This window comes from Lolium perenne, chromosome 5 (assembly GCF_019359855.2).
Source record: "Lolium perenne isolate Kyuss_39 chromosome 5, Kyuss_2.0, whole genome shotgun sequence".
Lineage (NCBI taxonomy): Eukaryota > Viridiplantae > Streptophyta > Magnoliopsida > Poales > Poaceae > Lolium > Lolium perenne.
The window spans coordinates 21,385,606-21,457,694 of NC_067248.2; the positions used below are offsets into that span (position 1 = coordinate 21,385,606).

Consider the following 72,089-nt stretch of genomic DNA (forward strand, 5'->3'; position numbering starts at 1 on the left):
AAATTATCAGGTTCCTTCTCTTGAAACTATATTTTTATTCGGCCACATCATATGTGCCTTACTCGGAGCGTCTGTATGTTTCTTGTTTTTGTTTTTGTTTGAATAAATGCTTGTGTGGGAGAGAGACACGCTCCGCTGTTGCATATGGACAAGTAATGTTCATGGCGAAGGTTGAAACTGCTTCGTTAATTGTTATATGGTTGGAAACGGAAAATGCTACATGTAGTAATTGGTATGATGTCTTGGATAATGTGATACTTGGCAATTGTTGTGCTCATGTTTAAGCTCTTGCATCATATACTTTGCACCCATTAGTGAAGAAATACATAGAGCTTGTTAAAATTTGGTTTGCATGAGTGGTTTCTCTAGAGTCTAGATATTTTCTAGTGAGGTGTTTGAACAACAAGGAAGACGATGTATAGTCTTATAATGCTTGTAATATGTCTTTTATGTAAGTTTTGATGTACTAGTTCGTGCTTGTGTTTGCTTCAAACAACCTTGCTAGCCTAAAACCTTGTATCGAGAGGGAATACTTCTCGTGCATCCAAATCCTTGAGCCAAACAACACTATGCCATTTGTGTCCACCATACCTACCTACTACATGGTATTTCCTGCCATTCCAAAGTAAATTGCTTGAGTGCTACCTTTAAACAATTCAAAATTTATCACCTCTGATTTGTGTCAATGTTTTATAGCTCATGAGGAAGTATGTGGTGTTTATCTTTCAATCTTGTTGGGCAACTTTCACCAATGGACTAGTGGCTTCATCCGCTTATCCAATAATTTGCAAAAAGAGCTGGCAATGGGATTCCCAGTCCCAAATTAACTAACTTAAATAGACACTCCTCCATGGTATGTGATTGTTGGACGGCACCCGAAGGATTCGGTTAGCCATGGCTTGTGTAAGCAAAGGTTTGGAGGAGTGTCATCATAATAAAACTAAAATAAAAAGGCACTCCTTCATGGTATGAGATTGTTGGCAGGCACCCGAGGATTCGGTTAGCCATGGTTTGTGAAAGAAAGGTTGGAAGGAGTGCCACCCAAAAATAAAATAAAATGGGAGCCGCTCTTTGAAGGTTTGTCTGGCAAGGGGGTTAGAGTACCCGCTACCATTCGTTGACAACAACATACACCTCTCAAAACTTTATTTTTATGCTCTCTTTATGTTTTCAAAACCAAAGCTCTAGCACAAATATAGCAATCGATGCTTTCCTCTTTGAAGGGCCTTTCTTTTACTTTTATGTTGAGTCAGTTCACCTATTTCTCTCCACCTCAAGAAGCAAACACTTGTGTGAATTGTGCATTGATTCCTACATACTTGCATATTGCACTTGTTATATTGCTTTGCATTGACAACTATCCATGAGATATACATGTTACGAGTTGAAAGCAACCGCTGAAACTTCATCTTCCTTTATGTTGCTTCAATACCTCTACTTTGAATTATTGCTTTATGAGTTAACTCTTATGCAAGACTTATTGATGCTTGTCTTTAAGTACTATTCATGAAAAGTCTTTGCTTTATGATTCAGTTGTTTACTCATGTCATTACCATTGTTTTGATCGCTGCATTCATTACATATGCTTACAATATTATGATCAAGGTTATGATGGCATGTCACTCCAGAAATTATCTTTGTTATCGTTTACCTGCTCGGGACGAGTAGGAACTAAGCTTGGGGATGCTGATACGTCTCCGACGTATCGATAATTTCTTATGTTCCATGCCACATTATTGACAATACCGACATGTTTTGTTCACACTTTATGTCATATTTATGCATTTTCTGGAACTAACCTATTGACGAGATGCCGAAAGGCCAGTTGCTGTTTTCTGCTGTTTTTGGTTCCAGAAAGGCTGTTCGGGCAATATTCTCGGAATTGGACGAAATCAACGCCAAACCTCCTATTTTTCCCGGAAGGCTCCAGAACACCGAAGAAGAGTCGGAGAGGGGGCACAGGCCCACCAAACCATAGGCCGGCGCGGCCAAGGGGGGGCCCGCGCCCCCCTATAGTGTGGCCACCCTGTCAGCCCTCCTGCGCCGCCTCTTCGCCTATAAAACTCCTTTCGACCTAAAAACGCAGCACCAATTGACGAAACTCCAGAAAGACTCCAGGGGCGCCGCCACCGTCGCGAAACTCCAATTCGGGGGACAGAACTCTGTTCTGGCACCCTGCCGGGACGGGGAATTGCCCCCGGAGCATCTCCACCGCCGTCTCCACCGCCATCTTCACCGCTATCGCTGCCTCCATGATGAGGAGGGAGTAATCCACCCCCGAGGCTGAGGGCTCCGCTGTAGCTATGTGGCTCATCTCTCTCCCATGTACCTCAATACAATAATCTCATGAGCTGCTTTACATGATTGAGATTCATATGAGTTTTGTATCACTATTCATCTATGTGCTACTCTAGTGATGTTATTAAAGTATTCTATTCCTCTTGCACGGTGTAATGGTGACAGTGTGTGCATCCGTGTTAGTACTTGGCGTAGGCTATGATTATGATCTCTTGTAGATTATGAAGTTAACTATTGCTATGATGGTATTGATGTGATCTATGCCTCCTTTCGTAGCGTGAAGGTGACAGTGTGCATGCTACATTAGTACTTGGTTTAGTCGTGTTGATCTTTCATGCACTCTAAGGTTATTTAAATATGAACATTAAATTGTGGAGCTTGTTAACTCCGGCATTGAGGGTTCGTGTAATCCTACGCAATGGTGTTCATCATCCAACAAGAGGGTGTAGAGTATGCATTTATCTATTCTGTTATGTGATCAATGTTGAGAGTGTCCACTAGTGAAAGTAGGATCCCTGGGCCTTGCTTCCAAGCATAGAATCTCCGTTTGTTTACTGTTTTACTGCGTTACTACTGCTGCGTTACTCTTTGCTTGTTTCTTGTCACAGGCAAAGCACTTTTCTGGTGCCGTTGCTACTGCTTATTCATACCACCTGTATTTCACTATCTCTTCGCCGAACTAGTGCACCTATTAGGTGTGTTGGGGACACAAGAGACTTCTTGCTTTGTGGTTGCAGGGTTGCATGAGAGGGATATCTTTGACCTCTTCCTCCCTGAGTTCGATAAACCTTGGGTGATCCACTTAAGGGAAACTTGCTGCTGTTCTACAAACCTCTGCTCTTGGAGGCCCAACACTGTCTACAAGAATAGAAGCACCCGTAGACATCAAGCCACTTTGCAAATGAGTGCCCTTATGAGAAAAGGGTGGACAAGCCAAGATTCATCAAAGGGGTCAAGCCAAGATTGAAGCCAAACCCAATCAATGATCGATACAAGAAGAACAAGGGAAGAGCCTTTGTTGGGGCCGAGTACTTGTCCGATGATGAAGAGGAAGATGAGGAGAAGGAGGCCGGGGTGGCCGGTTTGGCTTTCTCTAAGCCCGGGTCACTCTTCACATATGACTACTCCAAGGACTACTCCACGGAGAATGATGTTGGATCCTCCTTCATGGCAAGGATAACTCAAGATGATGACTCCGATGACTCTACCTCATCTACAATCGTTGGCTCTTGTCTTATGGCAAGGGAAACCAAGGTAGTGGAACCTCCACCTTCCCTATCTAGTGTTCTTGATGATGAAAATGAAAATCAAGATGAATTAATTGTGCTTAAGGAACTCTATGATGTTAGATGCACCCTTCGTGGTGAAGCTCTTGTCAAGTTTGATTTCTTGATGGACTCACTCAAAGAAAAGGATGAGTCCATTGAGGAATTAGAATATCATTTGAATAAGAAGGAACGGAGATTCAATCTCCTAAGACAAGAGCTAAAAACCGAAAGGTGCATGATGTCTACTTCCCCCTCCTTTTCCTGTAGACAGTGTTGGGCCTCCAAGAGCAGAGGTTTGTAGAACAGCAGCAAGTTTTCCCTTAAGTGGATCACCCAAGGTTTATCGAACTCAGGGAGGAAGAGGTCAAAGATATCCCTCTCATGCAACCCTGCAACCACAAAGCAAGAAGTCTCTTGTGTCCCCAACACACCTAATAGGTGCACTAGTTCGGCGAAGAGATAGTGAAATACAGGTGGTATAAATAAGTATGAGCAGTAGCAACGGTGCCAGAAAATAGCTTGCTGGCGTGTAGTTGATGGTGGTAGTATTGCAGCAGTAGTAACGCAAAGAAACAAGTAAACAAGCAGCGATAGCAGTATTTAGGAACAAGGCCTAGGGATTACACTTTCACTAGTGGACACTCTCAACATTGATCACATAACAGAATAGATAAATGCATACTCTACACTCTTGTTGGATGATGAACACATTGCGTAGGATTACACGAACCCTCAATGCCGGAGTTAACAAGCTCCACAATTAATGTTCATATTTTAGTAACCTTATAGTGTAAGATAGATCAAAAGACTAAACCAAGTACTAACATAGCATGCACACTGTCACCTTCATGCATATGTAGGAGGAATAGATCACATCAATACTATCATAGCAATAGTTAACTTCGCAATCTACAAGAGATCATGATCATAGCATAAACCAAGTACTAACACGGATGCACACACTGTCACCATTACATCGTGCAGGAGGAATAGACTACTTTAATAACATTGCTAGAGTAGCACATAGATAAATTGTGATACAAACACATTGCAATCATAAAGAGATATAAATAAGCACCTCACTATGCCATTCAACAGTGAATAAGTATTCTGTGAAATATAGCCTAAGAGACCCACACGGTGCACACACTGTCACCTTTACACACGTGGGACAAGGAGTCTCCGGAGATCACATAAGTAAAACTCACTTGACTAGCATAACGACATCTAGATTACAAGCATCATCATATGAATCTCAATCATGTAAGGCAGCTCATGAGATTATTGTATTGAAGCACATAGGAGAGAGATGAACCACATAGCTACCGGTACAGCCCCGAGCCTCGATGGAGAACTACTCCCTCCTCATGGGAGCAGCAGCGGTAATGAAGATGGCGGTGGAGATGGCAGCGGTGTCGATGGAGAAGCCTTCCGGGGGCACTTCCCCATTCCGGTGGCGTGCCGGAACAGAGACTCCTGTCCCCCAGATCTTGGCGTCGCGATGGCGGCGGCTCTGGAAGGTTTCTGTGGATTTCGTCGAACGTCTAAGGGTTTTCGATCCAGGGGCTTTATATAGGCGAAGAGGCGGCGCAGGAAGGTCAAAGGGGCGACGAAACCATAGGGCGGCGCGGCCAGGGCCTGGGCCGCGCCGGCCTATGGTCTGGGGGCCCAGTGCCCCCCCTCTGGTCCTGCCCGGTGTTACGGATGCTTCCGGTGAAAATAGGAACTTGGGCGTTGATTTCGTCCGATTCCGAGAATATTTCGTTACTAGGATTTCTGAAACCAAAAACAGCAGAAAACAGGAACTGGCACTTCGGCATCTTGTTAATAGGTTAGTTCCAGAAAATGCACGAATATGACATAAAGTGTGCATAAAACATGTAGATAACATCAATAATGTGGCATGGAACACAAGAAATTATCGATACGTCGGAGACGTATCAGCATCCCCAAGCTTAGTTCTGCTCGTCCGAGCGAGTAAAACGATAACAAAGATAATTTCTGGAGTGACATGCCATCATAAACTTGATCATACTATTTGTAAAGCATATGTAGTGAATGCAGCGATCAAAACAATGTATATGACATGAGTAAACAAGTGAATCATATAGCAAAGACTTTTCATGAATAGCACTTCAAGACAAGCATCAATAAGTCTTGCATAAGAGTTAACTCATAAAGCAATAAATTCTTAGTAAAAGCATTGAAGCAACACAAAAGAAGATTAAGTTTCAGCGGTTGCTTTCAACTTATAACATGTATATCTCATGGATATTGTCAACATAGAGTAATATAATAAGTGCAATATGCAAATATGTAGGAATCAATGCACAGTTCACACAAGTGTTTGCTTCTTGAGGTGGAGAGAGAGATAGGTGAACTGACTCAACAATGAAAGTAAAAGAATGGTCCTCCATAGAGGAAAAGCATCGATTGCTATATTTGTGCTAGAGCTTTGATTTTGAAAACATGAAACAATTTTGTCAACGGTAGTAATAAAGCATATGTATCATGTAAATTATATCTTACAAGTTGCAAGCCTCATGCATAGTGTACTAATAGTGCCCGCACCTTGTCCTAATTAGCTTGGACTACCGGATCATCACAATGCACTGTTTTAACCAAGTGTCACAAAGGGGTACCTCTATGCCGCCTGTACAAAGGTCTAAGGAGAAAGCTCGCATTGGATTTCTCGCTGTTGATTATTCTTCAACTTAGACATCCATACCGGGACAACATAGACAACAGATAATGGACTCCTCTTTTATGCATAAGCATGTAACAACAATTAATAATTTTCTCATTTGAGATTGAGGATATATGTCCAAAACTGAAACTTCCACCATGGATCATGGCTTTAGTTAGCGGCCCAATGTTCTTCTCTAACAATATGCATGCTTAACCATAAGGTGGTAGATCTCTCTTACTTCAGACAAGACGGACATGCATAGCAACTCACATGAAATTCAACAATGAATAGTTGATGGCGTCCCCAGTGAACATGGTTATCGCACAACAAGCAACTTAATAAGAGATAAAGTGCATAAGTACATATTCAATACCACAATAGTTTTTAAGCTATTTGTCCCATGAGCTATATATTGTAAGGTGAATGATGGAATTTTAAAGGTAGCACTCAAGCAATTTACTTTGGAATGGCGGAAAATACCATGTAGTAGGTAGGTATGGTGGACACCAATGGCATAGTGGTTGGCTCAAGGATTTGGATGCATGAGAAGTATTCCCTCTCGATACAAGGTTTAGGCTAGCAAGGCTTATTTGAAACAAACACAAGGATGAACCGGTGCAGCAAAACTCACATAAAAGACATATTGAAAATATTATAAGACTCTACACCGTCTTCCTTGTTGTTCAAACTCAATACTAGAAATTATCTAGACCTTAGAGAAACCAAATATGCAAACCAAATTTTAACAAGCTCTATGTATTTCTTCACTAATAGGTGCAAGGTATATGATGCAAGAGCTTAAACAAGAGCACAACAATTGCCAAGTATCAAGTTATTCAAGACATCATACCAATTACTACATGTAGCATTTTCCAATTCCAACCATATAATAATTAACGAAGCAGTTTCAACCTTCGCCATGAAAATTAAAAGCTAAGAACACATGTGTTCATATGAACCAGCGGAGCGTGTCTCTCTCCCACACAAGCATTTATTCAAACAAAAACAAAAACAAAAGCACACAGACGCTCCAAGTAAAGTACATAAGATGTGACCGAATAAAAATATAGTTTCATGGGAGGAACCTGATAAATTGTTGATGAAGAAGGGGATGCCTTGGGCATCCCCAAGCTTAGACGCTTGAGTCTTCTTAATATATGCAGGGGTGAACCACCGGGGCATCCCCAAGCTTAGAGCTTTCACTCTTCTTGATCATAGTATATCATCCTCCTCTCTTGATCCTTGAAAACTTCCTCCACACCAAACTCGAAACAACTCATTAGAGGGTTAGTGCACAATAAAAATTAACATATTCAGAGGTGACACAATCATTCTTAACACTTCTGGACATTGCATAAAGCTACTGGATATTAATGGATCAAAGAAATTCATCCAACATAGCAAAAGAGGCAATGTGAAATAAAAGGCAGAATCTGTCAAAACAGAACAGTTCGTATTGACGAATTTTAAAATGGCACCAGACTTGCTCAAATGAAAATGCTCAAATTGAATGAAAGTTGCGTACATATCTGAGGATCATGCACGTAAATTGGCTTAATTTTCTGAGCTACCTACAGGGAGGTAGACCCAGATTCGTGACAGCAAAGAAATCTGGAACTGCGCAGTAATCCAAATCTAGTACTTACTTTACTATCAAAGACTTTACTTGGCACAACAAAACACAAAACTAAGATAAGGAGAGGTTGCTACAGTAGTAAACAACTTCCAAGACACAAATATAAAACAAAGTACTGTAGCAAAATAACACATGGGTTATCTCCCAAGAAGTTCTTTTTTCTTTATAGCCATTAAGATGGGCTCAGCAGTTTTAATGATGCACTCGCAAGAAATAGTATTTGAGGCAAAAGAGAGCATCAAGAGGCAAGTATGAAACAAATTTATGCCTAACATGCTTCCTATGCATAGGAATCTTGTAAATAAACAAGTTCAAGAAGCATAATGCAACAAGCATAGAAAGATAAAACAAGTGTAGTTTCAAAAATTTCAGCACATAGAGAGGTGTTTTAGTAACATGAAAATTTCTACAACCATATTTTCCTCTCTCATAATAACTTTCAGTAGCATCATGAGCAAACTCAACAATATAACTATCACATAAAGCATTCTTATCATGAGTCTCATGCATAAAATTATTACTCTCCACATAGGTATAATCAATTTTATTAGTTGTAGTGAGAGCAAATTCAACAAAGTAGCTATCATTATTATTCTCATCATCAAATATAGGAGGCATATTGTAATCATAATCAAATTTATCCTCCATAACAGGTGGCACCAAAAGACTACTGTCATTATAATCATCATAAATAGGAGGTAAAGAATCATCAAAGTAAATTTCCTCCTCAATTCTTGGGGGACTAAAAAGATCATGCTCATCAAAACCAGCTTCCCCAAGCTTAGAATTTTCCATAGCATTAGCAACAATAGTGTTCAAAGCATTCATATTAATAACATTCCCATTAGCATGCATATAAAGTTCCATGGGTCTTTTAATTCTCTCTTCAAACACATCATGTCCTAATTCAAGATAAAGCTCATAAAGATCTCTCATATTTTTGTTGTTTTCCATTATGCCTTACTAGTGTAAACAAGAAACAAAAAGTTGCAATTGCAGGATCTAAAGGAAATAGCTTCGAGTACTTACGGCGCCGGGAAATAGCTTGGTAGCCGAGATCCGGAGTGTGAGTACCTTTTACCTTTCCTCCCCGGCAACGGCGCCAGAAAATACTTGATGCTGTCCAGGACTGGCGCGTGGTTGACGAGGGAGGAAATCCCCGTTGTGTAGCTTTCTGGTCCCCGGCAACGGCGCCAGAAAATAGCTTGATGTCTACTTCCCCCTCCTTTTCCTGTAGACAGTGTTGGGCCTCCAAGAGCAGAGGTTTGTAGAACAGCAGCAAGTTTTCCCTTAAGTGGATCACCCAAGGTTTATCGAACTCAGGGAGGAAGAGGTCAAAGATATCCCTCTCATGCAACCCTGCAACCACAAAGCAAGAAGTCTCTTGTGTCCCCAACACACCTAATAGGTGCACTAGTTCGGCGAAGAGATAGTGAAATACAGGTGGTATAAATAAGTATGAGCAGTAGCAACGGTGCCAGAAAATAGCTTGCTGGCGTGTAGTTGATGGTGGTAGTATTGCAGCAGTAATGCTTAACGCAGTAAAACGATAAACAAGCGGTGATAGCGTATTTAGGAACAAGGCCTAGGGATTACACTTTCACTAGTGGACACTCTCAACATTGATCACATAACAGAATAGATAAATGCATACTCTACACTCTTGTTGGATGATGAACACATTGCGTAGGATTACACGAACCCTCAATGCCGGAGTTAACAAGCTCCACAATTAATGTTCATATTTTAGTAACCTTATAGTGTAAGATAGATCAAAAGACTAAACCAAGTACTAACATAGCATGCACACTGTCACCTTCATGCATATGTAGGAGGAATAGATCACATCAATACTATCATAGCAATAGTTAACTTCGCAATCTACAAGAGATCATGATCATAGCATAAACCAAGTACTAACACGGATGCACACACTGTCACCATTACATCGTGCAGGAGGAATAGACTACTTTAATAACATTGCTAGAGTAGCACATAGATAAATTGTGATACAAACACATTGCAATCATAAAGAGATATAAATAAGCACCTCACTATGCCATTCAACAGTGAATAAGTATTCTGTGAAATATAGCCTAAGAGACCCACACGGTGCACACACTGTCACCTTTACACACGTGGGACAAGGAGTCTCCGGAGATCACATAAGTAAAACTCACTTGACTAGCATAACGACATCTAGATTACAAGCATCATCATATGAATCTCAATCATGTAAGGCAGCTCATGAGATTATTGTATTGAAGCACATAGGAGAGAGATGAACCACATAGCTACCGGTACAGCCCCGAGCCTCGATGGAGAACTACTCCCTCCTCATGGGAGCAGCAGCGGTGATGAAGATGGCGGTGGAGATGGCAGCGGTGTCGATGGAGAAGCCTTCCGGGGGCACTTCCCCGTTCCGGCGGCGTGCCGGAACAGAGACTCCTGTCCCCCAGATCTTGGCGTCGCGATGGCGGCGGCTCTGGAAGGTTTCTGTGGATTTCGTCGAACGTCTAAGGGTTTTCGATCCAGGGGCTTTATATAGGCGAAGAGGCGGCGCAGGAAGGTCGAAGGGGCGACGAAACCATAGGGCGGCGCGGCCAGGGCCTGGGCCGCGCCGGCCTATGGTCTGGGGGCCCAGTGCCCCCCCTCTGGTCCTTCCCGGGTGTTCTGGATGCTTCCGGTGAAAATAGGAACTTGGGTGTTGATTTCGTCCGATTCCGAGAATATTTCGTTACTAGGATTTCTGAAACCAAAAACAGCAGAAAACAGGAACTGGCACTTCGGCATCTTGTTAATAGGTTAGTTCCAGAAAATGCACGAATATGACATAAAGTGTGCATAAAACATGTAGATAACATCAATAATGTGGCATGGAACACAAGAAATTATCGATACGTCGGAGACGTATCAGTGCATATCTCAAGGCCTTAAGCAACAAATTGAAACCTATGAACTTGATAAAGTTAAGGACCTAGAAACTATTGATAGGGCTCAATTATTGACCCAAGAGCTCAATGCCTCAAAGGAGGAGCTTGAAGTTGCTCATGCTTCTCTCAATAGGGATCTTGACCACCTTGAAAAGGCTAACAAGCTTGTCAAGGATGAGATCAAGAAACTTGGAGAGAACCATGATCTACTCCAAGAATCCTACAAAAAGGCTCTTGGATCAATGAAGGATCCCATTGATGTTGAAAAGCTTGCTTGTTCCTCCACTTCCTTTACTAGTGAGCATGCTAAACTTGTTGAGGAACATGTTCGTTTACAAGAGGAATTTTCTTTGCATGTTGAGACCAATGCATATCTTGAATCCTTGGTGACCAAATATGGTCTCGACTATCATCCTAATGAATCTTCTTGTGAGCAAGCATCTATTCTTGAGGAGAATGTTAGGTTAACAAAGGAACTTGCAAAGTTCACCACCGCCAAGAACAAGATGGGATTGGATGACCTCTTGAGTAAGCAAAGGTCAAACAATCAAAAGTTTGGACTTGGATATGTTCCCAAGTCCCACAAGAAGAACAACTACAAGAAGGAGAAACCCGCTCAAGATAAGAACAAGAAGGTCACTAATAATGGCAAAGCCTCTAAGGGCAAAGCCACTAGTGGTGACCGCACGGGGCCAAACGATCACTATGCATTATTTGTTGATTATTATGGTGATGTCTGTGCTAACTATGTTGGCCCTCCTAATGGCTATGCTTATAGAGAGTACTCAATTTGGGTACCGAAAGATATTGTTGCCATTGCAAGGGAACCCATTAATCGATGGGTTCCTAAATCCTCTACTTGATTTTGTAGGGGTATTCCTCCGGTGGTCCAAAATGGGTGTTTGATAGTGGATGCACCAATCATATGACCGGAGGAAGAGGTGTGCTTGATCAATTCATTGAAGATATCAACAAGAAGTCAAGCATCACCTTTGGTGACAACTCAAAGGGAAAGGTACTTGGGTATGGCAAGGTAGCAATCTCTAAGGACTTGTGCCTTGAGATGGTTATGCTTGTTGAATCCCTAGGCTATAACCTACTTTCTATATATCATCTTGCCGATGCCGGTTACAATTCATATTTCACTAATTATTGTGTGAAAGTCTTTAGGAGTGACAATCTCAAATTGGTCCTTGTTGGATATGTGGAGAACTGATACGTCTCCGACGTATCGATAATTTCTTATGTTCCATGCCACATTATTGATGTTATCTACATGTTTTATGCACACTTTATGTCATATTCGTGCATTTTCTGGAACTAACCTATTAACAAGATGCCGAAGTGCCGATTCTTTGTTCTGCTGTTTTTGGTTTCAGAAATCCTAGTAAGGAAATATTCTCGGAATTGGACGAAATCAAAGCCCAGGGGCCTATTTTCTCACGAAGCTTCCAGGAGTCCGAAGGAGACACGAAGAGGGGCCACGGAGGGGCCACACTATAGGGCGGCGCGGCCCCCCCCCTTGGCCGCGCCGGCCTGTAGTGTGGGGCCCCCATGCCGCCTCTTGACCTGCCCTTCCGCCTATAAAAAGTCTCCATGACGAAACCCCCAGTACCGAGAACCACGATACGGAAAACCTTCCAGAGACGCCGCCGCCGCCGATCCCATCTCGGGGGATCCAGGAGATCGCCTCCGGCATCCTGCCGGAGAGGGGAATCATCTCCCGGAGGACTCTACGCCGCCATGGTCGCCTCTGGTGTGATGTGTGAGTAGTCTACCCCTGGACTATGGGTCCATAGCAGTAGCTAGATGGTTGTCTTCTCCCCATTGTGCTATCATTGTCGGATCTTGTGAGCTGCCTAACATGATCAAGATCATCTATCTGTAATTCTATATGTTGCGTTTGTTGGGATCCGATGAATAGAGAATACTTGTTATGTTGATTATCAAAGTTATGCTATGTGTTGTTTATGATCTTGCATGCTCTCCGTTACTAGTAGATGCTCTGGCCAAGTAGATGCTTGTAACTCCAAGAGGGAGTACTTATGCTCGATAGTGGGTTCATGCCTGCATTGACACACAGGACGATGTGAGAAAGTTCTAAGGTTGTGTTGTCTTGTTGCCACTAGGGATAAAACATTGATGCTATGTCTAAGGATGTAGTTGTTGATTACATTACGCACCATACTTAATGCAATTGTCTGTTGCTTTGCAACTTAATACTGGAGGGGGTTCGGATGATAACCTGAAGGTGGACTTTTTAGGCATAGATGCAGTTGGATGACGGTCTATGTACTTTGTCGTAATGCCCAATTAAATCTCACTATACTCATCATGATATGTATGTGCATGGTCATGCTCTCTTTATTTGTCAATTGCCCAACTGTAATTTGTTCACCCAACATGCTGTTCGTCTTATGGGAGAGACACCTCTAGTGAACTGTGGACCCCGGTCCAATTCTCTTTCTTGAAATACAATCTCTTGCAATCTTTGTTTCTTGTTTTCTCGCAAACAATCATCTTCCACACAATACGGTTAACTCTTTGTTACAGCAAGCCGGTGAGATTGACAACCTCACTGTTTCGTTGGGGCAAAGTACTTTGGTTGTGTTGTGCAGGTTCCACGTTGGCGCCGGAATCCCTGGTGTTGCGCCGCACTACATCCCGCCGCCATCAACCTTCAACGTGCTTCTTGGCTCCTCCTGGTTCGATAAACCTTGGTTTCTTTCTGAGGGAAAACTTGCTGCTGTGCGCATCATACCTTCCTCTTGGGGTTGCCCAACGAACGTGTGAAATACACGCCATCAAGCACATTTTCTGGCGCCGTTGCCGGGGAGATCAAGACACGCTGCAAGGGGAGTCTCCACTTCTCAATCTCTTTACTTTGTTTTTGTCTTGCTTAGTTTTATTTACTACTTTGTTTGCTGCACTAAATCAAAATACAAAAAAAATTAGTTGCTAGTTTTACTTTATTTGCTATCTTGTTTGCTATATCGAAAACACAAAAAAATTAGTTTACTTGCATTTACTTTATCTAGTTTGCTTTATTTACTACTACTAAAATGAGTAATCCTGAAGTTGAAGTTCGCACGTTTAAGCAACGAGGGGGAGAATGTTTGAGAGATGCTTGGTATAGAATTAGTGATGCTCATAATAGATGCACTAAGAAGCACTCCACCATTATTTTACTCAGGAATTTTTATGTTGGTATGTCTAGCTGGAATAGATATGTTCTTGATAGTCTCGCAAAAGGTGACTTCCTAAGTACTCCTGCATTAGAAGCTAGTTGCATTATTGAGAGCTTATTTGGAATACCTCCTGTTGATAAAGTTAAAACTGAAATCTCTCTTGAAGATGTTATGAAAAAATTGGAAACCATAGAGAAAAATTTTCCAAGTATTGAAGCTAAATTGGAAATATTACTTGATAAAACTGATGAACTTGATAAATCCTTAGGAGGAATTGATGAAAGAATTAGTGTCCTAGGAACTAATGCTGTCCATGATGATCAAATCAATAGGATTGACGAACTTGAAAAAGCTATGGGAACCTTGGGTTCAACATTTTCTTCTCTTAAATATAAGGAGAAAGCTTATGTGGGTAAGGAGCAAAAGTTTATGTATGTCTCTAAAGTGCCTAGACCAAAGAAGTATTATTATAGGCCTAAAATTGACAAAGCCCTTAGTACCACTATGGATGGGGGAGCTCATGATAACGATGCACCATCTCTTGATAATACTTGATACACACTTTCTGCGCCTAGCTGAAAGGCGTTAAAGAAAAGCGCTTATGGGAGACAACCCATGTTTTTACCTACAGTACTTTGTTTTTATTTTGTGTCTTGGAAGTTGTTTACTACTGTAGCAACCTCTCCTTATCTTAGTTTTGTGTTTTGTTGTGCCAAGTTAAGCCGTTGATAGAAAAGTAAGTACTAGATTTGGATTACTGCACAGTTCCAGATTTCTTTGCTGTCACGAATCTGGGTCCACCTCCCTGTAGGTAGCTCAGAAAATTAAGCCAATTTACGTGCATGATCCTCAGATATGTACGCAACTTTCATTCAATTTGAGCATTTTCATTTGAGCAAGTCTGGTGCCATTTTAAAATTCGTCAATACGAACTGTTCTGTTTTGACAGATTCTGCCTTTTATTTCGCATTGCCTCTTTCGCTATGTTGGATGAATTTCTTTGATCCATTAATGTCCAGTAGCATTATGCAATATCCAGAAGTGTTAAGAATGATTGTGTCACCTCTGAATATGTCAATTTATATTGTGCACTAACCCTCTAATGAGTTGTTTCGAGTTTGGTGTGGAGGAAGTTTTCAAGGATCAAGAGAGGAGTATGATGCAACATGATCAAGGAGAGTGAAAGCTCTAAGCTTGGGGATGCACCCGGTGGTTCACCCCTGCATATATCAAGAAGACTCAAGCGTCTAAGCTTGGGGATGCCCAAGGCATCCCCTTCTTCATCGACAACATTATCAGGTTCCTCCCTGAAACTATATTTTTATTCCATCACATCTTATGTGCTTTTGCTTGGAGCGTCGGTTTGTTTTTGTTTTTGTTTTGTTTGAATAAAATGGATCCTAGCATTCACTTTATGGGAGAGAGACACGCTCCGCTGTAGCATATGGACAAGTATGTCCTTGGTTTCTACTCATAGTATTCATGGCGAAGTTTCTCCTTCGTTAAATTGTTATATGGTTGGAATTGGAAAATGATACATGTAGTAATTGCTATAAATGTCTTGGGTAATGTGATACTTGGCAATTGTTGTGCTCATGATTAAGCTCTTGCATCATATGCTTTGCACCCATTAATGAAGAAATACATAGAGCATGCTAAAATTTGGTTTGCATATTTGGTTTCTCTAAGGTCTAGATAATTTCTAGTATTGAGTTTGAACAACAAGGAAGACGGTGTAGAGTCTTATAATGTTTTCAATATGTCTTTTATGTGAGTTTTGCTGCACCGGTTCATCCTTGTGTTTGTTTCAAATAAGCCTTGCTAGCCTAAACCTTGTATCGAGAGGGAATACTTCTCATGCATCCAAAATACTTGAGCCAACCACTATGCCATTTGTGTCCACCATACCTACCTATACTACATGGTATTTTCCGCCATTCCAAAGTAAATTGCTTGAGTGCTACCTTTAAAATTCCATCATTCACCTTTGCAATATATAGCTCATGGGACAAATAGCTTAAAAACTATTGTGGTATTGAATATGTAATTATGCACTTTATCTCTTATTAAGTTGCTTGTTGTGCGATAACCATGTTCACTGGGGACGCCATCAACTATTCATTGTTGAATTTCATGTGAGTTGCTATGCATGTCCGTCTTGTCTGAAGTAAGAGAGATCTACCACCTTATGGTTAAGCATGCATATTGTTAGAGAAGAACATTGGGCCGCTAACTAAAGCCATGATCCATGGTGGAAGTTTCAGTTTTGGACATATATCCTCAATCTCAAATGAGAAAATTATTAATTGTTGTTACATGCTTATGCATAAAAGAGGAGTCCATTATCTGTTGTCTATGTTGTCCCGGTATGGATGTCTAAGTTGAAGAATAATCAATAGCGAGAAATCCAATGCGAGCTTTCTCCTTAGACCTTTGTACAGGCGGCATAGAGGTACCCCTTTGTGACACTTGGTAAAAACAATGCATTGTGATGACCCGGTAGTCCAAGCTAATTAGGACAAGGTGCGGGCACTATTAGTACGCTATGCATGAGGCTTGCAACTTATAAGATATAATTTACATGATGCATATACTTTATTACTACCGTTGACAAAATTGTTTCATGTTTTCAAAATCAAAGCTCTAGCACAAATATAGCAATCGATGCTTTTCCTCTATGGAGGACCATTCTTTTACTTTCAATGTTGAGTCAGTTCACCTATTTCTCTCCACCTCAAGAAGCAAACACTTGTGTGAACTGTGCATTGATTCCTACATACTTGCTTATTGCACTTATTATATTACTCTATGTTGACAATATCCATGAGATATACATGTTACAAGTTGAAAGCAACCGCTGAAACTTAGTCTTCTTTTGTGTTGCTTCAATATCTCTACTTTGAATTATTGCTTTATGAGTTAACTCTTATGCAAGACTTATTGATGCTTGTCTTGAAGTGCTATTCATGAAAAGTCTTTGCTATATGATTCACTTGTTTACTCATGTCATATACATTGTTTCGATCGCTGCATTCACTACATATGCTTTACAAATAGTATGATCAAGATTATGATGGCATGTCACTCTAGAAATTATCTGTGTTATCGTTTTACCTGCTCGGACGACAGAACTAAGCTTGGGGATGCTGATACGTCTCCGACGTATCGATAATTTCTTATGTTCCATGCCACATTATTGATGTTATCTACATGTTTTATGCACACTTTATGTCATATTCGTGCATTTTCTGGAACTAACCTATTAACAAGATGCCGAAGTGCCGATTCTTTGTTTCTGCTGTTTTTGGTTTCAGAAATCCTAGTAAGGAAATATTCTCGGAATTGGACGAAATCAAAGCCCAGGGCCTATTTTCTCACGAAGCTTCCAGGAGTCCGAAGGAGAGACGAAGAGGGGCCACGGAGGGGCCACACTATAGGCGGCGCGGCCCCCTTGGCCGCGCCGGCCCGTAGTGTGGGGCCCCCGTGCCGCCTCTTGACCTGCCCTTCCGCCTATAAAAAGTCTCCATGACGAAACCCCCGATCTGAGAACCACGATACGGAAAACCTTCCCGGAGACGCCGCGCCGCCGATCCCATCTCGGGGGATCCAGAGATCGCCTCCGGCACCCTGCCGAGAGGGGAATCATCTCCCGGAGGAATCTACGCCGCCATGGTCGCCTCCGGTGTGATGTGTGAGTAGTCTTCCCCTGGACTATGGGTCCATAGCAGTAGCTAGATGGTTGTCTTCTCCCCATTGTGCTATCATTGTCGGATCTTGTGAGCTGCCTAACATGATCAAGATCATCTATCTGTAATTCTATATGTTGCGTTTGTTGGGATCCGATGAATAGAGAATACTTGTTATGTTGATTATCAAAGTTATGCTATGTGTTGTTTATGATCTTGCATGCTCTCCGTTACTAGTAGATGCTCTGGCCAAGTAGATGCTTGTAACTCCAAGAGGGAGTACTTATGCTCGATAGTGGGTTCATGCCTGCAGTGACACAGGACGATGTGAGAAAGTTCTAAGGTTGTGTTGTGCTGTTGCCACTAGGGATAAAACATTGATGCTATGTCTAAGGATGTAGTTGTTGATTACATTACGCACCATACTTAATGCAATTGTCTGTTGCTTTGCAACTTAATACTGGAGGGGGTTCGGATGATAACCTGAAGGTGGACTTTTTAGGCATAGATGCAGTTGGATGACGGTCTATGTACTTTGTCGTAATGCCCAATTAAATCTCACTATACTCATCATGATATGTATGTGCATGGTCATGCTCTCTTTATTTGTCAATTGCCCAACTGTAATTTGTTCACCCAACATGCTGTTCGTCTTATGGGAGAGACACCTCTAGTGAACTGTGGACCCCGGTCCAATTCTCTTTACTGAAATACAATCTCTGCAATCTTTGTTTTATCGTTTTACGCAAACAATCATCTTCCACACAATACGGTTAACTCTTTGTTACAGCAAGCCGGTGAGATTGACAACCTCACTGTTTCGTTGGGGCAAAGTACTTTGGTTGTGTTGTGCAGGTTCCACGTTGGCGCCGGAATCCCTGGTGTTGCGCCGCACTACATCCCGCCGCCATCAACCTTCAACGTGCTTCTTGGCTCCTCCTGGTTCGATAAACCTTGGTTTCTTTCTGAGGGAAAACTTGCTGCTGTGCGCATCATACCTTCCTCTTGGGGTTGCCCAACGAACGTGTGAAATACACGCCATCAAGAACAACCTTTACGTGGTTGACCTCTCGAAAGAGAGCCCCTCTCTCTCCACATGTCTAATGGCGGCCAAGCATGACGAAGGTTGGTTGTGGCATCGCCGCCTTGGTCATGTTAACATGAGAAATTTTAAACAACTCCTAAAGGGTGAGCACATTGTGGGACTAACCGGCATTTCTTTTGAGAAAGATCGTGTTTGTAGTGCATGTGTAGCCGAAAAGCAACTCAAGAAGAAGCACCCTATCAAGAGTATTGTTACCACATCTAGGCCTTTGGAGCTCCTTCATTTGGATCTCTTTGGGCCATCACATTATGATACTCTTGGTGGGAGCAAGTATGGACTTGTCATTGTTGATGATTACTCAAGATACTCTTGGGTCTTTCTCCTTAAGTCTAAGGACGAGACCCATAGAGAGTTCACCATCTTCGCCAAGAAAGCTCAACACATGTATGAATCCGAGATCAAGGCAATTAGGACCGACAATGGCACCGAGTTCAAGAACTACACTATGCAAGAGTTTGTTGATGATGAGGGCATCAAGCATGAGTTTTCGGCGCCATACACCCCTCAACAAAATGGTGTTGTTGAAAGGAAAAACCGGACTATCATTGAGATGGCAAGAACCATGTTGAGTGAATTCAACTCACCCCACAACTTTTGGGGAGAAGCCATCTCTACGGCCGTCCACTACTCCAACCGGCTCTTCCTCCGTCCTCTCCACAACAAAACTCCATACGAGCTTCTTACCGGTAACAAGCCTAATGTCATGTATATTCGTGTATTTGGATGCAAATGCCTTGTTAAGAACAACAAAGGAAAGCTCGGTAAATTTGAAACTAGAACCATAGAGGGTATATTTGTTGGATATGCGGAGAACTCCCACGCCTATAGATACTACAACAAGTCCACCGGGACTATTGAAGTATCTTGTGACATGGTGTTCTTGGAGGATAATGGCTCCCCAGTGGAGCAATTTGATCCATGTGTTGCAGATAATGATGATGATCCATCTAGTGCCATCAAGCACATGGGCATTGGACACATCCGACCCATGGAAGTTCATAATGATGATCAAGATGATGGAGTAGATGTATCAAGCACGGCTCAAGTGGAGCCTAGCTCAACTCAAGCCGAACCATCAAGTGCAACTCAAGAACCATCCTCTACTCAAGATGAGTCACGTTCCGAAGAACAAGAAGAAGACCCTCACTCCACGGAGCAAGACCATGATGATGATCAAGAGACATCCTCAACTCATGATCAAGCTCAAGTGATCCCTCATGATCAAGCACTAGCAAGAGATGAATTCATTGATCATGAAGGAACCGTTCGGAAGATCAAGGCCGATACAAGGGCAAGTGACATGAAAGTGGATCAAGTCCTTGGTAGCATCTCAAGAGGAGTGGTAACTCGTAGACACCATGCATTAATTATCACTTATTGTCAACATCATGCTTTTGTGTCTAGTTTTGAACCACTTAAGGTACATGAAGCCTTGGTCGATCCGGATTGGGTAATTGCCATGCAAGAAGAATTGGAGTGTTTCACTCGTAATGAAGTATGGTCTCTAGTTGAGAGACCCAAGGATCATCGCATCAATGTCATTGGGACCAAATGGGTATTCAAGAACAAGCAAGATGAGAATGGCATTGTCATACGAAACAAAGCAAGGTTAGTGGCGCAAGGGTTTGCCCAAATTGAAGGTATGGATTTTGAGGATACCTTTGCGCCGGTAGCCCGTCTTGAAGCTATTCGTCTTTTGCTTGCATTTGCATCTTTCCACAATTTCAAATTATATCAAATGGATGTGAAAAGTGCATTTTTGAATGGTCCCATAAAAGAAACCGCATATGTGGCTCAACCCCCGGGTTTCGAAGACCCATGCCGACCCAACCACGTGTATTTACTCCATAAGGCACTCTATGGTCTCAAGCAAGCTCCACGTGCTTGGTATGAGTTCCTTAGGGATTTCTTACTACATGATGGGTTTTGCATGGGTACGGTCGATTCCACCCTTTTCACCAAGCGGGTTAAAGGGGGTGGCCTCTTTATATGTCAAATATATGTTGATGATATTATCTTTGGTGGAACTAACCCCAATCATAACAAAGCTTTTGAGCTATTGATGACTAGGAAATTTGAGATGTCCATGATGGGAGAGTTGAAGTTCTTCCTAGGCTTCCAAGTGAGGCAACTTGCAAAAAGCACCTTCATCTCTCAAGAAAAGTATGTGAGGGACATGCTCAAGAAATTCAACATGACCAATGCGAGCCCAATGAAGACACCAATGCCCGTAAAGGGGCAACTTGGCTCATGTGACGGTGAGAAGGATGTGGACATAAAGGTATACCGCTCCATGATAGGATCCTTGCTCTACCTTTGTGCCTCTAGGCCGGATATCATGCTAAGTGTAGGGATGTGTGCTCGTTTTCAATCCGCTCCCAAGGAGAGCCATTTAATGGCGGTCAAACGGATTCTAAGATACCTTGTTCTCACTCCTACTCTCGGGATATGGTATCCAAAGGGGTCAACCTTTAAACTCATTGGCTATTCGGATTCCGATTGGGCCGGTGATAAGGTTGACCGGAAGTCTACCTCCGGGGTTTGCCAATTTATTGGCCGGTCATTGGTGAGTTGGTCATCCAAGAAACAAAACTCCACCGCCCTATCCACCGCCGAAGCCGAATACATATCCGCGGCATCTTGTTGCACTCAATTGTTATGGATGAAGCAAACCTTGAAAGACTATGGTGTGTCTCTTGGTACGGTGCCTCTTCTTTGTGACAATGAAAGTGCAATAAAGATCGCCAACAACCCGGTTCAACATTGTCGCACCAAACATATTGACATTCGCCATCACTTCCTACGTGATCATGTTGCCAATAAGGATATTGATCTCACTCATGTGGGAACAACCTACCAATTGGCGGATATTTTCACTAAGCCTTTGGATGAAGCCCGCTTTGTTAACTTGAGAGGAGAACTTGGTATTCTTGATCCTAAAAACTTGGATTGATTAACTTCTTGCACTATATTCTTGCATTTATCTTGCTATCTAGCTTAGAGGAATATCACATATGGGGATAGTCATCCTACCATGTCTTGGTACGATGCATACCTATGTGTGCAACATAAATAGACCCAATGTCATTATATGGACCCAAGCATGTCTCTTCGAGGTCTCATGACATTTGCGCTTTCACATAGGGGGAGTAATCCCCCGCCCCTCATTGAGCCTTCATTACAACTTGATTTGAGTATATAAGGCCAAATGATCTTATTGCAAACATCATTTCCAAATGACTTATGATTCTTGATATATACTTCGAATCATGCCCATTGTTGCTATTCACATCTTGTTTGGATTTTCTCTCCAATGGGTATGCCTAGAGACCTTTGTGTTTCCAACCCCATGTCTATGCTCATCTCATCATCATCTATCTATCTATATGTACATGTCATCATTTGAGCACTCACACACATTTACACAAAGCATAGGGGCAAAAACGAGGCAAAATTAGACAAATCTGGGCTGGCCGGTCCCTTGCCCGGTTGGACCGGGTTCCTGACCGGATGGTCCGGTTGACCGGGCGCCAACTGGGCTCTGTGTCGGATCAGCCGGCGCCTGGTCCGGTCGACCGGGCGCCCGACCGGCCGCGTGGCCTGATATAAATAGGGGACGGGATACCCCTTGGGGTCATCTTCCCCATTATTCCCCAACCTCCACACCTCCATGGCCGGCGCCCTGCTCACCTCCACCAAGATCTAGCCCTTTCCCACCGCAAGAACCCCCCCAAACTCCACCAAAACATAGATCGGGCTCTTTGGGACATCTCCACCAAAGGATTTGAGCCCTCTCAAGCTAGTTTGGGAATTTTTGGTGTTCTTGGTTTTCAAGCCTTACCTTGTGTTCTTCTTGTTCTCTTGATCAAGGAGGACAATGTCTTCGGGTAATGTACTCTCCCTTCCTCCCTAATTTCTAGTCCTTTTCACACATTGCTAGTTCTTGACAAGATTTGAGGAGATCTTAGGGTTAGGGTTAGGGTTTGCAAGTCCTCATGCCTTTAGAGTGTCTCACAACACAAAGCACATACTCCACTCTATTGCTATAGTCTATGTTCAAGTTTTTTGAGTTTTTGCATGAATTTGTGGTAGAAAATCTGGGCAACTCATTACAACGTTTTTGGTGAAAAGGTCATCATGGAACCATTCAGATTCCCTACTCCGGATGGTCGCATAGAACTCCCTTCCATGATGCCCACCGCTGAGCGCCGTTCCAAGGAACAACATGATCCTGCAGCAGGACCCAGTTACACTCGGCGCTCTCAGCGTGGCGCCGCTCGCTTCTTCACCAGTATGTGGCAGATGTGCAAGAACACCAATGATGTTGCACATCAGAGTCTTTCCATTAACCAGGAGACACGGAGGAGACAGTGTGAGTTCATGGCTGCACGGAATGCTCCTGTTCCTCCTCCTGGCCCTGAGATGGAGCCTGTGGTTGCACCAGCTTGGGAGATGCCTCCCATTACCGATGAGATGATCCAGAACTTTGACTTCTCCATGTATGCTCATGGTGGCCCTCCTCCTCGGACTGCTCGTGCTCCTTCCCCTCCTGCTGATGATGATGATGAGGATGACCGTGGTGCGTCTACGCGCGATGATGCCGAGAGCTCCTACTCCACCGGGCATGAGTTCTATTGATGGGTGCGGTAGCTTCTCTCCTCTTTTCTTCGCCTTTTTGGTGTCCCGATGCCAAAGGGGGAGAAGAGAGTAGAGTCTAGGACCACGGGGATCCTTGATTGTCACAAGCCATGGGAGTTGCTTTATTTGGATCTTATATGGCTTGTGCTTATTTGTTTCGATTTCTCGAGAATCATTTGCTACTTTGAATAATTTGTGTATGGACGTGTATGGACGACTATGTGTGTGCTTATTCACTCTATTAGGATAATCATGTTTTATGCTTATATATATCTTGATATACTTGTCCATACCATGCTTGTTTCCTAAAGATATTGGGGGAGCTTCTCATGTTACACATATGGTGCACTTTGCATTCAAACGCAAATTCTCCAAGTGCACACATTATGGGGGAGCTGTCGTAATATCTTATATGGAATCAAGGTTTAGAGCTTATCATAATATCTATATGTGACTCTAGCTCGGTTTGTCATCGTATACCAAAAAGGGGGAGATTGTAAGGGTATTTTACCCTTATCCATTATTTTGGTAACAATGACACCATGCTAGAGTATTTGACCTAATACGTTTATAAGGATTATCTCAGGTATTAGGCAATGAGGCATAAATGGTGTATCAAAGGAACAAGAAGGCTAAAGGAGACCCCCCACTTCAACAACAATCGAAAAGGGGTCTACAGAAGAAATCCGGTCGGTCACCCGGTTGGACCGGGCCACAGACCGGCTGGTCCGGCGCACGGTCCGGCCGACCGGCGCCAACTGGCGCTAACCGGCCGTAAACCAGCGCGAAAGAATCCGGTTTGCCGCCCGGTCAGCCGGCCTCCAGACCGGCGAGTCCGGCGTACGGTCCGGTCGACCGGGCGCCAACCGGAGGAGCCCCTGGACGAAGAAAAGGAGGATCTGGCCCAGCATCCGGTCACTGGTCCGGTCCGACCGGACGACAGACCGGACAGTCCGGTCACTGGTTCGGTTGACCGGGTTTGACGAGAAGAAAGCTGAGGTGGCAAGTGACCAACGACCATTTTTCGAAGTACACTATAAATAGGCCTTCCCCTACCTCAGAACACTTAGGCACTACATTACAAGTTGTTCTTGAGCTCTCTCTCTCTCTTACTTCATTTCTAGAAACACCAAAAGCCTCCGATCTACCTCCTCCTCCACCCAAACTCAAATCCCTCCGGGGAATCACTAGAGGAGGACCCGATCTACTGTTCTACCAAGCCAAATCTCATTCCCCCTTGTATTCATCAAGAAGCTTGCTTCCTAGGGTTCCTTGGAAACCCTAGGTGGGCAAGAGGAGTCCGGAAGCATCCGGGCTATGGATTTGCTCCGGGCAAGATTGTGAAGGTTTGGAGGCTACCTCAAAGTCTACCACAAGTGAGTGAGCTATTCCTTCGTGGGATAGGCTCCGGAGAATAGGGTGAGCCTTCATGGCGTGGGGAATCCTTCGTGGGACCTCCACCCCTCCAAACGTGACGTACCTTGTTGCAAAGCAAGGGAACACGGGAATACATCCTCGTCTCCGCGTGCTATCGGTTATCTCTAACCGAACTCCTTACTTGTGATTTAACTGCCTGAGAGAGCCTTCGTGCTCGAGATAGTTGTATCTTCATATAGGTTGCTTCACCTAGTTTGCATTAGGCTCACCTTTATATTCCACAAAGCCTAATATTGCAAAGAAAGAATTAAAACCTGTAGAAACCTATTCATCCCCCCTCTAGGTTTACCATCTCTATACTTTCACCTATCACGGGACACCCGCCGGGATAGGCGATCCCGGCCGGGGCCGCTTGACCTGTCCCGGGAGTGCATGTCAGCCACCTGGCGTCATATCTCTATGAGATCTTCAGCGACCCAACATGATCACCAGGGCGCCCTGGCGCAGTCTGCCATAGAAGGACAAGACAGATTGATGGCATCCCATAGCGAGACCCACTCTCAAAATGCTGTTCGTTGACATGCGCGCGGTCCTTGTACCACCCCTTGTGATATAAAATAAGGTCCTCGAGCCGTAGATAAGTTTAGGCTTGGAAAAAGGTGGAGAAAAAAGCTGTATTGGAGACGTTGAAAGAGGGATCTTAGCTCCTTGTGTAAACTATTCATCATTAAGAAGATCAGATAAGTAGGACGTAGGAGTTTCGTATCATGCGCTCTGAACTTGGATAAAAAAATTACATCTCTATATTGAGCTTGATCCCGATTGCAGCGCCTTTTAGCTGAACAAAAAAGGAGTGCAAATCCTCGGTGTCCGCCGTCCCATGGACGCATCCCGCAGAAGTGTGAAACCCTATATTTTATATTATATTTATATTACTTATAATAATAAAATGGGTGATAACTAATATAAAATGGAAGGGAGTACTCAAATAAAATAAAGCAGTTTCACATGTTAGTTTTCAAATGCTCAACGGTTTGGAACCCTATTTTGGTTGTAATTCAAACATGACAGAACAAGATTAGCCAAAGCACGAATCTAGAAGCAGATCCAAACGCTGTAACCTCCCCCAAAGCCCCTTCTGATTTCAGACTCATCTTCTTCTTCCTCGAGCCAAGCCGACCCAGCCTAGGGTTAGGGTTCAGCCGCCATGGACGCCGAGCAGAAGCGGAAGCGAGCGGACCAGGACGAGGAGCCGGCGCCCGACGGCCTGGACGTGCTCGACCTCCGGGCGGCCAAGCGGTTGCTGATAGGCTTCGAGCGCCGGCTCAAGGACAACCTCGAGGCGCGGATGAAGCACCCGGACGACCCGTCCCGCTTCGCCGACTCCGAGCTGGCGCTCCACGCCGAGACGGACCGCCTCCGCCTCCTCGCCGGCGCGCCGGAGCTCTTCCCGGACCTCGTCCCGCTCGGCCTCGCCTCCTCCCTCTCCTCGCTCCTCACCCATGAGAACGCCGACCTCGCCGCCGCCGCCGCGTCCCTCCTCGCCGACCTCACCGACTCCGACGACCCCTCCGACCTCGCGGGGGTCCAGGCCCTCGCCGACGCGCTCGTCGCCGCCAACGCGCTCGACCTCCTCGTCCACAACCTCTCCCGCCTCTCCGAGGCCGACCCCGACGAGGCCGAGGCCGTGCACCACTCCCTCGCCGTCCTCGAGAACCTCGTCGACCTCCGCCCGCACCTCGCCGACCTCGTCTGCGACCGCACCAAGATCCTCCGCTGGCTCCTCGCGCGCGTCAAGGCCCGCGACTTCGAGGCCAACAAGCAGTACGCGTCCGAGATCCTCGCCATCCTCCTGCAGAGCAGCCCCGCCAACCAGAAGCGCCTCGGCCAGATGAACGGGGTCGACGGCCTGCTGCAGGCCGTCGCAATGTACAAGTCCAGGGACCCAAGGACCACCGACGAGGAGGAGATGCTCGAGAACCTATTCGACTGCCTCTGCTGTGTGCTCATGCCCTTGGAGAATAAGGAGAGGTTTGTCAAGGCCGAGGGCGTGGAGCTCATGATCATCATCATGAAGCAGAAGAAGTCCGCCTACAGCTCCGCCATCCGGGCTCTGGATTTTGCAATGACCAGGTTCCCACCGGCTTGCGAGCGCTTTGTCGATGTACTCGGGCTTAAGACCGCTTTTGCAGCGTTCATGGGTAAGGCAAGTGACAACTGCTCCTTCGCTTCTTGGAATTTCATATGTTCATTGTCACCCACTGGTCAATTTTTAGCTGAAAATTGATAGATGGAAGCAATTCCAAGCTCATGCATTGATTAACTGGTGCTGGAATTTCATATGTTCATGAACTGCTGCTAGGTCCATTGTAGTTTGAACTGAAAATAGATGGATGGATGTAAGTAGTTGAAAGTTCATATATTGATTGACTGGCACTAGAATTTTCAATCAAGCTTGGCTCAAAATTGTATACATGTTGATTTAGGCAAACCTATGGTCGGTAAATATTTGTTGTTTCAGACAATGGATGGCTGTTATGTTGCTTCATGGTGTTCACAGTAACAAAAATAACCTTCTCTTTGGAAAATACAATGTAATGGAATTAGTTATATGAAAATTGACTGATAACCTAGTTGGTAAGGCTGGAGCTTATCTAGTTGGTGAGGCTCCATTCCTTAACTTGAGTCCAATTTCTGATGTAGTTGCAAGCATGCTAATTTCTTCTCAAATATGGGTTTTCAGATTCCTGTCAACAAGAAAAACAAAAGTGAGAGTTATCAGGAGGATCTAGAAGAACGCATCATTTCACTTATTGCTTCCTTGTTTGGTAAGAAAGTCTATTCCAATATCAGTTGTATTGTTGCTCTGGATTGCATATGAACCTGCACCAGAGGATAAGCAAAAGTACTTATTTCTATAAATCTGCTTATGAGTCATTAGCGATTCACAGACTTTTCTGTTAAACTGTTTTCCTAGAAAGTTATTGAAACCTTATCTTCTCTAGACACTTTTACTTGATTAGAAACACTGCTTAATTACATAACTGATTTAATCCTAAATTCTAGTATGTGTGAATTTGAAATTTACATTTCCAAGATGCTACGTAAATTATCTACAATGCTTCCGAGAGGTTTTTGGTTTCCACTCCATGCCAAATCCTGTTTGATTAGTTAGATTCAATGTATCCTCGTACTGTTTTACTATGACCTCTATTTTCACAACACGATGCCAAATCCTGTAATTCATTGTTTCCACACTACCAAAACAAAATTTACCAATGAAAGTAGGTTACCTTGGTAGTTTTCAAGTTTCTACAGGAACCTGCACACAGCCTATGAGCCTAACAGACTGAAAACTTGAAGAGACCAAAACCAGGCCTTAGACCCACAACCAACAGCAGCAAACCAAAAGAGAATTTGGTGTACAAAAATTAACAACATGAACCAATGCCCTGTTTCTTCTTTAATCAACTAATCAAATTGTCAGAGTATCAGTCGACTGTCGAGGTATTCTGGCCTGTGACCACTCCACTTCTGTGTCAATATAATCCATCATCCATAAGTGAGAAGTTCATTAAAGAAATTTTCTTCTTATTATCAGTTCATGATATAGTTAAGTTAAGTACATCCTATAGAGAATTTGGACAGATGTGCCCCAGTTTATCCGGCTTGAGTTCTAGCAGCTCTGAATAAACTGGCATTGAAATTTGAGCACACCTATTTTCCCAGGATCACGAATAAGCATAGATCCTGACAACCAGATGAATCCTTGTTTTCCATGTTGATAGGTTTGTTGGTTCTGCAACAGTAACCGCTTAACAAGGACAAACAGTTCAGCATTTAAGTGCATGGCATCCCCATCTTCTTATTGTAAGGATTTCCTCATGGTTGATTTGTTTTCCATTTCTGTTAGGTGGTATTACAAAAGGTTCACGAAGGATCAGGTTACTAGGAAAGTTTGTTGAGAATGAATGTGAAAAGATAGACCGTCTGATGGAGCTATACACACGGTATATCTAGTTTCAAGAGAACTCAGGGTCTTGCTTTCATTTCCTTGTTATTTACTGATTGCTTGGTCTGCTTACACCGTGCAGGTATTCAGACAGAGTGAAAGCTGAGACTGAAAGGTTCGAAAGTCTTGACTTGGACGATCTGGAGGTGTGCTTATTCTATTTTTGCTACTCTCATGCCAAATTTGAACAAATAGTTTATTGCTAAAAGAATGCTCTTGTTCCCTCAGATGGATGATGACGAGCGGTACAACCGGAAACTTGAAGCTGGGCTTTACACACTTCAGGTATTACCGTAGTGACACGGCAGTTCTATTTGTGATCAGTCTATCTCGGGTGATTACTGTTTACTCCACCAAGTGTCTGAAACAAGTGTTTTGGTGTTTCAGCTAGTTGCGCTTATTCTTGGGCATATCTGGCTCTCTGGGTAAGTAGACCTCCAGTCTTTCTTCCCCCTGGTATTGTGCCCTGTACAGAGCCTGGAGATGTTCATGTTTTTCCTCCCTTCCACTCTATTTTCAGGAATTCACAGATGAGGACAAGAATAGAGTTGCTTCTTAGACAAAACAAGCTGACAAAGGATGATGTCAAGGATATACTCCAGGCATGTTATCCCTTTCTTTTTCGAAGCTTTTGCTCCTCTTGTTGTTAAGTACTTTCTGATGAGACTTGGCGTGAATGGTTTACACACCATTTTTGTCTTCGGGTCCCAGAGTCTTTAGTTTTCAACTGGTAATGTTATCGAGTGTTTATTAGCTTGATGTTTGATTCCACTGCAGGAGTACCATGACAACATCGGGGACCTGGATGGGCCTGAAGAGAAGGAAAAGGCTCAAGGCAGGACCAAGGAAATTATCGCTGCGTTGTGACTGTGGATCACATCATCTTCCTGTAACAGTTTACCTGGTCTCCATGGATGGATGTCGTAGGGGCCTGGATTATCATGGATTCATGATCGATGTGTATTCATTCGGGCATTGTCTTGTAAACTAGCAGCTATCTGCGAACAAATGCTGGCTTCTCAGAATATGCAGGTTGGCTGTGTTTCCCAACTTGTGGCCAAAACTGGCATTCCAGCCTGTTATGTAGCTTCGGATAACCATTAGTTACTCTACACCAGTTTTGAAAAGATGGTATTGTTATTACCTCATAGCAAATTCTAGAGAACAAAAAGAACTCATCTTGGCCTTCTTATAACAGGATTTTCTCTCTGGTTGTTTTGTATGGTTTCCCCATGATTAATGGAAGAGAAAGAAACGCTTGAACGTATCTTGTATCATCTCAGAAAGAAAAAAAAAAGCTTTCTTCCTTCATTGCAGAGAGAAGACAGTGGAGAGGATGGTATGTTATCCTCTGTTGCCAGCTCCAGTTACGGTGACAGTCTCGATACCATTTTAATTATGCTCAGCAGACAGAACGACTTTGTTGCTGTTACCCCTCTGGCCAATTTCTGATTGTGTGCTAACTGCTCAGCAATAACAAATTGATCGTTGCCTTAATGTGTCCTACAGAAAAAGTAGCAATACATGCGCCATGTCTACCGTCAGTTCTTGTTCCACCTCCTTAGTCTCCACATCACGCTTCAATTCTCGGAAATTCAATTCGGCTCCCGGGTGCGTATGCACTCTCTACCAAAAAATCATATTTCGAAATGTTGAAAAAATTTAATAAATTTTTTTACATGTACATCTTCATAATATATGTTTGTTTGTCAAGTTTCACGAAAAACCAATATTTTTTGTGGTCTATATAAAAAAGAGAAAACTTATCTTGTGAAAAGCATTATTTTTAGCACTGAGTTTTATCTTTTTTACACATATCACATGATAAGTCGATTTTTTATGAAACAACTTTGTAAGCGTGTAGCACGAGAAGATTTACATGCGAATTTTTGGTTTCAATTTTTTTTGAAATTCAAAATATGTGTAAGATGCATTTCAAAATAGAGGGAGCATAAATCTCCCATGTTCCAAAACACTACTCCCATTCCCTATCTTATGTTTTTCCAAGCAAGAGAACCTATGTTACAAACAATTTTTGTTGGATTATACTACCTCCGTTCTGCAACGGTGGTAAACTGGTAATATTTGATTGTGCTGTTGTAATGTGTGATAACCTACATAAAGTAGCAATTTTGTAGGGTGGTTTTCGGTTAATCATATGTAATCTCTGTTTTAACAATTTTTTTAATAGATCATCAAGGAACAGGATGACGCTGGCTCGCTTCACTCTGAGGGGGCGGCTCCGACAAAACCCTAGCCGCCGCTCCCCATCCCTCCTCCCCACAGCCGCCGGAGGAAGCCAGCAGGCAAAGCCCCTACCGGCAGATGGTGGTGGCAGGATCTCATCTCCGAGTGTGGTCTGGCGGTGGCGAGGGCCACCTCCTCCTCCTCGCATGGTGGGATCTTTAGCTATAGCTTCGCGGCGGCCCGGGACAACGCGACTCATTTTCGACAGAGATGGACGCCGGTGCGGCGGCCCTAGACTTCTTTGGCGACCTTGACGATCGTTGTGGCTGCAAGGGCGGCACGATGCCTAGTTCGGGGGACTCGGTACGACTTAGCCCCTCATCTCCGCATGGTACGGGTGGTCGTGGAAGTGCCTGCTAAGATCTTCGGGCTGCTGTTAGGAGCCGACGGGCGGCGGTGTGGGGCATTGCCGATCTGCCTGATAAAGAAGGTGGTCCTTGGGTTCTTCTCGTGCCAAGACAATATTTTGCTCGATGCTAGCCCTCATTGATCTTGCCGGTGAAGAGTTCCGAAAGGCTCGACCGGCGATCTCCTTTAGGCGCCTGATGTATGTAGATTGCTGGATCGGATGAGCTTCCGTCGTGCGCACCCATATTTTTGGTTGTGCGGCTTCAGGAGGGAGTAACACAATGCTTCGCTATCTGTTGCCATCATGGGACATGCCGGTTTTTGATTTCCATGGAGAAGATAGTGGTGGAGAATGTTATGGCTGCTGAGGTTCGATGTCTAGTAATGGCGGACTAAGTCCTCATGATGAATAGGACTTTGCTTGGTGTTTCTTGTCTTGCAGCAGCAGCATCGGCAAGCGGGATCGACAGTATAGGAGGAGTACATAGTCTTATCTTTTAGGGTGAAAATCCAAGGTCTGGCCTTAATTTGTTGCGCTTGTCAATGGATTTGTTGAAGATATTGTTTCGAGAGAGCGGACTTACTCCAGGGACAAAATCCAAGATCTAGCCTTAATTGGTTATGCCTGGCAATTACCTTGTTGAAGGCATTGTTATGAGAGCGTGGACTCCGGATGCTGTCTTGGCAGTGGTTTGTATTGCAGGTACAAGGTTTTGATAACTGTAGCGGGATCTTTTGTTTTCTTCTTCTTTTTGTAGTAGGGTTGTATGCATTCGTAATGTCTTAGAATAGTTCGTTGTAATTGGTATCTTCGCGATATTAATATACTTCTTTGTCGAAAAAATGCAGCCTCTAAACCTTTATTTTCATTCCTAAACACGGCATCGCCCTGCTCTCTCAAAAGTTGTCTTATGAATCAGTTTTCATACAATGACCAGCCGAATGCGGAACTTATTACAGATTCAAGAAAAGCTGCTGTCAGTGGGGACTTCTCAAGCTACAACATGTTTCAGATGGCAATTTAGATTTTTGGTACTAATAATTTTTTCCTATGCTGATTTTTGTGCATATAATAAGCTAATTGCCCGTTTCCATTCCTGACGATACTGTGCGAATAATAAGCTATTCCTCCATCAGTTTGTTCTTGAGGAATTACTCACTAATACCCTTCAAGAATTTTCGATAAAACATTTTAGCGATTATTGTGCATATAATGTAATTGCATGCTTCCACATGTTGCCATTGTGTGCATATAATAAGGTATTCCTCCATCAGAAATTCTCTTTAGAGCTCCATGAATTTGTTGTCGACGATTGCCTTAATAAGTGACTATCTTCAAGTATTCAATGAATAAATAAATGTTTTTCTAATATTCCTGTTTGTGCAGATCCAAATCCAAATCCAAAAAAACTTCAGTTTATAAATGGTTCTGGTTTACGAATCTGATATTTTGTTTCATGCGTTGATGGTGAACTGTTGATGGATGCAACAGCCTGTGTGTTCTAACCCTAAGAGACGAGTTATCTAATAAATCAAAACATGATCCATGGCTGCACAGTTGAGCAATAATTGTCATTTTTCTGTGCATTCTATTAGTAAGAGACACTCTTCAAGCATTTATCTGATATTTTGGTTTATTTTTAGAGATATTTTTATGCTCATATTTGTGTTGTTCCGAATCTGTAAACATTCGGTCTAAAGTGGTTTTACTCAACAAGTTTTGATTGTTCGTGTGGAAGCGGTTCATGCTTTGATATGCTACATGTTTCTTATGCTGCAACCTTAAGAGACAAATTATCTATTTACTCAAAAGATGATCCATGGATGGTAGGAAATAATATCCTAGTGGCCTCTTTTTACTGAACAATCTCTAGGTAGAAGCAACGCAAGATCATCTTCAGAGATGGGCAGTGGCACTTGAAAGACTCAAAGCTGCCATCATTATAAGGGGACATGATCTCCAAAGGGAAATATGTTTTGCTTAATCTAACATGCAAAAGCACCTTTAGTTGGGAGAAGATACTCATTGCTAGGAAGGTACAGCTGAAAGTTCCCAAAAATCATGGCAACACCTTCCAGCACTTCATGTTTTTCTTTTGTTGGGCTTCTCTCTCTCCCCTCACTAGAAAACAGGGAAAGGACAACTCAACTTTGTCCAACCTTGCACCCTTTATCATGACATAGGGCACAATATACCAAACAATGGCATGTATAATAGTACATGCCAGCAAAAGATGCATCAAAGTGTGATGCCTCATAATAGTAGTGAGAGCTGGTGATTGGCATATAAAATCAGTGTGTGCACATGGCATGCTTCTGTCTATCTCTCCCAGTTGGCTCATCCTCCACATATAAAATATAGACATCCCGGTTGACACATTGTTTATATGTCCACAATGCATCACAGAACAAAGCATCTCTATTACTGAATGCTCTTTTGAAACAATGCGCTTCTGATCCTTTCATTATCAAAATAAAATATTTCAAAACAAGGGAAGCACCATGCAAACTCATAATACAATACAATTAACATTTAACACCTTAGAGTAAATATTTGTTCTGTTGATACACCATGATGATAATTAAACAACTTTTGCTGGACAAACTGCAACGGGGAAAATTAATAAGGTGCCTTTGCATTTTGCGCCAAGAAGAGACATAAGAAGAAGAAGAAGAAGAAGAAAAAAAAGGATGAACAGATAGAGCAAAACAAAAAGAGAGACAGTTATGTCACAGACAGGTAGAGATACAACACACTTGTTCTTGGCTTCTTCTTTCTTATGTATATGACAAGATGAGACTTGAGACTGACTGACCGGACCAGAAAATATCACAAACCAAAATGACTTCACTGATCAGAAGATACAGACTTAGGATAGGGGATATGATACAGGGATGAGCAAGCAAAGTCATATATATTTTGATTCTTGCATCTCATTCAGTTCATGCTCTCCTCAGCTTCTGTTCTTGCACTTCTCCATCGCCCTTGGTGCTGAAAAATTTCAAAACAAAATGGGTCGTGCAATTTGTTAGCAACAATCAGAACAAAGGCCTGAAACTTGACCAAACCTCCAGAGAAAAAACATTTTATCTGCTGATCTGAAACTTATGAGAAATCTAACTAACCAAGGCCAATAGCTTCTGATCCTTTCATTATCCGGAGGCGCTTGCATGACTCGACGAACATTCTGAAATAAGTCATTTCCACGTAAAATGATGAGAAGTTATACAAAACATTCGATGAACGGTTGTCAAAGGTTCAGGGTAGTACTTCAGGTGACTGAAATAAATTGCAGAAATAGAGAATTATGCATAAGGAGAATTAAGCTTGCTTCACTCACTCCCACGGGACATCACCGACAAGCATCCAGTCACCATCCTTGTCCTCGTACGTCGGGACGTACTCAGATCCGTTGAGCAGATCCATCAGCTTGCTCTCGTTCATGCCGTTCATCCCTTGAGATCCACAGTTTCCTGTTTGACAAACAATTGGGATTAAAATCTCATTCTAGAATATAAGTAACAATTGCCGATGGAAAGTATAGTGTTAGTTCAGAGCTGTTGTTATCAAGCTAACGATGGAAAGTGTCTGAACAAAGTTCAGTATCAATTCAACAAGCGAAAAACAATCACCACAATAGGAAAAAATATTGCTTTTTAGAAAATAATTGTTGGTTGTTGCTGAGTATATGCATGTTTTTTAAGATGCACGCTCCAACATGTTGGGTTGATTATTGGGTATTGAGTTAGAACAACACATGCTAATCATGAAGGAACCTAAGCTAGCTAGCTGAGCCGATGCCATGATCATGAGATAGCTGTGAGTGCATACGGTAGGGAGACAAAGGCATTATGCCAGAGACAGGACAGGCAAGACACCTACCAAGGATCGTTGCAAATCATGCACCCCTGGCAAAACCACATGGTGACCACCACCACACATGCAAACGGAAATGCAATCATAAATGCAAAAGTCATGCGCGCATGTACCAAATAGCCAGTAACTTTATAGGTTATAATTTGTTTTGCAGCAAAGTTCACAAAAACTAAAGCTAGCTGGATAGCAATCTTAAAAAAAGAAGGATGGCCTTAGTTCTGCCCATTAAGTAATTTACAGGGTAGATTCACTACAGTTTGGTAAATGCATGCATACCGATGGTGAAGGAGCTGAACATCTTCTCGAGCGCCTTGGAGAGGTCCTGGTAGGTCTTGTACATGTTGAGGTCCACCTTGCGCAGGTACGGTGCGCCGTCCATGCTTACCTTGACGAACGCCGCGGCCGGCGACGACTTCTCCGCCAGGATGTTCTTCCGGAACGACCTGACCGGCGGCCACCCAACCACTTGTGCCCTGATAAACCACCAAGTTAATCAGTGATCTGATTAAACCTTCGCTTAAGTATACTTCCATCACAAATTTAGGCGTGCAGACTCTTCTTGACCCCATCAAGTTAAGAAACAATTGAAACTAGTTTAATTCCTCCATTTTTATAATTTAGTTTGTAAAAAATGTAGGAGAAATATTTGTAATGTATAGAATACATGTGGATGGAAGTGGTCCATGAGACACGCCGGGGAGTGGCATCAAATCATGGAAAAGGCAAACAAATTTGTGCGGTGCCACACATGCATTTATCTTCTCTTCCAACTTAGCAACCCACCTTTCTCCTTTTATTTTTCCATCCATTCAAAGTTGTAAGCAGAGTTAGCTATCTGCATGGTATAGTATGTGTATATGCATTGAACAAGTCATTTTTCACTCCATAACACACTATAACTAAAAATACACCCATAGTAACTATTTTTCACCCATCTTTTTCTTCATGCTTAAAGACAAAGTGGCACAGAATGCAAGTTTGAGCGTGATTCACAAAAAAGGAGATAAGAGCCGGAGATCAAGACAAGGGGGCAGATAGATCTAGACGAACCCAAGATAGCAGTAGGGCCATGCCCATATTCCCCCTGCATGGCCGAGAAGGGTCAGTATGGGCAGTATTATTAAGTATCTTTTCCACTAGTATTTGCATTGTAGCGTCAGGATACTAGTCAGTGATGGTAGTATGGAAATGATGGCGACGTGGACAAAGAAAGTAAACTGTGCTATGCAAGAGAGAGATGGAGAGGGGCAGCAGTCCAGTCTCCAGTGCAGTGCTGTGCTGTGTGTGTGGGTTTCTTTTATGGTGTCGGCACTAGGCGATGTCTCCCACTGCCCCCACACGTAACGTGCCCCTGTCTCTCTGCCGATGATGATGATGGGTGTGAATCTCTCCATAGATCTCACCCGTCGTGCATCTCTCTCTCTCCAGGAAAATATGTCCATCATGATCAGTGACCACCGATCTGATGATCTTCTTCGTGTAAACAGCAGTACGAACTAGGCCGATCATGGCAAGAACAGCAGAGTACCGCTACCAAGTGCATGGCCGTTCTTCGTCGAGCTAGCGGATTAATCATGATGGTTTTGCTTGCAAAAGCTAGTAATCACGAAGCTAGGCTGAAATTTTGTGAAAGCTCGCGCGTGATCAGTTAACAAGATAGCAAGAGGTTTACACGAGGAAGATGAGCTACACCTGCACATGCATGAAGAGAGCACATCAGAGCAGAGAGATGGACACGTACTTGGGTGCGCGCGGCTTCTCGGCGGGGTCGGGCATGGCGGCGGCGGTGATGACGCTGCTCTGGCTGGGCGACCGCTTCATCTTCCCGCCGGCGTCCGCAACCGCCACCTCCACCTGCTCCTCCTTCACCACCGCCGCGGCCGCGACCACGTCGGCCGCCTGGCGATCCTCCTGTGGCGCCGCCTGCTCGCCGGCCGGCTCCAGCTTCAGCTTCAGGTCGATGGTCTCGGCGAAAACCCTCTTGCCGCCCCTCGCCTGGTCTCCTCCCTCGCCGCCACCGCCGCCGGGCAGGCCGAGCCGGAGCTCGGTCGCCTCGAAGGCCAGGTCCGCTGCCATTGCTGCCCGAGCTTCTTCTGATACTGCTGCTTGGTAATTTGTCGCCTTTCTTTGGTTTCTTGGCTAGCTCTTTTGGTTTGGTTGTGTTTGAGAAGCTGGGACGTTGGGTTGCGATGTGGAAGGCGAGCGATGGGAAGAAGGAATAGATAGCGAGGAGGAGGAGGAGGAGGGAGTGTGGCAGAAATAATAATGGCAGCGAGGGTGTTGGTGTGGGTGTGCAGAATAATTGGGCCGTCATAATGCATTGCCAGACTCTTTTGCGACCCTGCAAGTATTTTTTCATTATTCTAGGGCTATTTGTTTAGGCTTTAGCCCCATGTTGTTTAGGGATATTTGTTAAGGCTTAGGCTCAGTTTCTGTGTTTGCTAAAGTGGATGAACTCGTTTTTTAATCTATAGTGGAGAATAGGTATGAAATCCATAAAAAACAAGCCAAACAACAAAATAAATTAAACAAGCTAGATTAAACAAAATAAATTAAACAAGCTAGATTAAACCATTGTGATGTCAAATGCAGTCTCGGTCCAATATTCAAAACGGCTCTCAAGAGGATAGTGAAAAAAGATGATGTTCCTTGTGTCACCAAAGTTCCGCAAACAAACGATATGTTATTTTTGGCATGAGTGAAATAAACAAATTTGACGGTTCAAAATTGCATTTTTTTTAGCACATCTATTTTTTGGACTAGGACAAGAATATGCTTTCTTTTCGCAAAACTTTGCAGAACTATGCGAGAAACAAATATATTTGTTCCAAAAACTTAAGGCTTATATCTTTTTTAAAAAGTTAAACTATTTTAAGTTTAACTAATTTTTATAAAAAATCATTAACATGTAAAATACAAAATCTATATCATTAGATAGATAGTAAAATATATTTCCGTATGGTATCTATAAAATATCATATTTGTTGATAGATTTTTTTACAATTTAATCAAACTTTACTTAGTTTAACTTTATTACTACGTATCAATCTTGAGGGTGACATAATACTAAATTTTCATCATACCTTTTAGGTCAACTTGAAAGCAAACATCTCGGATGCCGATCGAGCATAGAGCGGTAGCAAAGTACAAGTGTAATAATGCCACGAGAATATTACATAGTACTAGCAAAAATTGTGTTGAAAACTATTGCCATCGATAAAATCTCAAACAACCAAAGCAAAAATAAGTAAGAAATGTAATTAACGCGACACCTGCATTTTCTTTAGAATGACGGGACACCTGAAATGAAAAGAGAGAAAGGGAAATAAAAGGCGGAGTCACGTCGGGGTGCAGAAGCAGTCGAGTCGAGCTAGCTGGGGGCCAAGAAAACCACATGCGCTGTGTGAGTGTGAGTGTGACTCCCACGCGCGAAAATGACCACGCACGATCACCAGGGTTGGTGGGCCCAGCTGTCGGGTGGGTTTATCTGCCTGCTCCGTACATGTTACTTGTGCACAAACTTTTCTCCGCTGTTATACAGTTTTGTCTTCATCATTGCTCTTCTCTCCTCTTCGTGTTCGTTGTTGAGGGCATCTTCATCGGTTCCACCGAAATCGAACGTCCAAAATAATCTCGCGTATCAGTTTGCGTCCGTTCGTGGACATAAAAAATAGTTATTTTTACCACGCGTACTGAGGTGGCCCCAGCGATTTGACGAATAATATTTTACCTTTTTTCTTATTTTAACCATACATATAAATATTATAGAAAATACTACATTGTTTGAATTTTGAAACATGGTTGAAATATTGCAAAATGAGGAAATCTAACTAGTGTTGACCTCATGGGTTTCGTATTTTCGCTGCGAAGAAAGAACACTCTCAAACACTCAGTCACTTAAACTGGAAAATCCCGCTGGCGGCTGTTGTGTCCGGTCTTCTCCGCATTTGCAGAAGAAAATCCAGAAATCTACACTAGTGGCTTCAATTGACCGGTGGCCATCTTCGCTGCCAAAAAAAGAACACTCTAATAATACTAGCCGTCGGTGTCCTCACTCGTCGGTGTGGTAGTCCTACGGCAGGATGTCTTGTCGAACACCTTGACGATCATCTCACAATCGCCTTCGTAGAGGAAGGTGAGCAGACAACCGGCCTCGATGTTGTGGGCGCGGGCGAACTTGTCCCACATGGTGTGCAGGTACATCTCGCCCTGCCCGTTGAACAAGATCTCGACAGGCCACCTGCAAAAGCCACATCTAGCATCCTGCAGCTGCAACTCAGCTGGCTCGGCACCGTCAACAAACTCAACGAACTTGTCCGGCAGCCGCTTGATGCCGAGGGGGTCCTCGTCGATGCGGATGATAAACTCTAAGCACCTCGCCTCCTGTGAAGCCGACGATGACGCATGCGGTGGCGAGCGGCAGGGTGAAGTTGCTCCAGCATGGAGGCGCTACGGTGGAGGTTGTGTGACGGCTGGGGTTTGTGTGGACGAGATGAGGCAGCCCAGCGTGTACCCCTCTTTATTCACCGGAGGCAGTTGAGGGGCACGACAACTTGGCAACGATATTTATTTCTCATTAGCAGCGGTGAACGGTGGCCGCTTGGCAGACGAGACCTCGTTATTAACATGATGCAGACTGCCGAAGACGCATCGAATTAGGTCGCTTCCAGACGGGTAACTCAATTACTTATGGGTACCCAACTACCCAAGAGCATCTTCAACCAGCGGCGGACTTACCGTCAACACGTGTACCAGTTTAACTGGGCCGGCATATAACTTGGCCCATTTCCATTCATACTCCATATTTGGGATGGTGCCCACGTTCAGGAAAACAGGCGGAAGTGGCATCCATCGGTCCGTTCGTATGTTCCATACTCTGTAATTGTTTTTTTCTTCCAAGAATAATACTCTGTAATTGTTACTGAACAGTTTCAAGCCATCAAAAATTGGAAAGTACAATTTTCGTAGTCCTAACTAGCACATTATTATTGGTAGGCTCCATTGTCTCCAATATAATTATATTTCAACCCATTTATTTAAATATGTGATATTCGTTGTTCTTGGTACTAGATCATTGTGAAGTTTTTGGTTGCTTGCAGTGTGTCCAGGCTCTGGAAAATTGCTAGGTCTCATGTTGTCTTCAGGGTCCGACACGAAGAGACAAATGCAATTTGTTATATCCATAGGAACAAGCCGGGAGCTAAATTTCAGCCCCGCGGTCGATGTAAATTGATCAGCCTATCCAGGTTGATCTATTCAAGACCTAAATTTAGGATGGAATTGCATCGGCATGACTGTGACCGCGCGTGTGTTCGTGCCCGCTTGCCAGCATTTTGTGCACATGTGCTACCGGGTGTTTCCGCTATGTATGGCCTTCTGGCCACGTTAATGCCCCTCTCTTTGGCTTGTGATCACTAGTGTTGGTGGGCGGCGCATGGCTTCAGCGCCAGACATTCATGGCGAGGTGCATGCCATTGCCCTTTAAGCCGAGCGACCGCCCCATTTTCGCCTAAACTATTGACATACCCCCTCGCCCACACACCACAGAGCGCCGCCATGGGCAAGTCCTGGCCGTTCTAGAAGACAAAGAATGACCATAACGAGGGCTCATCACACGGGAGGCCGCAAGAAGGAAAGGAACCGGTGCTACATCCCGGTTGAATATGGCCGCCGACTTTACGAGAAGGGCTGCCCGATACCTTGGTCGAACGTCAACCTGCTCTCAAGTTGGCTGCTCAACTCGTGGCGGGTGCCGGTGGCTCCCATGCCGCGCGAGGGCCGAGCACGACGTGATGGAATCCTCCGCTGCAGGTTCATCCTCCCTCTTGACATGTGTAATGACCCCGCTTTCGTGCTGGAGTTTGACCCACGACACCGAGCGGGGTATGTAGGCAACATGTCCTACCTTAACCGTGAGTTATGGGGTGGTTTGTTCGACAACGACGATGCCGGGGAAGAAGACAATGAGGGCAACAGTGGTGGGCCGATTGATCTGTCCATCATCAACCCGTATGTCCATCTGCCAGAGTTGACATAGGAGGAGGCCATTGAGTTGGCCATAGCCTAGAGCAAGCTCAGTGAGCTTAGCAAGTGGCATGGCCTTGCCACCCAGATGCGGGAGTCTGCGCAAGGCATGCCAGTGACACATTCGATCACTCCTACGCGCGGTGCGCCGCTACCTCCTGCCGCATTAGTGCCTATGTCACCGCCACATGCTCTTGCGCAACAGCATGACCTCCTCTGGCACCGTATTGGCCCTGGCTATGGCAACTTCAGTCTTCATTGACCTAAGTAAGGAGGACTAGGCGGCAATGGCGAAACCCTAATAGCTACGGTTTTATCTATTTTATTTAAGTTTTTATTCCATTTTAGCGCACTTTGTAAATTACTTATGTTAACATGAAGTTTTATCAGAAATATAAATTTGTATCGGGTCGCTGGGGCAGCCTCCGACCGATGTCAGTGTCAGAAATGGGTCGGGCCGCTGGAGATGCCTTGGTTCTGCCGTGTTTCATCTCATTGCATTCATGTCGACAAGTTCAAAATTGCGCGGCGGCGAGGAACGCCCGACGCCGATCAGGCACACGCGCGGCAGCGATGAGGCTCGGCGGTCAGCACGCGCTGCGGCGAGGCACGCTGGTGGCCGCCAGCTCATCCGGCGGAGCGGCACACGCGCGGGGTGGCGAGGCACGCCAGGCGGTGGCCAGCGCATGCGGTGGCGGCCCAGCACACGCGCGCGTCGGCGGCTTTACTTGTTGATTTTGCCAATTGATAATTTGATTTGCACAAAAAAAACATGTTTAGGGCTGTGTTAATTTTGATTTGGACAAAAAAAATCATGGTTAGGCCGGTCCGTCTGTTGCGCGATTCCAGAACCGAACAGAAAATGGAATCAATCCGTTCCTTGATTTTTTTTTTCTAAACCGAACATAAGATCGGAACCATCCCATGACATCGGAATGGAACCATTCCATTCCGTTCCCTCTGGTTCCCGAACCAAACACACCCCTAGTGGATGGTTCGGAGGGTAGCTATAAACCAGATAGTATGAAATGTGAGATTTGACACTTACTTCGTGTCATTTGTGTGCGTGCGTGCAACATTTTTCACTCTTGAAATGAGAAAGTTAGCCATGTGTGCGTGCGTGCGTGTGTGCGACACGTCTCCACGGATTTGACATAATCATTCCGTAAGCCGTCTCACGGGCGGTGGGGCCAGGGAACAGTTCGGGGGAGACGGTGCGGGTGCGTGTGGCACGTGACGAGGTTCGAGGTAGGGCCCACGGACGGCGCCCACGTGAGCCTGCCGGTGTGTCTCCCCGTCCCGCGCAAAATGCTGCGCGCACCCCGCAGGTGTACGTCTCCCCAGCAAATCTCATGCATAGTGGGCCCGGGATTATCAAGGTAACAAGTGATACTAGTAGCGAGCACTCAGCTTCGTCTTGAAACTAGCTGCTCTAGGTGTCGCCTGTCGCCATCCAATTGGCCAGATTAATTAACTACAATTAGCACGCATGCATCTGTCAGCTGATGGATCAGCGATCAGTGATCACCAACTAGCCACCAAGGGGGCACCACACGTGTGGGTTTGATGTGACCTTTCTTGATCACAAACGACTAGCTATCAAGAAACGGAAAAAACGACTGCTTAGCTAACTGTCTAGCTATATCGACGACCTAGCTTTCCCGCGAACGGAAGAAAAAAAGCGAGTGCTGATAATCCTCTTGGATGCTCTCGCTTCGATGGGCTACAGTGATGCTGGCTGGCTGGCTTCCCATATCGATATCGTGCGCCATACTCAAATGTACGCCATTAAACATCTTGCATGTCTATCTCGTAGTGCTACAATCAATTCTGATGACATTTTGATTGTCTCCCTAGCTCATTATCTACTCTGTATGATTGTTCATGTTTTCCCGTCAATGTAAACTTCACTGCCTTTTACCGTTAAGTTAATGTAGGACTACAGTCTACTTCAGATTATGGATTATACCGCCTAAGCGTTTTTTTATTTTTTTAGATAATATAAGTTCTCTTTTATTTATTGTTCTCTCTTCTCCAATGCATGCCCGTTTTCTTTCTCTGTTTTCTCTCGTACATATAAAACTATTGATGCGTAAGAGGTATGAACATTTTTGGTCCTAACGAATTGACCTTAGGTTTTGTAATCACTAACGAAATGAGTTCTCGGTACTTATAAAATGCAAGACATATGGTCAAAAACCAAACTTTTGACAAACCGTTACTCTACACATTTTATATAACATATATTTAATACTACCTGATTCAGTTATATACTAACACAAACATGCATGCAGGTTCTCCTTGAGGCACCGCAGTAGTCAAAATCATACAAATTATTTGTTGAAATCAGCAAAATTATTTGAAATATCAGATTTATAATGGATATGTATGATTAAATCAGAGACCCGGAGTTGTATTTACGTAAGACAAACGTGGCATGTCACGAGCCGTGTAATTCACGTCGTCTGTTTCTATGTAAAAATTGGTGCAATTCAGTTTACTGCGTCTAGATTTTATTTTGAAAATCAACACCATATATATTTATAGTAATAAATAGTACATGATAGAGATAAACGAGCCGTCTTCAGCTTTCACAACGTAAAGTCTAAAGGAAAGGACCAAATTTTCAAAGTCTTCAAACTTTTTCTTCTTTCATGAAATAATCTTGTACTTTTTTGAAGGTAGGCAAAATTTGACATGTACATGTCAACGAAGGTTCTCCCATAATTTTAATTTGAGCCGTAATACCAAAGCCACGTGCACTTGAACAACCATTTAAGTAGTCAATCCATATCGGCAATAGTACCAACACATGTATGTCATGGAAAATAATTGAAGACCCTGGTCAACGTCACCGGAGAGCCGAGAATATAAATCACCATTATCGAGGACGTAGCAGCCACGACAAATAGTGCGAGGACAATCCTCCTCACAACAACCATAAGAAAAGATCCAAAATCGATCCGGTAAAGCGAGATCTGGAGGCTTGTACCTAGAAAATTGTAATCTCCCAACACCACCATTGATGTTAGGAAGGAGAACTCATCATCGAACGAAGTGCGGCATGTCACTTATTGTAGACAATACCATCTTCATTGCGGTGGATGCCAAAAAGAAGATGGCCACACATGCATAAATCAGGTTCCAACCTCTCCCAACATCGGCGAGGCCTGCCATAGCATAGGGAGCGAACCTATATATGGGGTGGCGGAGGCGGAGTTGTGTTTCTAACGAGGCGGAGCTAGGTTTCCAAGATTCCTTTTTTGCGTCCATCCACCATGCATGGGCTTGCTCCTTGATATTGTTTGTGTCATGTTTGAAGACGTAAATCCAAATAGAGCGTAATTTCATAACCCAGTCGTGGACCATTTCGTGATCCGTGGAACAAGTCTGCCAAAGGTGTACAACTTATTTCAAATTTGACATCATAGCAAATAGAATTATGAAACTTAAAATCAAAGACTCTAAATATTTACTTTATCATTTTGCTAAAACATAGCAAATTGTTGAATTATTTTATGAAAATTTGTATGGGTAAGTTGCAACTCACTGTATGTCCATAATTTTTCAAATCTTGAAACCAAACCATCCATGCGATTCGGGGCTAATTTTCTATTGCATGTCCAAATGGTAACCACACTAGGACAGTGTAGGTAAAATATTTTACGACAACTTTGGTTTATTTCTCCTAGTCGTCCACCTATTTTCTGAAAAAAAAGTTTGAAAGTTTGAGACTAATTTATGAACGCTGAAGGGTGTTCATATATTCAACGGTTAGCAATTTTGTTTAACTAATTTCTAATTTTTTTATTAAGCACATGGTAAATATGATCCCTATTACATTGTCAAAGAATTTATATTATCAGTTGTTACCTACTAAAGGCACAACACAGAGTAAACAAAACTATAAATTCCCGCAAATACTAAACATCCAACCACGGGTCCTCCCATCCGATGTATGTACTTCCGCTGGATAAGCTTAAATAAATTTTGAATATCTCTTGAACAAGAGAAAACTTTTAAAACCATTTAGTTTGATTCCTGTATAGTTATGGCCATGCCTAAAAATTGAAGCTTGCTGGTTACCATGGTGTTTCTTTAAACCGAGCTCTACTTGTTAGTCCATAAATACATTAGTTTACTACAATCTTGTTTCATTGTTTTGCTCATTGGCGTTGAAACCAAAAGTTGACAGCTTGAATATATGAATTATAATTCATTTTACAATCATGATTTTGAGTTATTTACATAAAAAATCAATGTTCTGCGTAAAAGGTTCACAACTAGCAGATCTTCATAATTGCACGTAAATAAACCACACTATTTTGGATAGATCTTCGTAAACATATTTAATGTATCATAAAACAAAAATTTATTTATAAGTGTGCGAAAATTAATCACAACAGATAGATCTTCATAGTGTACTTAAATTATTGTGTAATGAAACAAATATCATTAAAGATAGTTTAGAAGTGGCCATATCTTATATATCTTAACAAATTTGGTGGATAGAAAACCAAATAACTTGTAACTGTGTAATATGAGTATCTATGAAACATGAATTTTCTCTCTAGAAGATTCGACACAATGCAGCTGGCGTCCCAGATGGCTATTGTGCTAGTGTACTTACAATTGTATTTTTTTGATGGATCCTTTTGTTAGGTGTAGTGATATTGATTTTGTGTCATATAACCCGTATATTCTTATTGGAGATAAATGAATCATATATATTGAAAATAAATAAATTATTAGTGAAAGCTGTATCTGAATCAATAAACTACGACACATATTTTTTGTAGAAATGTACCAGAAAATAACAATACAAAACCTTGATTGGATCGATAGCCATAAAGGTTAGAGGATAAATCGGTTAATAATACATAATTATTGTTGTATACTCACACTACGGGAGAGATCGAGTATGCCGACGGCCGCCAGCCGTCGGCACAGCCCAGAAGGCCGTCGGCACAGCGGTTAATAATACATAATTATTGTTGTATACTCACACTACGGGAGAGATCGAGTATGCCGACGGCCGCCGTCAGCACAAGACAGAAAGGCCGTCGGCACAGCTGGACGGTGACCGTCGGTATTGTCGTCGGCATAGTTCGTCTGGTCTGCCAATCACCGTCGGCACAGACTGGCCGTCGGTACAGATTGTTGTGCCGACGGTTTTACCGTCGGCATAGTATTTCAAAATTTTCAAATTTATTTTTGAAAAAATATTCAAAAAAAAACTAAAAAATAAATAAATTTATTTTTTTATTTTTTTCACTTTTCCTCTTCTACTTTTTTTACTTGTTAAACTTTCACAATCACACTTAGTACACTTAATCTTAGCTCAAATTGCACTTGTGGTCAAACTTCCCAGTTGGTCACCCATGGTCACACTACTCCCGCCCTAGCACGCTTAACTTCTTGGTTCTTTTCGGATGAGCTTCCATGAAAGAAATGACACCTTGATGTTAATATTACCATATCTATCGTATTAACCCTTTGACCGTGATGTCACACCTCTATATTTTTGAATTCTAAACAATTACTTAAATAAACAACAATGAATATATATAAATAATAATAATAATATAGAATTTGAAAAAACAATTAAATGATTTTATTTTTTTGTCTTTTTATTTAATATGGAATAAATAATATCAGTAAATGCGAATTTGGCAAATAATATGTCTAAATTGATCAGAAAAATGAGAGGAATACAAATATGACATCCATATCATCTTTTGAACCTACAAAGTTAACTTACCCAAAAATCATGAGCATTAGATCAAGTACCTCTAGTTTAAATTTGACTAACTTTATCGAAAATGAGGTGGAAACGGCCTCGGCATGGCATATTTTGCCGAAACAAGGTCATATTTGGCATGTGTGTGGACCCTAGGATGGGAAGCAAGACCCCGGACGCGGATTTCTAATCCGACCCACGGACAGCCATCTTTTCATTTTTAGCGTGCCCAAACAGTTTTTATTTGTGAAGCAGCTACATGGGGCGTATTTTAGTATGACGTGAAACATCCGTGCGATGATAGTAGACCACCTACGCACCACCTATCACATGACATGTGCACGCGTTAGCTTTTTGGGAACCCATGCGGCTTCCGGCGGTTTCCTGCCGAATCCGCTAGAAACTGGCAGGATTTGAACTAGGGGTGAACTATACGTCGCTCCAGAAATTCCGAAAAAATTGTTTTTAGTTCAACGACGCATCACTATATGTGCTAATTTTTGTCCGTTTAGTTTGTTCGCGAATGGGTGCACCCGCACGCCGGGTACGGCGATACCGCATGTCTCGGGGGTCCTGTTTTGGCCAGATGGCAATTTGAACGAAGTCAAAAAATCCCACGGAGCCGCGTGACGTCATTTTATATGTCATAGTAACTATTCCGTTTGTTAAAACTGGGATACGACAATTATTTTGAAAAACCCTTCACGAAAAGGGCTATCACGTCTGGAGTTCTATGGATCTCAGGGGAAATAAGGTGGGAAACGGCCTCTGCATGGCATAGTTTACCGAAACGAGATCATATTTGACACGTGTGTGGACCCTTGGATGGAAAGCAAGACCCGGACGCGCATTTCTAATCCAACCCACAGACGGCCATATTTTCATTTTTAGCGTGCCCAAACGGTTTTATTTGTGAAACAGCTACATGGGGCGCATTTTAGTATGACAATAAACCTTCGTGCGATGATAGTAGACCACCTACGCACCACCTATCACATGACATATGCACGCGTTAGCTTTTTGGGAACCCATGCGGCTTCCGGCGGTGTCCCGCCGAATCCGCTGGAAACTGACCGGATTTGAACTAGGGGTGAACTATCCGTCGCTCCAGAAATTCCGAAAAAATTGTTTTTAGTTCAACGACGCATCACTATATGTGCTAATTTTTGTCCGTTTAGTTTATTCGCGAATGGGTGCACCCGCACGCCCGGTATGGCGATACCGTATGTCTCGGGGGTCTTGTTTTGGCCAGATGACAATTTAAACGAAGTTAAAAAAATCACACGGAGCCGCGTGCCGTCATTTTATATGTCATAGTAACTATTCCATTTGTTAAAACTGGGATACGGCAATTTTTTTTTTTTTTGAACAAAGATACGGCAATTATTTTAAAAAACCCTTCACGAAAAGGGCTATCACATCCGGAGTTCTATGGATTTCAGGGGAAATGGGGTGGGAAATAGCCTCGGCATGGCATAGTTTGCCGAAACGAGATCATATTTGGCACGTGTGTGGACCCTAGGATGGGAAGCAAGACCCCGGACGCGGATTTCTAATCCGACCCACGAGCGACAATTTTTTTCATTTTTGGCGTGTGTGAAAGCCATGAAACCTCGAACATTATAGCTCATTTCTAAGAAGATTTGTTTAGGTATTTGAAATATTACATTTTTTATATTTTTCTATGATAGATCTTGTTTTTCTGCAAAATTTGATATATTATACTTATTTTTCTCAATTAGAATTATTTAGTTATGCTTTTTTTGAAGATTGTCGTGCAGAAATAGAAAAAAACTATGCCGACGGTATAACCGTCGGCACAGGTCTGTAGTAAAAAAAAAAAGAAAAAAAATGTTGTGCCGACGGCCAGACTAGTCCTGTGCCTACGGCCAGAACTGACCGTCGGCACAACCGGCTTGTACCGACGGCCATCCTTATCGCCGCGGTCCGGAGGCTTCTGTGCTGACGGCCCCGATATTTGGCCGTCGGCACACACGGTGGCCGTCGGCAGATCTGTGCTCTCCCGTAGTGTCATATTTTAGAGGGAGGGGTCGATCGGAGAGCCCATGTGTGTACATATGTATACTGCTTCCTCCATTCCATGTTAATTGATGTATATATGCATGCATCTGCCATAGATCGACGACGGCCATCTCTCTCAGCACAGCTATACGCCACCCTGTCCGCTGACTTCATCCCGGAACCAGGGTTGCAAATGCATGCATGGGTTTCTCCGGTCCCCATGAAGCGCCCATATTTCGTGGAGCAAAAACTAAATCTGACAACTCGTTCGATCCTTCCGGCCAACACCTGTACCTTTCTTGCCAGCTCGTGCTCATTACACGTATGGATCTGCAGATCTGAAAGGTCGTCAATTATGCGACACCAAGCCGCCAGTCGATCGAGCCAAATTTATCCGTGCACAATCTAGGCATAGAGCAGTTTCAGACTCGGAATGTTATATCCATGGGTTACGTACGTGCTGTAAGCAAATATCGTCGAAGTACTCTTTGTCGATCCGTGTTTTGCAATAGTGCTCTCGATAAGTCGGGGTGGTAATAATCATGTCTCTAGCTTCATTCTTGGCGGTTCTCTTTGAGCTTCGCTTCTCGGTTTCAGGATCACAATATATGGTCTAACCTTAAGTAATTATCTGGCAATGATGACTCTTAGTCATTTGCTTGTTGAAGACATTGTTTAGAGACTAGACCTTCTTCAGGCCATGCTGGTTAGGTCGGACAAGAACATCACTTTGTGCGCAATTACCTTCATGGAGATGCGTTATTTTGTAGAAGTTTTTCTGGAGTCGAGATGTCGTAGCTACCGTTGGTGGAATTGCTGCAGCGAGTCTCTGATAACTTCGGTAGGGTTTTCCTTTTATTTTTCGGCTCTGTGCATCCTTGATGTCTAGAGTTGCTTTAGTTATTATGTTTTTGCAGTTGAATATCTTCTTGATAGTACTATGTTGTCTTCATAAAAAAGTACTCCCTCTAGGTCAAATTACTTGTCACTGATTTTTCTAGATACGCATACATCTAGATGCAGTAAAAGATTTAGTATGTTGATACGTGCAATTCTAAACAAAACTATGGCGCCATCTAATTTGGAACGGAGGAACTAGTCACTATTGGGACTACATTGTTGTTCGTCTCCTTAGCCAATACAAGGAGGGTACGTAGGTTCGTACGTACATGCGTACATTCCTGCAGAATGCATGTCTGCTTGATTAATTATTAGTGCTAGCTGCCTGACTTTACAGATCTAAGGTTAGCTAGCCAGGTACGACGAACCATACGGATCATTCGAGTGTGTGTGTGTGCGTGTGATCGAGGTAATTAGAGTACACACATATCCACTTACTTAGTATAATCTGGCTTCTGTACGTGATTGAATCCGTGTTACCCTGCTCCACGGCATCCATGCAGGGTTAGGCGCGCGCGATCTGTGCTCATGCATGCACCCATGTTTCCTGTAAACACGCGACGACAGAAGATGCACTGCACGGAGTACCTACTCCGAGCGCACGTCGTAAACATAAATGTTGCAACAAAAGGGAAATGATAGTACGGAGTTCTTGCATTATTGTACGGCAAGCTCCCTGGGTTCCATCGATCTCTACGCTACCTTCGAATTCCCCCTTTTCCGGCGATTTGCACAAAAATAACCTAAAAGTTAAAGAAAAGCACAGACTGACCCTCCGGCGAAACTATTTCACCAATCTATCCCTTTTGTGTGACGCCCCTCTAATCGGCGCCACACATGCCAGTGTAGCGCCCCTCCTGCCGGCGCCACTGTCCCAGCCGACGTGGCCCCCTCGACGCTGAGCTGGTCTGCCGATCCGACGTGGCAGCATGTGTGGCGCCCCTCCCATCGGCGGCACACATGCCAACTTATATCAAGTTTTGGGTCGAAAACATCCAGGGGCTCCGGACGTCTGGGACTTAGCCGTTTTTGCGAGGCTCTATGTGTGGCGCCGATGCACGGGCGCCACACTAGCATGTGTGGCGCCGATGCCACGGGCGCCACACATCCACTTAAGTGTGGCGGCCGCGCCCGCGCCCAGCCCGACCCATCCTTCTTCTTTCTCTTCCTCTCTGCTTCTCCTCCCCAACCGCCGCCGCCGCCCGCCTCCCCTTCGCCCCCCCACCAAATCGACCAAGGAATCGTCAGATCTATCCGGCCAACTCCTTCCTCCTCCATTCCTCAAGGTATTCCCCTTCGATTCCCTCTGATTCATCCACTAGTGTTGGTGGATTTGGTAGATTTGGATATGAACCCTAGATTTGGTAGATTTCTTGGATTTGGATATGTGGAAATTTATGTTGGTGGAATCTACATTGTAGTATATGTGTTTGAACCAAAGATTTGTTGGAACCCTAGATATGAAATTTTACATGTATGTGTTGAAATCCTATGTATGTATGTGTTGAGAGGTACACGAAGTTCATCCAGCCTACCGGTCTTATGCCGTTCATATCCCTTGTAAGCCGTGGGGGGCTGAACATGAACCCCTCGGCACTCACCGCCCTTGTCGACCGGTGGAGGCCGGAGACTCACACCTTCCACTTGAGGGCCGGTGAGATGGCCCCTACTCTCCAGGATGTTTCCATGATCCTTGGACTACCTATTCAGGGCGAGCCACTGTGTATGAACACAGCTTCTGATGGGTGGCGCCACAGATGGAGGCGCTTATTGGCAGGGCTCCTCCGCTGCCAGAACAACCAAATAAGAGAGCTCCCACCGGCGCGTCTTTCTCTTGGATCAGGACTAACTTTGGAGAATGCCCGGAAGGGGCCAACGAGGACACTCGGAGGACGTACGCCCGCGTGTACTTATGGTACATGATTTTGAGGACTCTCTTTCCTGACAGTGGGGGGAAGCTGGCCCATTGGTGTTGGCTGAAGGCTCTTACGGTGTTGGATCACCGGTGGAGTTGGGGAACAGCGACACTTGCCTACCTCTACCGGCAGGTGATGATTTGCTCTATGTACTATTTTCCTATAGTAGTGTGCTAGACAAAGTACTAACCAAATGTCTTATGTGCGCAGTTGGACGAAGCTTGTCGCAGGACTGAGAGCAGGACTGGGAGCGGCGGTATTGGTTGATGCATGCTCCTACTTTGCGTATGGAGCTGGGACCACCTATCAGTTGGGCGTCCCAGGGTACTCAACGAGAGGCCATGGCCTCATCACCATGAGAACCTTGATCGGGAGCCCACTTGGGCATACCTTTGGGACAATGTCTCGGAGATGACGAGCGATCCAATGGTCATGTACAGGCAGTACATTGCGGAGTTGGACACTCTTACCGCTGAGCAGGTAACCGATCACTCTTTTCATTGATTCTACTGGCATGTTCTAAATTCTGAAATATTTGTATGCTGCAGGTGGAATGGGAGCCATATGGTAGCTACTACCATATTGGCGCCGGGATGACTGACCTCAACCACAAGTGCACGGAGGAGGCGCGGTTCTGGCGTATGCGCTGCCCAATCATATGCATGTGGCTTGTTGAACACCACCAGCCGCAAAGAGTGATGAGGCAGTTTGGGTTGTATCAGGAGTGCCCACCAGTGTGGCAAGACACGGACAAGGCGCTTCATAGGTAAACTTCTGGAATCATGCGATGGAAGATTCTTGATAGAAGAGGTACATCTTGGACGACCCCATCCAGTTCGATGAGGTTGGGCAAAGCCAGCACGACACCTTTGTGTAGGATAACGTTGCATAGAAAACAAAAAATTTCCTACGGCGAACACGCAATCCAAGCCAAGATGCAATCTAGAAGACGGTAGCAACGAGGGGGTATCGAGTCTCACCCTTGAAGAGATTCCAAAGCCTACAAGATGAGGCTCTTGTTGCTGCGGTAGACGATCACTTGCCGCTTGCAAAAGCGCGTAGAAGATCTTGATCACGATCGGTTCCGGCGCCACGAACGGGCAGCACCTCCGTACTCGGTCACACGTTCGGTTGTTGATGAAGACGACGTCCACCTCCCCGTTCCAGCGGGCAGCGGAAGTAGTAGCTCCTCTTGAATCCGACAGCACGACGGCGTGGTGTCGGTGGCGGTGTAGAAGTCCGGCGGAGCTTCGCTAAGCAATGCGGGCAATATGGAGTGGAGGAGCTTGGCTAGGGTTTGGGAGGGGGTGGCCGGCCACTCTATGGGGGGCGGCCAGCTTATGGTCTTGGGGTTGGCCGGCCCCCTCCCTTGGCCCCTCATTATATAGGTGGATCCCAAGTGTTGGTGTTCAAGTCTTCGAATAAGACCCGAAACCAAAACCTTCCATAGGAGGGGGAAACCTAGCCCAACTAGGACTCCCACCCAAAGGTGGGATTCCCACCTCCCATGTGGGGGGTGGCCGGCCCCCTATGGTGGAGTCCACTTGGGACTCCACCCCATCTAGGGCTGGCCGGCCATGGAGGTGGAGTCCCTTGTGGACTCCACCTTCCTTGGTGGTTTCTTCCGGACTTTTCTAGAACCTTCTAGAACCTTCCATAGAACCTTCCGCGACATTTTATTTCACATAAAATGACATCCTATATATGAATCTTATTCTCCGACCATTAGGAACTCCTCGTGATGTCCGGGATCTCATCCGGGACTCGAACAAATATTCGAACTCCATTCCATAATTCAAGTGCTACCATTTCAACATCCAACTTTAAGTGTGTCACCCTACGGTTCGAGAACTATGCGGACATGGTTGAGTACTCACTCCGACCAATAACCAATAGCGGGATCTGGAGATCCATAATGGCTCCCACATATTCAACGATGACTTTAGTGATCGAATGAACCATACACATATATTACCAATTCCCTTTGTCTCGCGATATTTTACTTGTCCGAGGTTTGATCTTCGGTATCACTCTATACCTTGTTCAACCTCGTCTCCTGACAAGTACTCTTTACTCGTACCGTGGTATGTGGTCTCTTATGAACTCATTCATATGCTTTCAAGACATTAGACGACATTCCACCGAGAGGGCCCAGAGTATATCTATCAGACATTGGGATGGACAAATACCACAGTTGATCCATATGCCTCAAATCATACTTTAGGATACTTAATCCCACCTTTATAGCCACCCATTTACGCGGTGGTGTTTGGTGTAATCAAAGTACCTTTCCGGTATAAGTGATTTACATGATCTCATGGTCATAAGGACTAGGTAACTATGTATCGAAAGCTTATAGCAAATAACTTAATGACGAGATCTTATGCTACGCTTAATTGGGTGTGTCCATTATATCATTCACACAATGACATAACCTTGTTATTAATAACATCCAATGTTCATGATTATGAAACTAATCATCCATTAATCAACAAGCTAGTTTAAGAGGCATACTAGGGACTTCTTGTTTGTCTACATATCACACATGTACTAATGTTTCGGTTAATACAATTCTAGCATGATATATAAACATTTATCATAAACATAAAGATATAAATAATAACCACTTTATTATTGCCTCTAGGGCATATCTCCTTCAGTCTCCCACTTGCACTAGAGTCAATAATCTAGATTACATTGTAATATACCTAACACCCATGGCATTCTGGTGTTGGTCATGCTTTGCCCTAGGGAGAGCTTTAGTCAACGGATCTGCTACATTCGGATCGGTGTGTACTTTGCAAATCTTTACTTCTCCATCTTCGATGTACTCGCGAATCGCGTGGTAACGCAGCTTGATATGCTTCACCTCTTGTGTGACCTTGGCTCTTGTGCATTGGCGATGGCACCCATGTTATCACGGTAAATGATTAATGGGTCCAATGCACTAGGAACCACACCGAGCTCTACAATGAACCTCTTCATCCATACCGCTTCGATGAAGCCTCTGAAGCCGCTATGTACTCGATTCTCGTTGAAGACTTCGCCACCGTGCACTACTTCGAGCTTGCCCAGCTTCTTTGCAGCACCATTCAATATAAACACGTACCCAGATTGTGACTTAGAGTCATCGGGATCGGTGTTCCAACTTGCATCGGTGTAACCGTTTACAACGAGCTCTTGGTCACCTCCATAACAAAGAAACATATCCTTAGTTCTTTTCAAGTACTTCAGATATTCTTGACCGCTGTCCGGTGTTCCATTCCTGGATCACTTTGATATATCTGCTAGTCAAACTAACGACATGTGCTATATCCGGTCTAGTACATAGCATGGCATACATGATAGATCCTACTGCCGAGGCATAGGGGATGTTACACATCCTTTCTCTTTCTTCTGCGTAGCCGGTCCTTGAGTTTTACTCAATACCTTGCACAGTAACATAGGTAAGAACCCTTTCTTACTTTCGTCCATTCTAAACTTCTTTAGAATCTTGTCCGGATATGTACTCTGTGATAGCCCTATTAGGCGTCTTGATCTATCTCTATAAATCTTGATGCCTAATATATACGATGCTTCACCAAGGTCTTTCATTGAAAAACTATTATTCAAATAACCCTTAACACTGCCGAAGCGTTCTATACCCTTCCCCATCAATAATATGTCATCTACATATAATATCGGGAATGCTACGTAGCTCCCACTCACTTTCTTGTAAATACAGGCCTCTCCATGACACCGTATAAACCCGAAGTCTTTGATCACCTTATCAAAGCGTCGGTTCCAACTTCTTGATGCTTGCTTGAGTCCATAGATTGAACGTTGAAGTTTGCATACTTTGTCAAAGACATTTTTAGGATCGACAAAACCTTTGGGTTGTACCATATACAACTCTTCCTCAATATCTCCATTAAGGAACGCCGTTTTGACATCCATCGCCAAATCTCATAATCGAAAAATGCAGCTATTGCTAACAAAATCCTCACAGATTTTAGCTTCGCTACAGTGAGAAAGTCTCATCGTAGTCAACTCCTTGAATTTGTCGGAAACCCTTTGCGACAAGTCGAGCTTTATAGACGGTAATATTACCATCAAGCATCTGTTTTTCTCTTGAAGATCCATTTATTCTCGACAGCCTTTCGGCTATCAGGTAAGTCTACCAAAGTCCATACTTTGTTATCATACATGGATCCCATTTCGGATTTCATGGCTTCTTGCCATTTGTTGGAATCTGGGCTCATCATCGCTTCTTCATACGTCGCAGGGTCCTCATCATTGTTATCTACAATCATGACATTTAGACAAGGATCATACCAATCAGAGTGGCACGTTCCCTTGTCGATCTGCGAGGTTCGATAGTTTCCTCGTTCGAAGTTTCATGATCATTATCATTAGCTTCCTCTGTTGCCGGTGTAGGCGGTACGGGTACAACTTCCGTCATCGCGCTACTCTGATCAACGAGTATAGATTCATCAATCTCATCGAGTTCTACTTTTCTTCCAGTCACTTCTTTAGTGAGAAATTCTTTCTCAAGAAAGGTTCCGTTCTTAGCAACAAAGATTTTGCCTTCGGATTTGTGATAGAAAGTGTACCCTATAGTTTCCTTAGGGTATCCTATGAAGACGCATTTCTCCGCTTTGGGTTCTAGCTTGTCCGGTTGTAACTTCTTTACATAGGCTTCGCAACCCCAAACTTTCAGAACGATGACTTAGGTTTCTTATTAAACCATAATTCATACGGTGTCGTTTCTACGGATTTTGATGGTGCTCTATTTAAAGTGAATGCGGCTGTCTCTAATGCATAACTCCAAAATGATAACGGCAAATCAATAAGAGACATCATACTACGAACCATATCTAAGAGAGTTCGATTACGAAGTTCGGACACACCGTTTCGTTGAGGTGTTCCCGGCGGTGTCAATTGTGAAAGTATTCCGCATTTCTTTAAATGCATGCCAAACTCATAACTCAGATATTCACCTCCACGATCAGATCGTAGAAATTTGATCTTCTTGTTACGTTGATTTTCTACTTCACTTTGAAATTCCTTAAACTTCTCGAAAGTTTCGGATTTATGTTTCATGAAATAGATATACCCATATCTACTCAGATCATCTGTGAAGGTTAGAACATAACGATAACCACCGCGCGATGCTACGCTCATTGGTCCACATACATCTCGTATGTATGATTTCCAATAAGTCGGTAGCTCGCTCCATCATACCGTAAAATGGAGTCTGTGTCATTTGTCCCAGGAGACATGCTTCGCATCGATCCAGTGACTCAAAGTCAAGTGATTCAAGTACTCCATCAGGATGGAGTTTCTTCATGCGTTTCACTCCAATATGACCAAGACGACAGTGCCACATATAAGTAGAATTATCATTAAGTTTAATTCGCTTAGCATCAATGTTATGTATATGCGTATCACTACTATCGAGATCTAATAGAAATAAGCCATTCTTTTGTGGTGCTCGACCATAAAAGATATTATTCATAAAAATAGAACAACCATTATTCTCAGACTTGAATGAATAACCGTCTTGCATTAAACAAGATCCAGATATAATGTTCATGCTCAACGCAGTACATAATAGCAATTATTTAGGCTTAAAACTAATCCCGAAGGTAGATGTAGAGGAAGTGTGCCGACCGCGATCACATTGACCTTGGATCCGTTTCAACGCCAAGATCGTCACTTCATCTTTCAGCAGCTTGTCGTTTATTCTTTAGTTCCTGTTTGAGTTACAAATATGAGCAACCGAACCAAAGATCAAATACCCGTGTACTAGAACGAGAACCGTTGAAATGAACATCTATAACATGTATATCAAATATACCTTCTTTCTTCTTCTTGACAAGGCCGCTCTTCAGATCAGCCAGATACTTGGAGCAATTACGCTTCAGGTGTCCCTTCTCCTTGCGATAATAGCACTCAGCATCGGGCTTAGGGCCGTTCTTAGGTTTCATAGGAGGCGTGGCAGCTTTCTTGCCACCCTTCTTGAATTTTCCCTTAGACTTGCCCCTGTTTCTTGAAACCGGTGGTCTTGTTGACCATCAACACTTGGTGCTCTTTCTTGATCTCAATCTCAAGCAGCTTTTAGCATGCCAAAAGTTCGGGTAACTCCTTGTTCATGTTCGCATATTGTAGTTCATCACAAAGTTCTTGTAACTTGGTGGCGTTGATTGAAGGACACGATTAATCCCACCGTTAGGAATCACTATTCCCAAGTCATCGAGTTTCTTCGCATGCCCGGTCATGGCGAGCATGTGCTCACTAACGGAGCTGCCTTCTTCCATCATACAGCTGAAGAAATGTTTCGATGCTTCATAGCATTCCATCGCCGCATGAGTCTCGAATATAGCTTTCAGCTCATTCATCAACTCATGAGGATCATGGTGCTCAAAACGTTTTTGAAGATCGGATTCCAGATCGCACAGATGGCACACTGAACTTGAGAGTACCGAGTTTTCCGAGTCGCGTAAACGGCTTTTACTTCATCGGATTCATCTTCTGCAGGAGGGTCACCTAGCGGTGCATCAAGCACAAATTGCAGATTTCCGCCAGAGAGGAAGATCCTCACATGACGGAACCGATCGGTGAAGTTGCTACCGTTGCTCTTAAGTTTCTCTTTCTCTAGGAACCGATTAAAATTGATTGGGGACGCCATCTCTACAACATATATTTGCAATAGTTTAGACTAAGTTTATGACAAATTGAGTTCAAATTTTAATTCAACATAATTAAAAACCTAAGTGAACTCCCACTCAAAACAATATCCCTCGCATTGTCTTAGTGATCACACGAACCAAATCCACCGCACCTAAACCCGATCATCACGAGAAAAGGTGTGATTTCAATGGCGAACACTCAAAGTGTTCATCATATCAACCATATGATTCATGCTCTACCTTTCGGTATCACGTGTTCCGAGACCATGTCTGTACATGCTAGGCTCGTCAAGGCCACCTTAGTATCCGCATGTGCAAAACTGTCTTGCACCCGTTATATGTACTTATTGAATCTATCACACCCGATCATCACGAGGTGCTTCGAAACGACAAGACTTGGCAACGGTGCTACTAAGGATGAACACTTTATTATCTTGAGATTTTAGTGAGGGATCATCTTATAATGCTACCGTCGCGATCTAAGCAAAATAAGATGCATAAAAAGGATTAACATCACATGCAGTTCATATGTGATATGATATGGCCCTTTTGTTCTTGCACCTTTGATCTTCATCTCCAAAGCACGGATATGATCTCCATCATCTTCGGGCATGATCTCCATCATCGTCGGCGTAGCGTCAAGGTCAATGGCGCCGTCTTCATGATTGTCCTCCATGTAGCAACTATTACAACTACTTTGAAATACTACTCAACATGAAATTTAAAGACAACCATAAGGCTCCTGCCGGTTGCCACAATACAATAATGATCATCTCATACATATTCATCATCACATTATGGCCATATCACATCACCAAACCCTGCAAAAACAAGTTAGACGTCTCTAATTTGGTTTGCATATTTTACGTGGTTTAGGGTTTTCGAGAGAGATCTAATCTACCTACGAACATGAACCACAACGTTGATACTAATGTTTTCAATAGAAGAGTAAATTGAATCTTTACTATAGTAGGAGAGACAGACACCCGCAAAGCCTCTTATGCAATACAAGTTGCATGTCGAACGAGGAACAAGTCTCATGAACGCGGTCATGTAAAGTTAGTCCGAGCCGCTTCATCCCACTATGCCATAAAGATGCAAAGTACTCAAACTAAAGATAACAAGAGCATCAACGCCCACAAACCATTGTGTTCTACTCGTGCAACCATCTATGCATAGACACGGCTCGATACCACCGTAGGATAACGTTGCATAGAAAACAAAAATTTTCCTACGGCGAACACGCAATCCAAGCCAAGATGCAATCTAGAAGACGGTAGCAACGAGGGGGTATCGAGTCTCACCCTTGAAGAGATTCCAAAGCCTACAAGATGAGGCTCTTGTTGCTGCGGTAGACGATCACTTGCCGCTTGCAAAAGCGCGTAGAAGATCTTGATCACGATCGGTTCCGGCGCCACGAACGGGCAGCACCTCCGTACTCGGTCACACGTTCGGTTGTTGATGAAGACGACGTCCACCTCCCGTTCCAGCGGGCAGCGGAAGTAGTAGCTCCTCTTGAATCCGACAGCACGACGGCGTGGTGTCGGTGGCGGTGTAGAAGTCCGGCGGAGCTTCGCTAAGCAATGCGGGCAATATGGAGTGGAGGAGCTTGGCTAGGGTTTGGGAGGGGGTGGCCGGCCACTCTATGGGGGGCGGCCAGCTTATGGTCTTGGGGTTGGCCGGCCCCCTCCCTTGGCCCCTCATTATATAGGTGGATCCCAAGTGTTGGTGTTCAAGTCTTCGAATAAGACCCGAAACCAAAACCTTCCATAGGAGGGGGAAACCTAGCCCAACTAGGACTCCCACCCAAAGGTGGGATTCCCACCTCCCATGTGGGGGTGGCCGGCCCCCTATGGTGGAGTCCACTTGGGACTCCACCCCATCTAGGGCTGGCCGGCCATGGAGGTGGAGTCCCTTGTGGACTCCACCTTCCTTGGTGGTTTCTTCCGGACTTTTCTAGAACCTTCTAGAACCTTCCATAGAACCTTCCGCGACATTTTATTTCACATAAAATGACATCCTATATATGAATCTTATTCTCCGGACCATTCCGGAACTCCTCGTGATGTCCGGGATCTCATCCGGGACTCCGAACAAATATTCGAACTCCATTCCATAATTCAAGTGCTACCATTTCAACATCCAACTTTAAGTGTGTCACCCTACGGTTCGAGAACTATGCGGACATGGTTGAGTACTCACTCCGACCAATAACCAATAGCGGGATCTGGAGATCCATAATGGCTCCCACATATTCAACGATGACTTTAGTGATCGAATGAACCATACACATATATTACCAATTCCCTTTGTCTCGCGATATTTTACTTGTCCGAGGTTTGATCTTCGGTATCACTCTATACCTTGTTCAACCTCGTCTCCTGACAAGTACTCTTTACTCGTACCGTGGTATGTGGTCTCTTATGAACTCATTCATATGCTTGCAAGACATTAGACGACATTCTACCGAGAGGGCCCAGAGTATATCTATCCGTCATCGGGATGGACAAATCCCACTGTTGATCCATATGCCTCAACTCATACTTTCCGGATACTTAATCCCACCTTTATAGCCACCCATTTACGCAGTGGTGTTTGGTGTAATCAAAGTACCTTTCCGGTATAAGTGATTTACATGATCTCATGGTCATAAGGACTAGGTAACTATGTATCGAAAGCTTATAGCAAATAACTTAATGACGAGATCTTATGCTACGCTTAATTGGGTGTGTCCATTATATCATTCACACAATGACATAACCTTGTTATTAATAACATCCAATGTTCATGATTATGAAACTAATCATCCATTAATCAACAAGCTAGTTTAAGAGGCATACTAGGGACTTCTTGTTTGTCTACATATCACACATGTACTAATGTTTCGGTTAATACAATTCTAGCATGATATATAAACATTTATCATAAACATAAAGATATAAATAATAACCACTTTATTATTGCCTCTAGGGCATATCTCCTTCACTTTGCTCGCAGAGGGAGACCGACTTCTATTGCTTCCGAGCTGAACTTCGTGGTAATGGATTCTCTCACTAACTAGTACATCATCTAGATTGCCATGTGCTCGCTTCAATTGTGTATGCTATGTTTGTCACAGCGGGAGGAGATCCAAAAAACAGTTGAGGAGTGCGAGATTATGTGGGATCAGAGCGGGAGAGATGAAAAGCCTGTCGGACCGTTGCGGTATTTCATTAAGGTATGATCACCAACTTTGAATGTAAGCTACTATGATGTGGTGGCTTTGTAACCATGAACGGCATGACGCAGAACACTGCACGAAAGATGCGGCGGTTAGCCAGCTTGCTAGGTTGCCGGGAAGGCGAAATCGCTATATCTTCCTCTTCAGAAGAGCGGGAGGTATGGACTCTTTTGTTGCTGTCAAACATGTTCTTACTAATTTCAACTTTTGTAATCTCATGTGTTCATGTTTGTGAAGATTCCTGAGGACGAGCTAATTCTGAGTCAAAGCATACCTCCAAAGCATACCTCCAAGCAAGCCCCACAGTCAGCTTACCAGTTCAAGCCAAGGGGCAAGGCTCCAAACCGGTACACTCCGGAAGATTATGTCAACCGAGGAAAGAAGGTTGTCACTGAGGAGGATGAGGGGCCGCCGCGGAGATCATCTATGTCGAGGATGAGGAACGACAAGCCGTTCTCTTCAGAGGAGGAGGAGCAGGAGGAGCAGTGTGGTGACCCTGCATACCACTGCATGTTGTAGTATGCCAGTCGTTGATATAACATTCACGAAGTACCATTCCGCAAATATTACATCCCTTAGAGTAGTACAACAGAACATAGCAGGTCTATAACTCATTCATTTAATATTACAAACATGATACACATATTGTCTCGGAGCTCCTCTTGGGTCCTAAGAGGGATACTCCTGGGTTCGAGGCGAACCCAACTTAGCTTACAATATAAAAGTCTCATTAAGTGATACATTTATTCTCCCGAGCAGCTAAATACTAAGAGTTCGGGCTGCTCGGCTACTACTACTACTCAATGTTTCTAGGCTTGATCTCCTCCGGAAGCCTCCCCGGTTCCGTAGACTATGAGATAGTCTACGCCTTCAACACCTCCAGAGAGGTCTGGTTCTTCATAGCCGATGATCTCGGCTCCTTCAGTGTGGTCGTAGTCCTCCTCCAGACGATTCAGACAATCTAAGCAAGGGATTTAAGAGTGGGGTGAGTACGAGCGTACTCAACAAGTTCATTATAGATAAGAGGTGTTTAATGCACTAGCTACGATATTAGACCAGAAAGTCTAATACCAATGCAGGTTTTGATAAACATTTCTTCAAGAGATTGTTTTTATTTCAAAGAGCTATGTCCGTCAGCCTTCACCGGTTTACTAGAACATCATGGAGCTCCTTTCCGGCCGCGTTCGCAGTTCCTTATCCCGGAACAAGGAGTGACAGGTCACGGTTCTTTACACTCTGCAGAGGTATGTTGCTTTACCCATAAGAGATCTTAACCTTGGTGCCAACCGGGTAGCTTTCCCGTCCACACTTCCTTCGGTGTGAGGCCCGGTATAAGGTCATAGCCAATCATATTCCTCCGCTACCTCGCACACCCACCCTTTGTTGCAAACCCCGACCCTGGGTCCTCGCCGGTCCCATTATTCCCGTAATTTCAGGGTGGACCCCGGCCACGACAACAGTTCTGGGCTCTACCATAAACTCCTTCGCCGGCAGCTGCAACCCATCATAGACCGCATTACCGTGGGGAATTAGAGTGGGATCCCCACCCTCCGGTTGTTCCGCAAGACACAACTGCTACGGTAAGCATTGCATTACCGTGGGGAATTAGAGTGGGATCCCCACCCTCCGGTTGTTCCGCCAGACACAACTGCTACGGTAAGCGCATCCGTTGATGTACGAGAGGTGGAAATACAATTGACTAGTCCGTCCCATTCCAGATCTTATGGTTAACACGGGTATTACGGCACAAGAATCACTGGCGACATTTGTTGTTTAATCCTAGATGGATATAAACCCTTGCAATGGAACCTCCACCATATCAACACAATCCATGGTTCCATTGCCAACCACATAGTCATATTCATAGTTATGAAAATAGTGGTTTTGGTTTTTATGCAATAGTGATAATTATGGTACTTTGCAAGTAATTTGATAAAGATACTCAAATGACATGAGCAAGTGATGAACTTGCCTGAACACTGCAAAGTTTTGCAGTTGGATGGTGTGGACTGACCCTTGTCCTCTGTCTCTGAAAAATAGCATCATTGTCCGATAAGGGCAATGGTTAAAGAAGTAATTATGCATGATTCCAGTTTTAGGGTTTGTTCCCCCCTTCCGATGTCGTTATTATTTCATGTGAGAGGTTTAATACTATGAACAATTTGGAGATACTTAATTTAGGGTAAAATACAATCTTGAAATATTGTCAAGATGTTTTTAAAGTCCAATTGCATTAATGGACTTATTTTCTTTATTGAAAATAATATGTGTGATTTAAATCCTTATTTAAATCATCAAATTAAGACTTATACTTATTTGTCTGTAAAAATTCTCTTTGATATTTTATTTAGATAGAGAATTTTATGCTGATCAATTTTCATATTTTTAATTATTTTTTAGAGCTCTTATCAATTTTCTATTTAATTTCAAAGTTTCTGATTTTTAATGAAATTGTGAAAAGACAGATTTGCCCCTTGGGCCCACCTGTCAGGTGGCCGAGCTGGTTAGGTTGGACCAGCCCACTGGGCTCGGTCCAACCGACCCAGTCGCGTCGCCTTCCTCCTCTCCGAAACCCTAATCCCCTTTCGGGCTCCCGCGACACCAAAATCGCCTCCGCCGTCACCGCCTTGCTCCGGCCGCCTCCGGCCATCATCGGCGACGAACTGATGCGGACTTGGACCGCCTCTCGACGGCGGACATGGTGGTCCATGTCGATCTGACGCTCGTGTCCTCCTCGACTCTCCTCCAACGCGTCTGCGCCTCGGCCGCACGGATCTGTGAAGGTCCGCCGTTCATCGGCGTCCCTAGCGCCGTGGCGGTGCTGGAGCGCCCTTGCTCGACGACGTCAGGCCAGGCGCGGCTTGGCGCTGCCGTGGGTGGCCTGTGCCACCGTGCCGCCATGGCACGCCGGATGCTCTGCTCCAGGTACACGCCCCATTAATCCCCTCTTCTCTCTCTTTCTTGCCTGCTCTTCTTCTTCATCCTCTAGCTTTGGCCGTGGCTGCTCCTCCTTATGGAGATGCCTGCCATGCTGGTGCTCTGCTGCGCCAAGCTGGCTAGACATGCTGCTGCGCTACTGCTGCTGCCATGGCCTTGCTCTAGTTCATGTGCTTGTACTGATGCTCATGCTCATGCTAGCTTTACTGCTGTGCTGTGCTTGCCTGGACAGAGCTGTTGTGCTCTTCTGCAGCGCCATGTGTGCCTGCTCCTGCTGTGCTGTGCTGCTGCGCTAGGCATGTGCTATTGCTGTGTGATGCTCTGCCATATCTCTGTGCAAGAATTCCTGATCTAATTGGTTGCTATGCTTTCCTTTCTTGCTTAATTCCCTCTCTGTGGCTCTGTTCTTGTTACTAAGCTCGCCAGATGCTCAACTGTGTTCATATATGCTTGCTCATGAGCATCTTGTAATGCTCATGGTTTGCTAAATTGTTACTGGTCATGCTACAATTAAATCAATTGCTTGCTTAATGGCTCTGGTTGTTGTTATGGCTTAATTATATGTGTGTGCCATCCATGTCTAGCTTGATCCAGTGGTACATCATGTATTTGATGTGCTTCTGGATACAATTATAAGTCATCCATTTGGTTATCAGTGAAGTATCTGTTAATTATCTGTGGCTGTTTAATTCATATAGCTTCCTGTGTGATGCCAGTGATTAATTCTAGCATGCCCTGGCATGCTCTAACAGGCTCTGGTGATCTATTGATCACCACTTGCTTGTTGATTGTGTGCTTGCTAGCTGCCTGTGTTTATCTGATGCTCCCTCTGGGGTCTGTGTGACATACATATCTTTGCTGGTGTAGGCTTTGCCTGATCAAGTGTCTGCTGTTGCTTGCAGTGATCCACTGGATCATTTGCAAGTGTCTGTTTCATGATTTACTTACTGATATCAATTATCTGTGTTACCTTTGTTGATTGAGTGGATAATTGATGTGAACTGCTGAGCAGTAATGATCATATAGATTGATTAAGTGAAGCTAGAGGGATGCCAACAATTGTTGGGTACCCTAGCTCACTCTGAACTCATCTGGGTAATGATGCAGTGGCCTGGTGTGTGGTTTTTTTTGGGTTTGAGGTAGCCCTGACAGTCTTTTGATGCTGTCCAAGGGTAGCTCCCCTTCTCTGTGGCTTGCTGTGGTTGGTGAATACATCTCTGGTTAATCCCTTGTTGGATTTCCAGGGATCTTTGATGTTGACAAAAAAATAGACATAATTTGTCTAATGTCTGATGGCTTGCTAGGCTTTAGGTGCTAGATGATTTGGAGTGGCTAGTTAGGGATTAATCCAGGTTGGATTTCTCTGGTATGTCATCTGGTTGACATGCCAATGTTCCCTTGGGTAATTTTCCTCTTGCTGTTCTTTGATTTGCTTGCACCAAAAGGCTTAGTAGCCAGATGATGATACAATAGGGTTTCTACCCTCTTTTGCCTCTGTGATATATGCACATGCTTAATTATGAGCAAAACCATGGTTTGCTCATGCTTTTCTGGTATACCTCACTCCAGCTCCAAGATTTGTGGTTGGTGTAGAGGGTTTGCTTCTGGATGATGTGTGAAGCTTGCCCTGCTCCTCCTGCTGGCTTTTGATGCTTGATTTGATTCAGTGGTGTTATGGAGCAGGTTGAACAGTGAAGCTGTTCTTCCTGTTCTTGTGTTCTTGGTTTGCTGTTCTTGCTAACTAGTTACCTGCTCTGATGCCTGTCGATGGATGAAGCAAATGTCTAGGGTTTTGGCTGTGAAAAGCTTATATATGGCCAGCCATTGCTTCCCTGGTCGACAGCACCACATCTCACCATGGTGACTCACTGTGTGTGTGTGCTACATCACTACAAAGGAAAACATTTTTTTTGACAAATCACTTTCGTCATGTTAAGGCCAATTTTCGTCAAGGATTACTTCGCGGTGACAAAATTTGATCGTCATGGGGTTCGTCAAGGAAGCTCCGTCATAAAATATCGGGGGTGACGGTATGCATTTTTTCGTCAACGTCAAATGTTTGATGGTGACGACCTGCAAATTCGTCAACATCAAAGGTTCATTGTTGACAGACAGGTTTGTCACGAAAAATTGCAACTTTCGTCAATATCTAAATCTTGGGAAGCTTCTGATTGGTCCAAAAAAAGCATACGTGGCCTTACATGTGGGTCCATTTGGCTTCTGACAACATGGGTCCGATCGGCGCCGACATGGATATCTGTGGGACCCACAAAATATTATGACAAGCTGGACCCACAATATTCGACTCGGTGGGATCCACAAAATTCAGACAAGTGGGACCAGGTTGTTGCCGACATATGGGTCCCAATAATGCTGATCGGTGGGACCCACAAATTCGACAAGTGGGACCAGAAATTGGTGCCACGTGGTTTCATTTAATAGTGACGTTGTGACATTTTCCGTCACCTTTTGAATTTGACAAAATTTGAGAGCATTTGAATTATTTGCGAAATTTGGGAAACAAAAAAACTGGCGAAATATCAAAAAGTAGACAATAAATATCATACTTAAATGGTGGCACAAGAAGTATATATGTCTCTCACAGACCGAAAGATTCATAAGAAAATTACAATTGGAACACAAAGAAATTAAAAGACCTATGATTAATAATGTTGTAGGACGGTGGTGCAATAGATTAGTTGCCCTGGGATTGAGACATGGATGGTGGCTGGGATGTCCTCAAGAGCAAATTAAGCACGGCATCCATTTCTCGCCAGCCTCTTTTCATAAGCCGTAGTCTTTTCTTCTTGGGCTTTCTTCACAAACTTCAAGTTCTTCCTCCCGCTTCTTCCCGATCTCTTCAAATTTTTCATCTTGTCCTTGTAGTCTTGCCTGCATCTCACCGTGGTACGTTTCACCGCTCGTATGGAGTTCTGCTCTTGATCTGCGAGTCTTTGTTGTAGCTCTCGGATGCGTGTAGCTGAGACGTAAGACTTCCCGGAACTTGTTGCGATGCCCAATCTTGGTAGGAATGTCTTGTTGCAGGTGGTGGATGGGCTTTTCTCGCTCGTAACTAGGCTGAACAATTTGCAAATCAGTCAAATCAGGTTCATCTTCATTGCGTGGCGCCGCTTTTTTGCCACCATTTTATCCTGAAAAAACAATACAATAATTGCATGCACAACATACAAAACTGGATTATATTATATTGTGCTAATATGAAATATTTCTTACATATGCACTTTTTGCTTCAAAGACTCATAATGTTATCCTTGTTAGTGTGTGTGATTCTAAAAAATTCAATTGGAGAGGTTTCTTCTTCTGCTACTTAGCCTTCGCTTGAAAAAATGTAGAATGCACATTACCATTGTACACTGTGTATGACAAGTATGAACTGTATTGGGAAATTCAGAACACTTACTAGATGTTCCCATGAGCAACATAGCTTCGAGATCCAAGTGGTATGGAACTGTTTCATAGCTTCTCTGTTCTTTCCATTTATTACACACAGTCCCTATGTTCAAGACATGCATTTTATTTATCCAGATCGTAGAAATATAAGAATTCAAGTAGCTGTTATTGAAAGGAATAACGTTTATGTACCTGGTACTTCTCATCAAACCATCTTTTCACCAGTTCTTTCCAGCTTTTCTCTTCTACATGATCTGGCTTCATGAGATATGCTTGCTCCAGTGTGAGATTTTTAATTTTCGGCCAATACTCCTTTTTAAGCCTATATCGGAACTGCCGAATACTAACTTGCAAAGATATCAGTGCACACATCTTGAGCCACCTCATCATTTTTGTCCATATTAAACTTTCCCTTCAAAATAGTGATGCATTAATCGGTAGAATATTAGATAGTTGATCATGTAGCATACTAATTAGGTTAAACCAAGATTGTACAAAGACTCACCGCTATCGTACTTATAGCATGAGGAATGACATATTTGAGAGTGTCATCTTTCTTGTACTGTGTCCAGTGTGTTGCAAGCCGCATTTTTTCACGGATGTGAATACCAACCTCATTGCTCAGCTTTGCTGACTGGACATAATCCTTGGGTCTCCTGACACCAGCAGTGAATTCAATTGGCCTCTTATTGCCACCATGTCTTCTTGTGTACTCATGTAGTCCATGGCCCATGGTACGTCCTGCGTCCACCTCTCTTTCTCTTACTACCGCCGCATGTTGTCGTTGTCTCGAAAGAAGATATACGAAATGATTCTCTTTTATATGAAAATATGCGGTACAGTGTTTAGTTTTTACAAATTTTCATACCTTGCCGCTCAAAGTTTACAATTTGATTGTCCTCGTGAGATGAGGTGCTGCCCCAGATGTCATGATCTGGTTAGGTGAGGGTGCTCCTTCGGTGTTCGGACCAGAAGGGCCGTCGGCTCATCGATGACCCACCTCGGGTTCGCTTGTTGCCATTGATCTTGTTGCAATGTTGGATGGTGCAACTTCGTGTATGGATCGCTTCTTCTGTGCAACTATTGCAGAAGAAGCAACTATCTGCAAGCAAAGTAGAGGCTACATTAGTAGGAAACATTTAGCATGTACGTATTTCCTATCATAGTTCGTACATAGTTCCACAGACTGAGCTGAAGTTTTGCCGACCGTGCGCCGATCCTCATCTGAATGAAGATCATCATCGCCAGTAGCTATCTCTTACGGATTCGGTTCATACGAAGGGTCCTCTTCGACCTCCATCTCTTCGCATCTGTGTCCTTTAGATTGTTACTAGTTCCTATTTGTACCCCACCATACACTAATGTACGTGCAAAACCAGAGAAATCTTTCTGAAATTTGTGGGCAGGTCCATATCTTTCAGTGAAATTTTTTCCATGCGTACTACATTTTCTTGCATTTGTTTCTCCTTGGCAAGCTCATATGCCGGCTTGACGGGGTTTTGTGTCTCCGCTGAAATAATCGGAAGAGCGGAGCGTGAACAAAACATAAGAGGGGGCCAATTCCATAGAAAACAGCAAATAATTGTCTTTGCAAAATATTGTACAGCAGCAAATGATTGAAAACATAAGAGTCTACGTGCTGATTGAAAACATAAGATATGTGCTGATAGAAGTTCAGATATGTGCTGATAGAAGTTCAGATATGTGCTGATAGAAGTTCAGATTTGTGCTGACAGAAGTTCAGATATGTGCTGAAATTTGATTTTTGACTTTTGAAAGACATAGATAAACAAAAATTGTGGAAATAAATAGACTGATGAAACAAAGTACATGATTAAAAAAACTTCATTACATTGTTAAGACGTGCATTGGCGGTGCAAACCGACTAGTTACATAGAAAACAAGAAACAATTGTTCTAGATCAAACTCTGCTTCCCTCTCGAAACTGAGGAATAAAAGTCCCAAGCAATGTCGTTGTTCACCGTAGCTCGTCAGCTGTTTTCGGCAACGGCTGGAATTAGTTCAGTTAAGTGTTTCGGCAAACAATTGTCTATGCAAAAGATTGTACAAAGAATGGGATGGCAAAGATTGTATAGCACGGCATGATTGTCTCTGCAATAAAAACGATAAACCCTATACGTATGATGTCGGGATTGGATCTATCAAATATGCAAGATCTAGATATAGGTCAAACGGGCGCGGTAGACATGTAAAACCGATCTCTCGATCTAACCATCCGAAAAACACGACAACAAGCCGATCACCGACAGATTTACCTTGGCGTTTCTTCGAGCCGGGCGCCTTCTTCGGCGTGTGTGTGCGATTTTCCTTCCCCGACGTTTCGACGATCGCCGGCCATGGCGACCACCGGCCGGGAGATAGATGCGAGATGGATGAACGTCCGCGAAGACACCGGATCGGGGTGAGCACGAGAGGATGAGGTCGGGGGGGTGGGTAGTTAAGATGCTCGTAAATCATGGGGTAGAGGCACGACGTATATAAGGGAGGGCGAAATATTTGATAGGTGGGGTGCGCGGGAGGAGTGGAGGGAACCCAAAAGTTGGGCGTTTTGGCAGCCGGCGTACTACAATTTGGAGGGAACAAGTTTTTGCCGCGAAAGAAAAAATATTACTCTGAAAATGGAACTGTACATGTATATTTTAATTAAAAAATGACAGAAAACGAGTAAAACTCATAATAAATGCTAAATTCAATGTAAAATCATCAGTAACTAGTGGGACTGAGTAAATGTTGTGACATTCATGTGGAAAATTCAAATTTAAATTTTTCATGAGGTTTGGTGTAGTTTGATGTGTTGAAGTGATGCCTACTTTGGTATAATTGTGCAGTTCGTCCACAAATGAGCATTTGTTTTTTATGTATGTTCAAAAAATGACTAACATGCCATAATTGTTCTGACCTAACCTATAGTCCGAACAAAGGCATGTAGTCAACATTTTGTTGTACATTTGAAGTTGTAAATCATATGGTTTTAAATAATTTTGAAGTGCAACGTTATGATTCAATGTATTTTTCAAAGGTGTCTTTGATGTTTTGCCATTGTGAACTTATTGACAGAGTTTACATAATAGCAGTGGGCTCCATTTTTGCATGACATACTTTGTGTTTGACTTTTGAACTCTTACAGGATAGCAACCACCATCTACCCCACAGCCTCATTAAATAGCGGTTGTAGGCAGTTAGTACTACTTATTGTATTTATAATGCCCCTGGTTGGTTTTGCCTTCTGCCCTCACTTGTTCATGCGGTGAAGCAAGTCTCCTTCATCTTCTTTCTCTCTCTTTTGTGCTGAAAATCTCTTTTTCTCTCTGAAGATTTTCGTTTGTTTTGAGAGGTAGGAAAATATGTTTTTACATGTCACTACTTCACCTCACCTCCTTTTTCTCTGTTTGTTGAAAATCCTTTTTGTCCTCTGAATAATCTTGTTTGTTCAGATCTATGGATATATGTGTGTATGGTTTCAGATCTATGGATAGATTTCTATGAATATGCCCTACCTACCTGTATTTTGTACTAGCTTTGGTAAAATTGCTAAATATACACAGGATGAACTGTGTTGTTTGTGGTTCGATGGGCAATCATTGTCAGCAGAGGCGGGAGACTCTCAGTTCATTTCGCTGTTATCTTGGAAGCAGATTTGATGACTTTATGGTATATATCCTTTTTTAGAATGTATCTTTTTTGTTGACAGATTCTAGACTATATCCTTATTTTCTGCATTTTTGTTCTACTGTTTTTTCAGATCGTGCCTTGTTTTGTGAGGAGGCGGTTCAACAACCTTGTTGGTAATATCTTTTTTGTCGTTACATCGGATGAAGTGAAGTACAAATTTCATGTTAAGAAAGGCAGTTCGAAGACACGTGTTTTTGGTACCGGATACCAAAAATTTCTTCATGACTACGACCTGAAAGTTGGTGACCGTATC

General features: G+C 43.6%; 2 protein-coding genes across 2 annotated transcripts; one reads left to right on the plus strand and one right to left on the minus strand.

The window, feature by feature from the left end:
* Positions 1-25,951: 25,951 nt before the first annotated feature.
* Positions 25,952-30,097, plus strand: LOC127298804 (uncharacterized). The gene is made up of 8 exons (XM_051328660.2): positions 25,952-27,024; positions 27,562-27,646; positions 28,732-28,828; positions 28,913-28,976; positions 29,059-29,115; positions 29,218-29,255; positions 29,351-29,432; positions 29,608-30,097. The coding sequence occupies exons 1-8, from the start codon at positions 26,026-26,028 to the stop codon at positions 29,695-29,697; spliced, it is 1,512 nt and encodes a 503-aa protein (XP_051184620.1). The 5' UTR covers positions 25,952-26,025; the 3' UTR covers positions 29,698-30,097.
* Positions 30,098-33,938: 3,841 nt separating this feature from the next.
* On the minus strand, positions 33,939-37,541 carry LOC127298803 (auxin-responsive protein IAA30). The gene is made up of 5 exons (XM_051328659.2): positions 37,044-37,541; positions 35,579-35,775; positions 34,767-34,899; positions 34,552-34,613; positions 33,939-34,417 (listed from the first exon to the last, which is right to left on the minus strand). Exons 1-5 carry the CDS (start codon positions 37,376-37,378, stop codon positions 34,380-34,382), a joined length of 765 nt encoding a protein of 254 aa, XP_051184619.1. The 5' UTR covers positions 37,379-37,541; the 3' UTR covers positions 33,939-34,379.
* Positions 37,542-72,089: the final 34,548 nt, after the last annotated feature.

Bases quoted from the DNA above. Each gene is read 5' to 3' on its own strand.
- LOC127298803 (XM_051328659.2), bottom strand. From the start codon at position 37,378: ATGGCAGCGGACCTGGCCTTCGAGGCGACCGAGCTCCGGCTCGGCCTG. The intron at 35,776-37,043 runs GTACGTGTCCAT...GTGGTTTATCAG, and splicing joins GAGAAGCCGCGCGCACCCAA to GGCACAAGTGGTTGGGTGGC. The intron at 34,418-34,551 runs GTTAGTTAGATT...GAAATTTTTCAG, and splicing joins ATCAGAAGCTATTGGCCTTG to CACCAAGGGCGATGGAGAAG.
- LOC127298804 (XM_051328660.2), top strand. From the start codon at position 26,026: ATGGACGCCGAGCAGAAGCGGAAGCGAGCGGACCAGGACGAGGAGCCG. The intron at 27,647-28,731 runs GTAAGAAAGTCT...CATTTCTGTTAG, and splicing joins ACTTATTGCTTCCTTGTTTG to GTGGTATTACAAAAGGTTCA. The intron at 28,829-28,912 runs GTATATCTAGTT...TACACCGTGCAG, and splicing joins CTGATGGAGCTATACACACG to GTATTCAGACAGAGTGAAAG.